This window comes from Amblyomma mixtum, chromosome 2 (genome assembly GCF_055824585.1).
Source record: "Amblyomma mixtum isolate Tamu chromosome 2, ASM5582458v1, whole genome shotgun sequence".
NCBI classification, from domain to species: Eukaryota; Metazoa; Arthropoda; class Arachnida; order Ixodida; family Ixodidae; genus Amblyomma; species Amblyomma mixtum.
Window position 1 is genome coordinate 190,996,354 of NC_143013.1, and position 53,022 is coordinate 191,049,375.

The 53,022-nt window shown below is 46.1% G+C and overlaps 1 long non-coding RNA gene across 2 annotated transcripts; it reads right to left on the reverse strand.

The window, feature by feature from the left end:
* Nucleotides 1-760: 760 nt before the first annotated feature.
* Nucleotides 761-45,050, reverse strand: LOC149361895 (uncharacterized). Of its 2 annotated transcripts, none has more exons than XR_016288975.1 (3): nt 44,845-45,050; nt 1,498-1,546; nt 761-984 (listed from the first exon to the last, which is right to left on the reverse strand). It is a non-coding gene; the product is annotated as an uncharacterized LOC149361895 (long non-coding RNA). The 2 variants fall into 2 exon arrangements; XR_016288974.1 differs by lacking the exons at nt 761-984; nt 1,498-1,546 and adding exons at nt 41,386-41,592; nt 44,090-44,138.
* Between the last annotated feature and the right edge of the window lie 7,972 nt (nt 45,051-53,022).

Here is a 53,022-nt window from a genome sequence, read left to right on the forward strand (position 1 = left end):
TGCAGAGCTGTGGTCTAGGCACCAGGCAACGGTTGCATGAGATGGCGCAGCAGTTACTTGTGCACTCCTGATATACAAAATTGTGTTGGAAGAGAAGCTGCTGTGTTATGTCGTGCACCATTTATCTAGTACCTACACCTCCTCTCTGAGTGAATGCACCATTAATCTGGAGACAACAGGCCAAATTTCTCACAAGAGGAGCAAGAGACAGCCCAGCAACAAGTTTGCTCAGACGCCATATCTAAACACATTTTTCTCCCAAGCATACAAGACATTTGTATCTTCATCACACTTCTTACTGTTTGTGAGACATTAAGCATGACCTTTTACAGCTAATACAGCTAATCTAGATATCACCTAGAACTCTACAAGACATCCGGGTAAGCCTCTTATACTCGACAGATAGCATTGCATTAGTCCAGGCTACAGGAGGTATTGAACACATCGGACGTCTATATAAAGACTTAGCTATACTTTTTCAAGACAATCAAAACATCTTGGGGTTGATGATATTTAGATATCTACTAGCACTTTTTGTGCTTCATGGTGTTGAGGCCTGTTTATACAAAGATCACATCACTGGTTCGTGCATCAGCGCTGTATTAAAGGAGCGCAAGACGAATTTAAACTACAAAATCAAATTTAAGAATATGAAACTCAAGCATTCTTATCGTTCTACCCGCGGCTGCGTCAGCTGACGAGAAAATACAAAACATTCGTGCCCTCCAACATGAAATCATGCGAGCACCGAAGCAGTGATGTTGCGGGACTTTCTATTGGCCGAGAAGCACTTTTATTCGTCAGGAATTGCTCAAATTATCCCGGCAACACTGAAGTCGATTAGTTGCTTGCTCCCAAGCGTCGAAAGTGCTCAGGTATTGGTTTGGATGGATCCATGCAATACCCGTTGTTGTTAGGGTGGTCGAATCTCCGATAGCAGAGGCAGCTGCTTGCGCAGCCACTTGGGCATTCATCGGGCCGGCACTGGAAATAAATTTACGCCATATTACAAGGTACGCAGATACGTCAGGACGCTTGCCTTGGCCGTTATAACCCGTGGAGATTTCGACATTCGCAATGCCAGGCAGAAAAGAGCTATGAAGGGTTTTCGACTTCAACTAACAATTGTTATCGGTCGTAAGAAAATCGCAATTACTACCAATACAGCAATACCACTGCTGAGTGCCACATTTGTCCATTTTCTGCAGATGGTGCATCGAAAAACTACCCTAAATCACGGGGTGTTGATTATTCAGTTTATACTTTCAGATTAACACTGTTGAACGTTGCCGTGTTGAAAGCTTGCAACAGCATCTAAAACTAATTCCGACTAACGTGCCTTGTCGCAGACACAATATGGCTTCACAAGCGCGGCAACGAACCAGTAGAAAACCTTTCTCACATCCACAACGTCTTATTATAATTACGTTTTTTAAAGCCATTTTGTCATCGAAATGCCTATTGTAAAGTCACCTCCTCCTGTGGCAATATACTCACTGTTGCAATGCACTGGGAATGTTCGCGGTATTCTTGGCTCCAGATTTCGCTGCAAATAAACATAGTTGCTTGTTAGACGCCACAAACTCTTTTCTACTGTGGACTGTCTTCCACACAGTATCCGGCTATGTTTCAAAGGCATTTGTCTCTACCGTCCTGCTAGTTAATTATAAAGCTGTGTTTCCTGTGCTGCGAGAAAACTACACATCATTCATTCATTAATATCAAGAAGAAGGTGTCTGCGAAGTGTGTCTTGCTTCTTTGCACAAATCAGAACTATGTTCCCTGCCTTCCGCCGAAGACGTGTATTTTATTTTGGAGTTCGATTTTTCTCTACTCCTATGTTTGGAGTAAAATATTTATCTTTAACTTCAATCTTTGTTTCAGTAACACGGGTTCTGGAATTTTTTTTATCTGTAACTTGTGCCAGTTCCATATAATAAATCAGTGTTTCGGCAAAAGATCTCACGAGAAATAATTTCGCATTTTCTCAGCCAATATTAATAGTGAGCGCTGCAGTACAAAACAAAGTAAAGAACTATTTTGGTAGCTTTAATGTTCTCTTTTAATGTTTGACAACGGGGGTCAGGGAAGAGATTTTAACTCAAGTATTTCCCTACCCTCAGTTCCGGACACTACTTTTGACCCTACTGATCAATGAGAAACTTCAATGGCGACTACAATGAAAGGTCCACAGACACACAGACACACACGCATCCACGCAAATTGCGGTAAGATGCAGCAGAAAACACTCTCTCAGCAAAAGTCACCGACACGCCGACAAGCAAAAAGAGCAGCAGGGTCCTCATGTTTGCCTTAAAAATGAAGGAATAATCTAAGTCAGGCTACTAGAGAACAGGCTATGTGTCTAGGTGGGCAAGCTGGCGCCTTTATATACTAACCGCATCGGAGGAAACGCGAACGTTGGGAAGTGAAAACCAAGTGTCGTGCAGTCTTCGAACTTTTTAAAAACATCCGGCGAGCATCGACCGCTGGGAGTGAAGTATGAGAAGAACAAAGAGGAGAGGCGGTGTGGTGATATTGCATAAACGGATGTCCTGCTTCCGGAATTAGTCTCGCCCGATAGGCTTTCCTCCTTGGCGCTTACAAGCCACGCTGCTAATCAGCTGCAGCACAGAAAAGCGTGAAGCAGTGCATGGCACTTGTTTTTGCACGCTGAATATAGCCTGGGTCTTCCTGTTATTCATATTTTCAAATTAGACCGTAAGGATATAGAAGCGCGCCTATTAGAGCAGCAACAACATGCTTCAAGAAGTAATTTTACATTTGTGTGGTGCTTGCCAGTCCTCTTGGAAGGCACAGGAGTAGAATCACAATGGAAACTCGGTATAAGAATGAAAAACCGGGCTCCATGTGAGAAAATAAAATTGTAAAGGATAGGCACCAAAAGAACGTGGGCAGCAGCTCTAGTCTGGCACCTATGCAATAACACTAGCCAAAGAGCGTTGATAAATCGAAATAAGTTCGTTATCACCGATACTTGTCGTTACAGAAAACCTCTCTTGAACGTTTCATCGAACACAGTGCACTCAGCGTATAGAAATTAAAATGTTCGCACTGTGTACCAACCCGTAAATGTACAGAGGGCGTCTAGAGAATATATTTAGGGACAGCTGAATCTATGGACGGCATGAGCAAAGCCGACGAAAATATCCTGCATCGACAGAGTGCCTTGAGGGCACTTTCTCACCTGTTTCAATGATGTCATCTGATGACAGTTTTTTCGTCTACAAGGTTGTTAAGAGAGCAAAATTATATCCAAAGGGCTGCGAAAACTGGACAGCCGCTTGCATAAATGTGCAAAAACTGGAACCAACACTTCCTTTACATTTACATATCCTTTTAAATTTACGGACCAATGTACTAGCCCAACTACGATCCAAATTAAGCCAGCGTAAAAAAGCAGCGATAGCCTATCTACAAATATGGCAACACAACCGATCTGCGAACGAGAGAACAAATCTTGGGCATGCTTCCGTGGATATACAACTCTGTTTTCCTTAATGTATTGTCATCTCTTCCGCCACTGGCGATCGCGTTTACTAGGAGGGTAATCGCCTCACTTTAAAAAAAGAAAATGTCTTCTCCACATTTTAAGAAAATGTACATAAAATATTAACACATCTAACAGCGAACAGTCACTGGTACTATTACTAGTGGCACAATACACCACATAACAACAATCCTCACATGTGTCCTGAAATTAGTACGCCCCTCAGTCTCTGACATGATATGAATTTTTGCCGCTCACCGGGACTTAATAATATTGCTACGGGTCGACTCAGAGAAGATGAGGCCGACGAAGTGAGAGGGCGCTTGGCGCGTGCTCGGGCTCCGAATCCTGACGGTGGCCTGTGTTTTGGCATCCGGTGCGCCCTGTGCTTGTGTTCTGTTCAGCGTGAGTGCACCAGTGTTCTTCGTGGCGTGAACGCCTCCTGCCACGTAACATCTTGGTGGAGGTGAGGACTTTCCCCTTCCTCTCGTTCTGGACTATCCCAACACGGAGCTTCGCAGCGGTCGCTACACCGGGACCGCTACAATGACGAAGCCCGGCGACTCGCCAAGTGCCACTGCCACTACATTCATGGTCATGGCTCATCCCCGTGACCCCGACATCTTTTCCGGTGCCTCAACTGAAAACGTCGAGAGATGGATCTCCATGTACGAACGTGTCAGCACCCATAACAGGTGGGACCCCACCGTCATGCTGGCAAACGTAATTTTCTATTTATCTGGCACAGCAAGGCAATGGTACGACACCAACGAGGACGAACTAACGAGTTGGGACATCTTCAAGGAAAAGCTTCGCGCTCTGTTCGGACCTCCGGATGCTTCGAAGCTCGCAACCCAACAACACCTTGAGTCGCGTGCTCAGTCCTCCAGTGAAGGTTACGTCACGTACATACAAGATGTCCTTGCCTTATGCCACCAGGTTGACACCTCCATGTCGGAAAACAAAAAGGTGGGCCACATCCTGAAGGGGATCGCGGACGACGCTTTCCATTTGCTTCTGTGCAAAGGATGTGATACCGTGGATGCCGTTATTAAGGAGTGCCGTCTCTTCGAGCAAGTCAAGAGCCGGCGCATATTTCCACAGTTTGAACGACTTCCCCATACGGCCGCCACAACTACGTGTGTTTTGCAGCAGCCACCACCTAGCCCACCTCCCACTTCGCCTCTCAATATCACCGACGCAGTCACCCGGATCGTTCGCCGCGAAATGGAGACCTGTGCACCTGCGGCCCCTCAACCTACCACCCCCAGTCACCCCTTGCCCGATGTCTCCCTCTTTCAAGCCGTCGTGCGAGAGGAACTCGCAAATTTGGACCTCTCACATGCTATCTGTTCCATCGGGTACTCTAGCATCGGACCACCAACCAGGAATGTTTTCCGTCCAAGGGCTCCGTACTTTCGTCGCTACCGTAATCCAGCAGAGTGGCGGACGCCTGATGATCGTCCAATATGTTTCAATTGTTCCTGTGTCGGCCACATTTCCCGGCACTGCCGCAATAGATGGTTTCCGACTCCTCGCACCGAGCTTTCCTATGCCAACCGTTCAGATATGCCCCCCCGTTTTCCGCCCCGACCACCTCATGACCAATCAGTTTCGGCCAATGATCTCGCCGGCTCCCTACCACGTCGTTCTTCCCGCTCTCCATCTCCCTGAGGCCGGCGTTTCCGATCCCCGCAGCACCTTCGATCCTCGGCAGCCTCATACGACCGCTCTGACTTGGAAAACTAGCTGATGCAGCTCCCGGAGGTGACGCTGCATCCACGACCAGGCCCACAAATCCTCTACAGACCTCCCACTTGAACCAACTAGACGTTTGTGTTGATGGTGTTCCCGTGCGTGCGCTTATCGACACTGGTGCGCATATCTCTGTCATGAGTGCACAACTTCGTCGTCGTTTACGTAAAGTTCTCACGCCGGCTCGGTCTCGAGTGCGTGTCGCGGACGGTGGAACAGTTAGTGTTGACGGACTCTGCACTGCACGCGTTAGTGTTGCTGGCCATGACCTTCCGGTGCAGTTCACTGTTTTGAACCCTTGTGCTCATGACCTCATCCTCGGCCTCGATTTCCTGTCAGAACACTCCGCCCTGATCGACTGCTCGCAAGGCGTCCTACACCTCGATCTCCCAACCATCGATCCTGAACCCTTGCATTCTCCCCGACTGTATTCGCCCGACCAAGTTTCTCTGCCCTCACTAGCCGCCTTATTCGTTACCCTACGTCCTACCTCATCAGTGGCCGATGGTGACTACTTAGTCGCCCCTATTTCAGATGTCTTGCTGCACCGCAACGTTGCACTGCCCCATACTGTCGCTACAATCAGGGGAAACAGCTTGTCACTATTGTTAATTAATTTCAGCTATTCAGCCCAAGTCCTTCCACCTGGCATAAGCGTGGCAACGTTCTCCCCTATTGCCTCCTGCCCAGTTGCCCCATTGGACCCTGCCCATGCATCAGCTCCTGCAGATCCTGTTCACGCTCCTACTTCGACTGACGCGATCACGGCAATGATGCCCTCCGATTTGCTCCCTGCTCAATCTTGTCAGTTGCGTGCGCTTCTCGAGTCCTATTCCGACATCTTCGACCTCCATAACAGCGCCCTTGGCCAAGCTCTTACCGTTACGCACCGCATCGACACCGGCGACGCTCCTCCGATCCGCCGCCGACCATACCGGGTCTCCCATGCAGAATGACAGGTAATCCAGGCGGAAGTGGCAAAAATGCTGGAGAACAACATCATTGAGCCCTCTCACAGTCCTTGGGCTTCGCCCGTCGTCTTGGTCAAGAAGAAAGATGGCTCGTGGCGCTTCTGTGTGGATTACCGTCACCTGAATAAGATCACTAAAAAAGATGTCTATCCGCTTCCTCGAATCGACGATGCCTTAGACTGCCTCTACGGAGCCAAATTCTTCTCCTCCATAGACCTACGCTCTGGCTATTGGCAAATTGCTGTGGATGACCAGGATCGGGAGAAGACTGCTTTTGTTACTCCTGATGGATTATATCAGTTTAAGGTTATGCCTTTCGGCTTATGTAACGCCCCAGCCACTTTCGAGCGCATGATGGACTCCTTGCTGCAAGGATTTAAGTGGTCCACTTGCCTCTGCTATTTAGACGATGTAATTGTGTTTTCTCCCTCGTTTTCGTCCCACATGGACCACCTCTCACAAGTTCTTTTCCTCTTCCGTCATGCCGGGCTGCAGCTCAACTCTTCAAAATGCCGTTTCGCGCGTCGTCAGCTCACTATACTAGGCCATGTCGTCGATGCTACAGGGGTTCGTCCCGATCCAGACAAGATCCGAGCAGTAAAGGACTTCCCAGTACCCCGTACGAGCAACGAGTTTATTGGGTCTTTGTTCTTACTTTCGTAGATTTATTCAAGATTTTGCCGACATTGCTCAGCCGCTCACCGATCTTCTTAAAAAGGATGTCAGTTTTTCCTGGGGGTCCTCTCAAGACCACGCCTTTGCCCACCTTATAAGGAAGCTTACCACTGCACCGGTCTTGGCACACTTTGATGTGTCAGCTCCTACGGAAGTCCGTACTGATGCTAGTGGCCATGAAATCGGGGCAATCCTTTCCCAGCGTCAATCCGGCACACATCGCGTAATTGCCTATGCTAGCCGCCTCCTATCCCCTTCCGAGAAGAACTACTCCATTACCGAAAGAGAGTGCTTGGCCCTCGTCTGGGCTGTTGGCAAATTTCGACCCTACCTATATGGCAGGCCATTCACAGTTGTTACAGATCATCACGCACTGTGCTGGCTCTCTTCTCTGAAGGATCCTATCGGTCGCCTCGGTCGTTGGGCGCTACGACTCCAAGAATATGACTACGTTGTGATCTACAAGTCCGGACGGTTGCACAAAGATGCCGACTGCCTCTCTCGTTACCCTGTTGCCCACACTAATACTGTGACGAGCGCAAGCGCTATTGACCTGTTCTCTCTATCGCCGTTTACAACTATCGGCGAAGAACAGCGTCGGGATGCGGAGCTTCTCTCCATCATCGATCGCCTAACGTCCGCCCACACCGACCCTTCACTGAACCGCTTTGCTCTCGTTGATGGTATTTTATACCGCCGGAATCTTCAACCAACTGGTCCTGACCTTCTCCTCGTCGTCCCGAAGCACTTACGAACAGTCGTTCTCCACGAACTCCATGACCTAACGACTGCCGGCCATCTAGGCGTTACTCGCACGTACGACCGCATCCGCCGTCGGTTCTTCTGGCCTGGCCTCTACCGCTCAGTGCGCCGTTACGTTGGTTCTTGCGATGAGTGTCAGCGTCGCAAGCGCCCTGCATCTGCTCCCGCTGGCTATCTTCAGCCCATTGACATCCCTCCGGAGCCGTTCTACCGTGTCGGCTTGGATCTTCTCGGCCCCTTTCCTGAGTCCACTTCTGGGAACAGATGGGTTGCAGTAGCCACAGACTATGCCACCCGGTACGCGATAACACGTGCGCTCCCCACGAGTACTGCCGCTGATGTCGCCGACTTTCTTCTTCAGGATGTCATTCTTCATCATGGAGCACCCCACCAACTGCTCACCGACCGAGGCCGCACCTTCCTTTCAGCAGTGGTAAACGACATTCTTCGCGCGTGCTCAACTAAGCACAAGTTGACGACCGCTTACCACCCCCAAACTAATGGCCTCACTGAGCGACTCAATCGCACGCTTACCGACATGCTCGCCATGTACGTCTCCTCTGATCACCGAGACTGGGACGTCGCACTCCCATACGTTACATTTGCATATAATTCATCCCGCCACGACACTGCCGGCTACTCTCCGTTTTACCTCCTGTACGGCCGCGAGCCTCAACTGCCGCTTGACACATTGTATCGAACATCTCGTCCCCCACATTCTGAATACGCCCGTGAAGCCATTGCCCATGCCGACCATGCTCGCCAAGTCGCCCGTTCCCGCTTGCAAGCTTCCCAAGCTTCTCAGCAACAGCACTATAACCGCCGCCACCTGGACAGTGCCTTCTTGCCTGGGTCCCTTGTATTGCTCTGGGTGCCTTCTCGCCGTGTAGGGCTCTCGGAAAAGCTTCTTTCTCGATATGTGGGCCCGTATCGTGTGCTGCGCCAAGTCACAGCCGTCACATACGAGATTGAGCCTGCCTTCCCCGAGTGCACTTCCCGTACTCCACCCTCCGATATTGTGCACGTGTCGCGCCTCAAGCTCTACCACCTACCTTCTTCTGACACTCGCTAAGCAGCACCGCGACGGTGCTTTTGCGCCCGGGGGTCATGCAACGGGTCGACTCAGAGAAGATGAGGCCGACGAAGTGAGAGGGCGCTTGGCGCGTACTCGGGCTCCGAATCCTGAGGTGGCCTGTGTTTTGGCATCCGGTGCGCCCTGTGCTTGTGTTCTGTTCAGCGTGAGTGCACCAGTGTTCTTCGTGGCGTGAAGGCCTCCTGCCACGTAACAATATCATCGCAATCATCATTTATTAGGGCCCTCAGCACCCTATGTAGGGTACAACATACAGGCGGAGCTAAATTCATAAAAGTACACTGTGATCGTTTGGGATAATAACAATGAAGATATAATCAGCATCATCATCTTAGCCTGAATACTCCCACTCTGTCAGCTGCGGCCGCCCTATCCCAGGTAAACTTCTTAATCTCATCTGCCCTCCTAACTTCCAGCCGCCTCAAATGCAAGAGGACGACTCCTGATAAGCAATCTAGGTAGAAGGAGAGCGAAGATGCATCACCGGAATTCTGTGACTCGGGCCTTATTCTTTTCATTCAGCCCTGCCTTAATGATATTCCCTGTGTTTTTAAAGCCACGGCATTAAGATCAAGAAGAGCGCAGTAATGCAGTGTTGAAATTTCTGGCTACAAAATTGACCAAAAAGGGTGAATAAAATCGAAAGCTAGGGGTGAATTAAGGCCAGAATGATATAAGCACAGATGAAATACAATACAACAGAACATTATTCTTAGTGAGGTGCAGGCACCGTGTCAAATGCATAAGCGCCGAGTGCTTGTTAATGAGGCACATTACTATGTGGTCCAATGGGCGGCACCATATCTCGCACGTCATAACTGCCACTTACAGCGAGACGTTTCTCATGAACTTGAAAACAACAGTCTAAAGAAACACAAAGTACTCCAATAAAACAAGCTATTTGCGATTACTCAATAAAAAGAAAACATTAATCAGTGTTGAGTTCGGTATTAGCAGTGAAAGAAAAGCTGGATACAACGCAAACAAAAAAAAGACTCGAATACACACACAAAAGCGGCGAACATAATGGCTCTAAAAAAAGAAGTACAAAGGCGAAGCGCAATAAAGCAAAAAAAAGCATTCACGAGAATACCTGCCGACAGAGCAAGGATGAAATTAGAACGTGACCCCATGGTAAGCCCAACTGGGAACTCCTGATTGCCGAGCCGAGTGTCTCTGCTTTCTCTGTCTCTGCAAAAGACGTAAGACGGAAAAGATTTGGCGCTCAGCGCGAGTGTCCAACAACGCAGTATGCAGCACAGTAAAGAATACAAAGGTAGAGAGAAGACTGGAATTGAGAATACACTAGGTGACAACCGTAGAATGGAGGGACATAGGTTTTAATGCTCTAGAAACGAAGTCCAGTCTAATTTACTCACGCAATAGACTTCCTGATACAACGGGTGCCATTGGTGGTGCAGCAGATGGAAGTATTAGCGCCCAAAATATATGGAATGCAGGAGCCCTGTATGTAGAGAAGGATTACAGAAAGCGCAGAGTAAAAACGTCGAAGCAGCGATAAGGCGCCATTGTACCAGAAAATAATAGCACGTATATCGAAGCATACTTCATGAAACACCAAAAAAAAATAAAGGAAACAAAAATGGCGTAACTTTGTAGCACTCTTGATACTTTATAAATGAGGCATTACTGGTATATAATAAGAATGTGCAAAAGCTCCAGACGTAAGAAGACGTTACTAATTTAAGTTGAAGAAACTCAAACGAAGAGTTCTCTCCAGTTGGTAAATAGCCATGAGTTTGCCTTACTTTTACGTTTCACAAAAAAATTCAGCGCCCCAAATATCGCAAGATAGCAGGTTTAAATAAAATACTACAAATATTTCTCCATTACTCTTGCCGTAGTTGGTGTAGAGTATAGTTGGATGCGCTTAGAATGGTACTTCCCTGAGGACACTATGTTTGATATTGGCTATTTCGAATAAGGGCAAAAAGCTTCTCGTTCAAATCACGAGGACAAATATAACTTGAAGAGATTGCAACCCGGCTGTTCTCAGCTTTAAAGTGTTGTCTTATTTCTCAATGCCGGTGCTTCACTATATGTTGTCGAACAACCGGTGTAGAAATTTATGCGTACAAAGAACTTCGAATTGTGCACAGGAACTGTAACCGGATACACCATATCTAAGCGCAAATTACCAAATAACTGCAACTGCAATATGACGTATGACGAAGGACTAATATCGGACAACATGTTCTGACAACATATCTGACAACTGTATTCTGATAACATGGTCTATGTCAGCTTACAAGGTCATGTGCTCACCAAAGATCAAGGCCAGCTATTCTACAATTGGAGAGAGGGGTGCAGGAGAGCACGTGCGCCTGCAGCAGCGAGCGCCAGCAAGAAACTTAGATCCCTGTATATTGGCTCTCTTTGAGGACTATTGAAGCAGGCAAAATCTGTATGGCAACAGGAGGCAAAATGAGGTAACCTTGAGAGTCCTTGATTCCAACCACATGGCAGTTCCTGCGTCTTCGAAAAAACCCTCTGAAGCACAACGTTTATTCAGTATATCCTAATCGACAGTAGAAACGTCTTTCTAATTCTGCAAAAAGGTTAATACTACCTCATCTGGTTCTGTATATTTGTGTATTAGATGGGAACCATATTAGAGGAGGTTAATACATACATACATACATACATACATACATACATACATACATACATACATACATACATACATACATACATACATACATACATACATACATACATACATACATACATACATACATACATACATACATGCATACATACATACATATATACATACATACATACATACATACATGCATACATACATGCATACATACATACATACATACATACATACATACATACATACATACATACATACATACATACATACATACATACATACATACATACATACATACATACATACATACATCTTTATTAACTCTCACAAGGTTACATTACTAACAGAGGAGAGAGGACGCAAGGCAAAAAGCTGCGTTGGTGCAGCTTGAGGGCCACCCGGCCTGCGCCCTCTGCCGGCGGTGTAGACTAGCAGCTAATCACAACAGCAGGGGAAGAGCGCACTCACAAGCACAAAAGAAATACAGCCACAAAATATATACATTAACATTTGCATGATGTTATGCCTCTGTTATCACTCGACATTATTTGACAAAAGAAACTGCTCAAAATTTTTATGTACAGGAAACGCATTTATAATCAACCGAGATACAAATCAACTAGAAAGAAGATACAGATGAGGCCAACCCCAGGGCAGAAAGCGTACTGCGTTGGTTCACAACACTGGAAAATCTTCCAAAACTACGCCATGCTCTCTTGAACTATGTCCAGTGTGTGGCTTAGAATAGCGAATATATAAAGCAATCGGTATCGAATTGCTTGTGTCCTCGTATGGCTACGTTTCACAAACTGGCCGAATAAGAGATATCTACAGGTCTCGCGGAGTTTGAGCAGATTCGTGGAAGCCATTCACAATGTCTAAGTGAGCGTTTACTAGCCAAGAGAGGAATAAGCCGGGCTAGTTGGCATATCATTTCAATAGAAACAGCGCAGTATACGAGACCAAGAAGAGAGAACACACAGAAACAGGCGCTTAGCCACAGACACAGAGTTTACTAGCCGGCTGTAGTTATTTAGCAAATCCAGGGCGCTCATTTTGCGAATTGGCGGCTTTAATATAGGAAACCATGTAGAACACCTCTTAGGACAATTGCATCGACGGAGGAGAAGAAAACAGCAGGAAGCTGCGGTGGTGCATCGGATGGCACAGCGCATAAGGCCGATTCTGCACACTCAGAACGACGTGAGTTGCATAAAAACAGTGGTCATTTTGCAGTCTAATTTCGGTTTTCTTGCCCATTCAAAGGGATCCTGCAAAAAGCACCCTGACTTACTCTTGTTTCTCTTATTTTTCCAAAACACCGCGGCGAAAATTTGATTCTATCCAGCTTAAGGTAAAATGTCACAAATTTCGAGTTATCCAATACCTTCCATTCAAAGTGGGATCTGAAGCACTGTCCTTACAACGCTGTCAAAGGTTCTGCCTCCTTTAGGATAGCCGCACGACTTCAGTTGCCATCAATGTCTTATGAGAGACGCAAGTCTTGGAACAGTGGATCTTTTCTGGATGAGTCGGAGATGGCGAAGGCATCTCGAACGTGAGTCAATTTATCAAGAAATGCAATCGCTATTTTTTTTAGATGTCGGTATTTCTCGCCAAAACATGTCAACAGCATTTCAGGCCGGTTTGCGGAAATAGGTGATCCCTCTTGCGATGCCCATTCCTCGGTCAAGCAGCAACTCTGTATTCGCCCTGGATGATGGCTTCTATGTTCTCGGTATTCGCGGCGCCTACGATGACTATTAAGCTTAATCGGGATGGGCCGCTCACTTCTTCATCCATGATGCTCAGAGCAATATCGCAATATAGATAGAGCAATCGAAAGTGTGATGAGCTTGGATGGAAGAACGATGACAGCATGATGCTCAATAAGAAAATCATGTCAAATACTGCTTCGCGGGACATTGCTGTAGCACTAAGGTAGTCGCAGGAAAGGTATGTCCCGCTGTGCATCGTACCGATAACGTAATCAGCAGGCCTCATGCGGTGTAGATTTGTGGGCCGATCCAAGCGGTTGTGACTTTCCTCGGCAAATAATAGGTTCAGCAGCAGCGGATAATTCGCTGCTGTGTCGATTAGAGCGGTAACTTTCCGGCCGTCAATAGCCACTGTAAGGCCGTGGTTCTTGTGTTGCACGCCGTCTTCGGAATTGGTTGACGGCTTCGTCGGGTATGTTAACCCTGGGTAGGCGCGCGTTGGGGCTTCTCTGGGTGCCAACGTCACGTCGAAGCCGGATCGTGTCGTCATGGAGTTCATGCTTGTACGTATATGCCGATGGCATAGTGGTAGCGGCATCCTCATACGCCTTGGTGTGTCGACGATCTTCAACGATTTGTCGGTAATCACCCTGGCCTCTTAGGGCTGCTTTTTTTCAGAGGCCCTGTGAGGGCTTGGAGACCGTCGCACAGCCGCTGCGTAGCTGCTGCCCGATGATGCAAAGCGTCTGGTTGACGGCTGTGGGAAGTGGGACAGTGAGGCGTACTCCATCGTTCGCAGATAGTCGTCGATTTCCCGTTCTCGTCTGCTCTGGCGCAGAGGTGGGGAGTCGATGGCGAAGCCGCACAGGCCGATGTGTCTGTACGGAAACTGAGGAAGGATCTGGCTTACGTAACCACAACAGAAGCACGGTAGGCGGTCGTCATGAATCCTCCACTTGTCGCATTTACTAGAGCCGGTGCTTCGCTCGTAAACTGGGAGTGCAGGAGCTACGGGGCATCGTTTTTGGGGTGCTGATTCCCGTCGAAGAGGGCTTGGGGGGCCCCGTCGGAGTGGAGGACTGCGTAGAGCGGCGGCGTAGTCATTGCTTCAGGCTCCGTTGGAATCGGCGGTGACGACAGCCACGTGCATGTTTTACTTCCTTGCGGAAGATACCCGTGAAGGTTGCTACCAGGGGATGGCGGGAAGATAGCAGCATCCGCGGCCGCTGCAGCTCTTTGTGAACAATTTCGCGTATCTCCGCTTGTAGGTGCATCATCTGAAAGGCTTGCTGACAGCGTCTGAAGTGGTCAGCTGTACTGGAGGGTCCGGGAGTCACTGGTCTTCTTGACAGTAGAGCCTTCTTCCACGAATTCGGCAACGGGGTCTGAAGGATTATGGATCAGGATTCTGAACACTTCCTTCTTAACGCCACGCACCACTAAGGTGACCTGCTTCTTCTCAGTCACGTTTGGCATCGCGCCGCAAGTTAGTTCTCTCTGCGAACTCTATTAATAACTCCCCTGATATTTCTAGAGCCTATGGCATAATCCCGCACTCCTTTGTTTCCAGTCTTGAAACTTAGGTCACCCATCAGTAATGTGAGCGGTGTTTTTGCTTTGCTTATTGCTGATTCCGCGTATTCACAGAAGCTTTCGACAATCTGGTCAATAAGGCTGTATGCAGGTGCGTAGGCCTGTACGACGGTCAGTTTGTACTTGTTCACCTTAATTACGATACGTGCCACATTTTCGATAATGCTACAGAATTTCACTATGCTGCCAGCTATGTCCTAATGGGTGAGCAATGGCAGACCCAGTTTTCGTCTGTCCAATAATCTACGGTAGAATATAGTACGTGCCCAAGGTCTAGTCCTCTGTACGTCTTCTCTGTCCTCCTAACCTCAGTAAACCCCATGACGTTCCATATATTGGCCGCTAGGTCCTCGAACGGCACTGCTAAGCTAGCTTCACTGGATAAGGTTGTAGCGCTAAATGTTGCCACGTACAGTTTTCAATGGCGGCCTCTCTGGAGCAAGAGATTCTTAAAACCTCCGCTCTGTCACAGGTCTCACCGCTGGCTTGGTCAGTTGCAAACGAGCACTGTATATGCCCACGTTGAGATAGGGCGCTCTTTTTATATCGCCAAATATAGCTAACCATCGAAAGCCGTTTTGTGCGTTTAAGAGACGCACTTTTTAGGGCAAATATTCTTTTAAAAAATTGCTAACACTTAAAATATCACCCTATAGAAGCTTTTCTTCCCGCAATTCGAAAAAAAAAAACAGAAACGCTTCTGAGGCTAAAAACAGCGCTAACCGGGACGAAGCAGAGAGAGGGACACGACGCTGCCCAAAGAGCCCAAATTTCCACCCTTTTTATTTATTTATTTATTTCCTCAAAGGTCTCGGTTAAGACATTACATGAGGGAGTGGACGGTATCTGGCAAACAATGGTAAAAAATGTTAAGATGAAAGGTTGGCGATGCTCCGCTTGAATTCTAGTGGGTTGATGATAATGGCAACTTCGGTGGGCAGGTCATTCCAGTCTCGTGCAGTATGCTGAAAAAATGACTGCTGAAATGTCACAGTATGGGCTTGTAGGGGATACACTGCGTTACTGTGGCTGAACCGGGCGATGCGGTGGGCTCTTTTTATGTAGGGGTTATCAAGAGGGAAAGAATGAAAAAATTTATGAAAAAGGTTAAGACGTGCTATCTTACGGCGCGAGGCTAGGCGGGGCAAGTTGATTCGAGCTTTTAGTGCCGAGATGCTTGAGTGGTAGGAATAATTAGATAGAATGAATCGTGTTGCGCGGTTCTGAACCAATTCGAGGGCGTTAGTAAGATTATTGTGGTGCGGATCAAAAATAGCGTTACCATACTCAAGCTTGGGTCGCACAAAGGTTTGAAAAGCAAGCTGTTTAATAGGGGGAGGAGCAAGTGAAAGGTTACGGCGCAAATAACCTAGAGCACAATTAGCAGAATTTATTATGTGGTTAATATGACAGGTCCAAGTTAGGTCACGCGAGATATGCACACCAACGTTTCACTGGTGCTGCCTGTTCTTAGTGTGTTGGCGGCCTAGGTTCGTGCGATGAGAAACTTGTGCCAACCCTCAACATTGTATGAGAATTCTGACTCTCGTAAGAAAATCATCCGATCTCATCATGTCGAGACGACGCTATTTCAGATTTCGCAAAGAAATACATATATGAGTGTTTCAGAGGAACAATCCTTGAAGGGGAATGCGATTATACACGCAGTCTGAGGTCACCGCCGGATTTAAAATTAAAGAAGTGGAATTCTCAGGCATTGCAGTGAACATAAGAGGCGCTTGTCGATGTACTTTCCAATTCTAAAAGATGGGTGTCTCCTGCACTACCTAAGAGAAATAGGCAGAGCAGTTACAGCAGCTGGCTGATGAGCTTTAAATGCAGAAATAACTGCCCCTGCTTTCACTTTTCAGCACACAGGTTCTCCTGGACAAATTCAGCTTGCTGAATAAATGGCTCAAAGTGACAGGGCAAATGGACTTCAGGCTCACAAGTCACCAGAAGTAGCCACCAGGTCAGCTCACGTCACGTCAATCGCATTCCGGTGCATCAGGTCCTTAAATGAATGGCCTGCTATCTCGATAGATTCACCACAGCAAGGTGCAAAACCCATAAATGAGAAACGTAACTAAACAACCAAAAATCCAATTCGTAGAAGAATCAACAATCCACCAGACGTGCGTTGAGCCAAGTATAAAAATGTCGCATTGCCTCCGCTTCAATGAAAATTATCCCCACGATTTTTGTAGTATTTCAGTAAAGAGTTCGTCTTCAGAAGACAGCATGAAACATTCTCTTTATCGTTTTATTTTGTCTAGTGCATCGTCGACTGACATCATAAAAGTGGAGCAAGATACAAACAACTTCTTCTGATTAGCCCTAAACATAGTTCACAAAGCACCGGCAACGCACTTTCCAGCTTATTAGCGAATTGGTATTAGTACAATAAAAAGGCCAAAAAGACGCGGAGCCACTCGCGCCAATTGATTGTAGGGAGTCCTTTACCTACAATTTATGACCAGTTAAAGAAAAGAAAACAACACGTGTTTCGCTACACTGACGCATCAGACAATGAAGAGCATATACATACGAGGGTATACTTTTTGAGTCCATTCGCTGAGTATATTTCCTCTGCCTTTTTAAGCATTGCATTGTCCTAGAATGTCCACTAGTGTTATATTAGGAACATTGTAATTGACATCCAGATGTTTAGAAGCCAAGTGTACTGTTTGCGACTTGTGCCACTATAGCCTCCACAAGCACCTGTCTTACGGGCCGTAATACCGATAGCAATAGCTCCAAGCCTTCGGATGATCAGCGTGCCTTGATACTTGCTATATCCCTAGTTTGCAGTTTAATAGGGAATGTATCTATGTTCCTGCTTCATGCCCTTTAGTCGAGTCATATTCTGGTAAGCTGGATTCCGCTCCTTGCCCTGGATGCTGTAAGCTTGGATATGGAGAATTCGTGTTTGTGATCCTAGCCGCTGCTTTTTCTCATGCTGTGGCTCCCTAGCATTTCCCCCACGTCACATGTTTCCCAAAGCAGTGCTCGCTAGTAACGTGCTTTTTCTGGGCATTACACACCTTAATTTTTCGCGTATTACAGGCCAGAAAGAGATTGTAGTGTTTTTCATATACCAGTAATATAAGAGGGGCGCGGCAAATGAACCGGCCGATTTCGACAAAGCTTCCGATTTCTCAATTTATTGTTTATCCCAACTCTCGCGTTCTCGTCTTCCTCGTGGCCCAATATTTTAGCGAAATATGCAGTACAACTTTAGGAACACACGCTTTTTTGTGTGTCGTCGTCAAAAAATATGAGCAAATCGCACTTCTGATGATCGCAGCGCACAGCGAATCCCGCGCCTTTGCGACAAAGGGCAGTCTTGTGCAGCTGTCACCATGAAGACGTGAGATCAGAAGATCAACAGTTTTCGTAAGTTTTGAATGCCTCGTTTTTCTGACCAAAAGCAAATGCATACGAGGCGAAAACGAGGCCAGGAGGGCAGTCAAGTTTGTGGTTTATAACCGCAGCAATTTTTTCCGGCGATTGCTTAACGTCACCTCTTTGCGGTTTCCTAAAAAAATACCAGTTGAATTATTCATTATTCTGTTAGTTGCATATGAATCCTGAGACGTGGGCAGTCAATAAACCTATAACCTTTTATGTGCACTTGCAATGGGTTTTCTAAAAGTTTTTGTAGGAAACGTATTTCTATTTCTTCTACTCAGCGTCAAAACACCACTAATAGTTTTTATTGTATATTAACGAAAGGACGTCAGCGGCTATGAATTGTTTATGAGAGTTGCCATATTTTACTTTCACCTCGTTTTGTAAACTGAGACGATAGTCTACCAAAATCTTCATAAGCAGAATATTAACACCTCCTTAGTTCGCCGTCCGTATTGAGTCTCATTCAAACTGCCGAATTCTCGATCAGCGCACTTGTTACCTAAGATAGAAATTATTGCTTAGACCTAAAGAGGCCGCGAAGGCAGTAAAGTACTGGGCGACCAGCTATGTGCATATCACTGCGCCATGTGGACAAAATTTGGGGCACATGACCATAATGTGGTCAATGCAGGACTGGCTTCCATTGTCCCAAAAAATCCTAAAAAGAGCGGGCATGCTTTTTAAGAAGTGGAGACACCAGATTTTTTGGAGTGTCTTTTTGCTCTGCAATGATGGCAGGACATGAGGAAGGAGGATCACTAAGTGGAATTCTTTACCGCTCAATATATGCTACAAGTGCTTTTCGTTCCTCGGTAGTTTCAGTTTAGTTTTTAGTTACCTAAGATGGTTGCGGCGTCACAGCGGAATATGAGATGACATGAGGCGACGGTAAGCTGAAATATGTAACAACTGCTGTGTCGTTTTAATTCTTTCAGTCTTACACTGAACTGCTTCAGAAGCCGGAATGGCAGCAAGCCAACAAATAGCTATAGTACAGCAGTTCTTGTATGCGTCACGTGATCAAAGCCTGAAATGTGACGTCACAATAGACTTCCGGCTGCCAAAATCGAAACTTTGTGTCTTTACCCCTTTAAAAAGACCTCATCACGCGAGATCACCAGGATCGACAGATGGACCTCACTTTTCGTCTTCGCTGATAGCGATATTCAGATATCACTTTGAAACGATTTGTGGCAGCCGTGTTTAACCAGTAATGAAATACGCTCAAACAAAAATCGCCTTTTGCCGGACGTTGGTCGTCGTTACATCAAAGCCACAGCGAAACTTTCTTTATTTTTGCGCTTGAAAAAAAAAAGAAGGCTTTGGTTGCAGTTAGCTGGCAAGGTATTTGTACAGTCCCACTTACATTTTTCACAAATGTGAAACCACCGCCACAACGTGCAGACGTGCTACAGCTATAGTAGATGTCTGGAGTGTGATTAAAGGTTGTCTGCGCAATGCCAAACAAATATTTCTGATTCCGGTGTATAATGAGATAACAAGTTGTACTTAATATTTTTGTTAAAAGAGGACGAGGTGTTGGGGTTGCACGGAAATCCTACTTCCACAATTAGCTTTGTTTGCGAGGCTTTTCTGCTAGGCGCTAACAACTCATGCCTCTAATCTGCTACCGCGCAGCCGGCAGTTCCGGTCATTACGCTTCGCACTCTGTATATGGTGCGGGTTTTCCTGTTATTTCAATTTGCAAATTAGAACGGATAGATAATTTGGGCATGTGTTTTAGAGCGCTAACGACATCCTTTAGGAACTAATTATCTATGCGCCTGACTGTTGCCAGACGTGATAAAAGGCGCGTGAGTGGAAACGGTATACACAGTGCGTATAGAAATCTGTTTGTGAGCGCCATGTGAGCAACTTGTCACCCTAAAAGAACAGTTGCGTAACGAACGCAACAGAGACCTGTTGATACGCGCAAAACAGCGCGAAGACAAACAGCGTTGAGAAATCAAAACGTGTGCGTTATCACAAGAAATTGTTAATACACAAAACAGGAAACAAAAGAGAGCGCAAGTTGAGGCGAGTTTTTAATGATCCATTATGTAGCGCCACCATAAGACGGACACGCAGAGGTAGAAAGGAGAGGGCGAAGTGAACACGTCTGTCCAGTGCATTTTGCTTCTTGATGCCCACTTTGTGGTGCCTTAGCTTAATGCAACAGAGATCACGGTGGGCAAGAACTGTCGCTGCAGGTTTCTGCGAACGCTATATACGTACATAAAGCGCAGAGAAATTCAAATGCGTCCATCATGTAGTGCACGTTCTACACCTTTACACCCAAAATGGTGAAAATGAGCTTGACTCACGGTTAACACGTTGGCGCCCGCTCAGAGGCACTCTTTACTTTCGGTGCCGCCCACAACGTTTCTACAAGTGTGGGCATGACCAGACGGCCAACGCAGCACAAGTGATCATGTGCCGAACACTTCCTAATGATTTGCGAACGACGTCTTCAGACACTAGCCGACAACTACTACTCACGTCAACGGGGCTCCTGGCCATGGTGAGGCAAGTCTCTAGCTAGGCCAACAAAACTGAGGCGTAACGCTGCATACCTGAAGGTCTCGACGTATTAACTAGGTACAGGCGTTCCAGGAAGAAACTACCTTTGCAGAAGACGGTTAGGTGGCTTGAAGATACCTCGTATTAATTGTTACCAGCTGATATAGATGGTGGCTTTGTTGTTCTCGAGAAGGATGCCTATGTTTCGAAAGCATTAGATGCTGTTAAGACCGTGTTTGACAAATGGAACATTGTGTTAATGTCTAAGGTGAAGACTAAGGCGAAAAGACTTCTGAATACGTTATATTTGACCAAGCTAACAAGTGCAATAGATAGCAGCCATAACGTCGTTTGCCTGCATATGTTTTTCACAGTGAAAACCCACAAGCCAGAGTAGCCGTTTCATGTGATAACTTCTGAAAATGAAACATGGCAGAAGCATGTCGCGAAACTTTTGCAAGAAAAACTGAAGGTTTTAAAATTTGACGACCCTTTAAGAGTGAAAAGTTCCGACGAAGCAATAGCGTTTCTAAAATGCAATTGCAATGAGAAACTTCGGGCGTTTTCAATTGATCTTAAAGACCTTTACTACACCGTTCCTCAGGATGAAATTGTCTTCTGCTAGTAACTTCACTGACCAGTATGGAGCCACTGCATTCCAGAATGAGCGCGTGGTATCCACCGGCAGCTTTCTTGAATTGTTATCTTGCTACCAAGAGTCTACCTTTCTGAGCGGAATGGTGGTGTATACATTTAAAAAGATGGAATCTGTATTGGTTCATGCCTTGCATTCATCCTTAGTGATATGTTCCTTGCTTTCCGCCACCAAATATTGAACGAGCGGTTCAAAGGGTCCCGTGTTCGTGGCATTTTTAGATATGTAGAGGACTCTGTCGTGTTTTTACAGCGTGACGACCTCGAATTCGAGCAGCAGTTCCTTCACGTTTCTTCAGTGTTCTCTAAGTGCCTGAAACCCATGATTTTAACGCACGAAGTACCACTTAATGGTTCCATCCGGTTTTTAGATCTCTCAATTCAGTCCACTTCATCTCAAGTATGCTAGGCTTTTGAGCCCCGTGATCAGACACCCGTACTGCCCATTCATCAGCCCATTTGAAGCTTGTGATAAAAGCAATTGTGCATTCAGTTTTTGACAGTGTTGTAAAGAAAACATGTGAGCACAGGTTGGAGCAAGATTTCCACAACCAAGTCGATCGTTTGACACACGTCGGTTACCCTTGAGAATTCTTGGTCTCCGTCGCAGAAAAACTGCAGAAAAATTTGAGGTCTGATGTCAACAGCAAAATTGAAAAGGAGAAAAAGAAAAAAGTCGCCATTGTGCCATATCTGCATCAGGTCTCGCATAACCTGAAGAGAATTGGGAAGCATGTTGGGGTCGACGTTGTGTTTTCGGAACCATCCGATTGTCCAACCTGGTGAAGAACGTAAATTCGACCAACAGGGAACCACGCGGCTGCTTGAAAAGGCATGCAAAACAGTTTATCCCCTGCCAGGAGGGAGTCATCTACTCTTTTAAGTTATCATGTGGCAAGCAATATAACGGCCAAACCGGCCGATGCATCTATGAAAGATTAAAAAAACACGATTTTAATGTCGCACGTGGCCCCATCGTAGGCTACATAGCGAAACACTGCCGAAACCGCAAAAGTGATGATGTTGATGACGAAGATGACAACGATGCCTGCGAGACATTGTACAAGTTCTTTGTGACAGCAAGTAGCAGCGATTCGCTGACAAGAGAAATTATAGAAGCACGCATTATAGCAAGGCTCCCGGAAGAATTTATAAGCGCACCATCTGTATCGCTGCCAGAAAAAGCAAAACGCTACCTCGAATGCGAATGTTGACACGTGTGTTCTTTAATTTGAGTTTTTTTTTTATTTTTGAACTTTGTGTTTCCGCTGCATGACTTGTAATCGTTACTTTTCATTTTTGCCCGCCAGTTAGGTACTTATTCCAGCTGGCAGCTAATGAAGTTTTCAGTTGCGAGTCAGCGCTGTGTTGTGTCTCTGCCTGTTCCTTTTTGTCCCGTTCATTGCGCTGTAGTCATGGAATATCGGAACCAACTTGCCCAACAATTTACCTTGTCAAATTTCGCTAGAATCTTTTATCACGAGAGAGACGAGAACCCTACAGTTGTGAAAAAGCATAAACTGAGGAATCGGAAGTTTGGTAAAAATTAGCGCTTTTATTTGCCGCGCCGCTCCTTACTGCATATCATTCTTTCGGCTCTTTAGGACATTTGTAGCAACTTTGTGGTCTTTTAAGGTATATCCCCAATATTTATAGCGCGTGAAACCACGTGGCTAGAACTTCCTACACGTCTGGGAAGTCGTCATCACGAATGGAGTGGGCACACTACACCAGATACTGGGCCCATTTCGTGTGGATTACTACTTCAGCATCATTCATCACGAGCTTCTGCCACACCTGCTCGATCATCATTTTCAACACGGCTGTTAATACCTCCAGCAAGACCTCTCAACGGCCACACTGTGAGGGAAAACATTGAAGCAGTGTGGGCAATGACATTGATGTGGCCGCCTAAGGGGCATATTTAAATATCAAGGAGAACATGTGGGGCAAAAATGAAGGCCAATTTGGCGGAATTTGTGTGCAAAGCAGTAAAAACTTAATGCCAGAAGGTGAAAGCACAGAGGAGCCTTACAATTTTCAACCCCGGACAAGGAAACATTTTTCTCTAACCGCCAAGTTCGTGTCGAAGCTGTACAGCTTTCCCTTGTAGACAATGGCTAACCTTGGGCGGATGACAGTAATTACACACACATAACAAATCTACTCCACCTGGGGGGATTCCCCTTAGTGTTTATCTACGTCACGTGCAGTTGCCGTCCGTGTTTTATCCCGCATTGGCAGATTGTGCGAGCACAAAAGTAAAATATGCGGTAAAATCTTTTGGCAGACCTTCTTGTATTTATACAGACTGAAAGGTGACATGACCATGCGGTTCACTACGTACATATATTGTTTCTGGGTGGACTAATTCTTGGAAGGTTTCCAAGAGGCCTAAACACTCTTCTTATAATTAAATTAATATATTGGCGCTCATGTCCCAAACAAAACATTAATTGAAAAACTGTTATTGTACTTTATGCCTGCTAACTTGCACTTCATTAGAAAAGGAGCGAAAGCAATCTGATAGCAATATTTCAATAGCTTTTTATTTTCAAATCCACATGTAGCTTTGCATGAACGAAAATGGCTTGCCAAATGTCAGATTCATGCCGATATGCTATGTGGCTTTTCGTTCAATTCCCCTTGGTCTGGATGCTTCAAGCGACACTCATGACACTTTCATAATCCGAGCATCGTTTTCTTTCTGGTGCTAAATAGTAAATAAACATCGTTTAAAGTACATTAGGTGTATTGAGAAGTCGATTTGTCCTCTAGCTCTCGTTTCAAAATAAGTAGCAAGATCGGTGAGTCAGCAAGGGTTTCCTTAACGGTGACAACTGATCATTTCCACGAGAATCTCTTCACAGTTTAGAGCCGTAATATTCTGAACAAAAGCAAGGCCACCCGACTGAATTTTGTGTCGCTTGAAAATCTCTCTTCAAAACAGTAAGTATCGCTCACTAGGGCTCTCACGGAAGATAACTAGGGATTTGGATATTGCATGTGCGCTTGAGTGGAATGTGCACTTTTAATTAGAGCTTATAACATAATGCAAAACCATTGCCTTCTGAATCATTTGGTAAGTTAAATGCGTTTTAGATGCATTTTCACGTGCTCCATTTCGCTTTTTCAAATTTGTGTAGCCACTTTCGCTATCCCTTCGCCTTGGTTCTGTCTAAATGCCTATGCAAGCGAAATTGTGCATCCTCTACACTACATTTACATATAGCTAGCTGCCCTCATACTACCGGCGCAGTGGTGCAGCGGTCAAGTGATGCCCCACTGCTCCAGCACATGATTGTTTGAAATACAGCCATCGATGGGGCTTGTGAGACTCACGTTGGTCTTCCCGACCAAACTCTCGTAATCAATTATTACTTTAACTGCCACCTGCCATAGAGGCAGTGTGCTCAGCATCCGGGGGGCACGTTATCATAACCGCACAAGTTCACGTGACTTTGGTGGTAGGTGGGCCAGCTGCTTGCTCGTCAGGCTTCAATTCCCCGAAAAGACGGCTTTTTTGCTAGCACAAGAAGTGAAGGGGCACTAGAAGTCTGGAAAAAAAACTGCCACTGTTAGCTTAAGACATAGCAGATTTTCAGCTGCACCGAGTTATTTTTCTGCTCAGTGACGTCACAAATTGTTCTGACTGCCATGCGACCGCATCCTCTCACTGGTTGCGCTGATCACCGCTCCAGGAGAAAATTGCACATACGTGTTTCGATTATCTAGTTGCATACTTCTAAAACAATGAAAACAATATTCCTTCTTTTATCATCGATGTGATAGATTCTGGATGAGCGTTCGCACACCAAAAAAAACCGCAGTTATGAGTCTCAAGACACACCAAACAAGTTACCTAGTCAGTTTAAAAAGTACTGAGGTCGGCCCGCGTCTCGAGGTTCTGAAAGCATTCTACCGACCATTACACTAGTCGAATTTAACGCAAGCTGTTTAATACTAGGCGTTTCTTCTGTGCTACATTGGGAATGCTCAATTAACCAGTACATGTGTGTTAAGCAGTGTTTTGTTTTGCTGTCTTGCGCACAAAAAGACACTTCTGAGTACAAACTTCCCTATATCCTTGTTTGGTCTCTCTTCAGTTGAGTACCGGCGACAAGGATGGCGCTAAAGTGTTCAGCGCCAACTTCAAACGAAACAGCACACTGCGGTGAGTTTTCTTCACCGCAGAATGCCCAAAACCTTTTCTGGGCTTTGCTGAACGAACTATTCACTCCCCAGATTGTGAAATGTCCGTCCACGCTGGGCGCTTCCCGCTTCTTGTGAATAAAATTCTGCTGTCATTCGGTGCTGTCATTCCGTCTTGCCCGCAATTGCATTAGCCTCCTTCTTGATGCCAGGCGAAATTGCGCCTGAACGTCTTTTAGTTTATACTCATCCCTTCTTCATTTTGTATTCTCCCACCATCTCGTCGTTATCGCTCTTCATGTGTCGATTATCGAAGCTTTTGTCTCTTGGCTGAGATTCTAGTTTACGCACGCTCCTCAACAGCCATGAAGCCGTACCAACTCAACGCTCAACGTCGGGCACTAATTTATGCGCGGCGAGTTCCCTCCTAGCAGTACACTGAGCTGTGAAGCGGTGATAGATGTAATTCCGGTTGCGCCCCCCAAGGACATACGTGCCGAACCACGAGTGACGTTGAATATTTTCCAGTTCATGTTTTATATTTTCGGAAGTTTTCCCATCATAAGCTCTGTACTGCATGTATTGGAGCTAAACGAAGGCTTTATGATGTTATTATTCGTACAACGATATATTCGGCATTAGCTAACACCTCAGGGGGACTCTTAAACCTTAGGAATCAATATTGGAAGGCCTTTCTTATTTATTCTTTGTTTGAACTTCATAAATTTCGAATTTGGTTTTAGTATGCCTAAAGTACGCACCTTTTCTAACAAGGAACCCTAGCGTCCTCTACAACCTAGCTGGTGGTGGAACCCCATCGTAATCAACACTTACGAGGTAAAATTCAGGTTAATGGTATTGTTGCCAGCCCAATATGGTTTGAAAATCGGTACAGGAAGTGGAAAGTGCTGAATTGAAACTATAGAGAATGTCCAAACGCCGCAGCTAGAATATGAAAATTCCGTAATTTGCGGTATTTATGGCAAATCCTGGCTAACGAAAATTACGGGACTTCCACAAGCGCCCTTAGCTGCTGATGCCCTAATGAAACGAGTGTACACGTGACTTGACGACAGCAATAGTTCTCTACTGCCGGTTGTCAATATTTCTAAAAGTCAGAGCAGCAGTTGCAACGTTTCAGTACTTGCGAACTGCGAAGAACAGTCCAAAACAGATGTGCAAGGAGCGCCACGCAATGTTGAATGCTACGACCGCCACGATTCCACGAAACACGAAACGTCTTAAAAACGCCTTAAAACTCCTCGAACTGGCTTCGTGCATCTCGCGCTAGATCGATACATCTCAAAGCCATCGACTACAAGTTTTTCAGACACTTCTCTAAGACGTCTACAGTCAGACGCTTCTTAGGAAAGGCTGCCTTGCCATCAATAAAGGGCATGATATTATCTACCAATGGCTGCCGGGGCACAGCGGCATAGCAGGCAGTCACCGCGCAAATAAGGTCGCGCGAGCTGCTCACCACCACGGCAATTTTGTGTCAGTCCCCATTGCGAGATTAGACGCAGTGACAGTGCTGCCAACCATAGGGATTTCCCCCTATATCTAGGGAATTTGGACGTTGTTTAAGGGAAAAGGAATTTTTTGTATAATCTAGTTAAATATCATTTGCTCGGAGGATTATTTTTTTTCTCCCTATAATTGTGAACACAATACAAGCTTTTCGTTCTTTTTTTCTCAACACCTGACGGAGGCCCGCAAAACACCGCCGCGCGCCCGAGCAAAGCCTGTTTCACATGTAGGTGAAAATGCTTTGTTGCTGCAGCGCAAAAGCTGTTTAGAGCCATCGCGGCAGGTCCAGCAGTCAGAGCGGCGATGTTCCAACAAGTTACAAACTTTTCTGCTGTAAGTTGTTAGTTTGACACAGATGTAGGAGATGCAGTTCGTTGATTGCTTTTATGTTGGCATTTCATTTATTTCGTGTTTTAGGAATTTAGTACTTAATTTGGCCAGTTATGTGGCAGTCCCCAGCGGCTGTGTCCTACGCGTGCGATATGAACTCTTCTTCCTCCGAACGTTTCTCCGTGCTCTTTGTTTCGCGCTGGTCGGCGCTTCACACTACTGTTTGCAGATTAGCAGAGGTATATTTTACTACCAGCGCTGGGCTGAAATATGAACCTCGTTTTCGGCAAAAGTAAGTCACCTTCCATTTCTTTTGTGTGGTAGAACATTCAGCGTTACAGCGGCTATGCCGCTAATGCGCTTGAGTGAACTGTTGGCTAGTCTCTCGCTCTTTTGATGTGCAAATCACGAACCAGTATCAACCGGTGTTTACATGTTTAACGTTTAATGTATTAATACCGTTCGTTTTCTTGTGTACGAGCTCTCGTTAAATGAATACAGTTCACTCTCACATAACGTCCTCTGTGACCTCGTTTTTTAGGAGAGTTCTCAATAAATTTGAACCCCAGTAAATTGATGTCATCGTTTGCGCTGACAACGTGACATATCTTCAAGTCAATTAGCTTGCCTAAACATACTCAGAGTTCTTTTAGCGCACAAAAAGACAGCACGTGAAGACGAGAAAGTACAAAGGTTTAGGTTTATTGGGGTTTAACGTCCCAAAGCGACTAAAGGCTATGAGGGACGCCGTAGTGGAGGGCTCCGGAAATTTCGACCACCTGGGGTTCTTTAACGTGCACTGACATCGCACAGTACACGGGCCTCTAGAATTTCTCCTCCAAAGAAATTCTAGCCGCCGCGGCCGGGATCGAACCCACGTCTTTCGGGTCAGCAGCCTAGCCCCATAACCGCTGACCCACCGCGGCGGCAGAAAGTACAAAGCGCTAAAATGCTGAGCCTGTCGTCTTTTTGTGCGCTAAGAGAACTCTAAGAATGCTGTGGACCAACTAGCCCCACAACGCACTTTACTGTTTAAAGGTACTTAGTAAAGGCGCGAATTTTTCTATAATTTGAAATCTGCTCTATTCCATTCTGGCATTATTTTATTTTTTACAACTCTCCTGTGGATTCATGAGTGTTACAATTCAGCTTGTTGTGATAGCTATCAGTTACACTCGGGTTAAGAAGGATTTGATTACCCTTGTAATTGCGGAATGGAATGTGCGCTATATATTATCATGGAGTGATCATGAAACTCGTCGCGATGGCTGTGTGGCTGACGCGAAACCTCGCAATTTACAATTTAAAACTATTCATGAAGAGAAAGTTGTTTCATGAAATTCAAGGACTGCGTGCATAATCCAGGAGAGCCAGTATATTGTTCATGATTTTGTTTTATGGCACGTCATAGTGAAAATATGGAAGTATACTTGGTTGATTGTCTATGATTGCCTTATTTGAGTTTATTCATGCAGGGCTGCCCTGAGCTATATCAACTCCTGCTTGCCCTTTTCGTGCCACTCGAGTCATCCACTCTTGATACTAATATGACGTCAGCATTTCTTCATTGAAAGCATTATTATGACTACCGCCCCTTTATAGTTCCGTCGTCACATTGCAAGTCTCACCCTTTATCACAAATTATTTCATTCTTCCCTCACTCGGTCACCGTATATCACAGCAGCAGCGCGCATATTTCACCGCGCCAGTCATCCCCTAAAGGTTGCCCGGCCGCCATCGCATACTGCCACATTTTCTGCTTCATTTTTCTTTCGAGCAGCAACGGACTGGAACGGCCTACCCCCTGACATCGTCTACATCGCTTCATCCTCTACTTTTCAAGAATATGTAAGCGATCATCTTCAGTGCTAATAATATTCGCTGCTTTGTTTGCTCATTTGATTAAAATCCCACCCCTTATGTAATACTCCCGATACAAAGGGGCCTTTAAGGAAAATAAATTGAACTGAACTGAAATGCAAGAGCAAACAAAGAAACAAAGCGAGGTAATGTTGACTGTTTGTTTTATAGAAGGTGAGAGGAAAACATGGTAGCAACAATACTTTATATCGTGGTTAAGAAGCTAATTTGTATATGACTGCTCTGAGCTAAATCATCCTTTGTTTTTTATTTTACATTCCTACTTCCTGTAGCTTTGTGAACTATTTGTATACTGCCTGAAGTCTGCTGCTATCGCCCACAGGAAAAACAAAGTATTTGAAGGAAGTACATGATAATAATGCTGCATTACTGCGTGGGCCATTTGTTTTTCCTTCGTGGCATTGAAAGTTCCAGCAGCAAATTGATTTTATTCAATATGAGCTTTTGATGCTTTCGTATGTTGATTATTCTCCGGGATTCAGTGGTGCTGCTGTGTAAGTGTGCCGGTCGTTCAAGGCTTTCCGAAAACATCCTGACATTCGACTCCTGACATCTGTAACCGAGCTGTGTAGCTTGCACAGTCCTTCCTCCCTTCCATGCACAAGAATCATGAATGAAACATGAAAAACAGTTGTAAGTTGCGCGCTGTCCCCTGTGTTTTGTGTCTGTTTACATGCATGCAATCACACGCAAATATTGAGCACAGAAATTTGACAATAATTGTTTTGCTCGGCCAGTAATGAACGTCATTTGTGTTCAAGTCTTAAAGAAAGACATGAACATGGTGGCTATCCTGTAAAGCTGACGGACATCAACTGTTCTTTCCAAGTTACACTTCTTGTTATCTTGAGGTCATATGTCAGGTGTTTTGATTCAGCGTTTCACATTTTTTGCAATCTTAAGTACCAGGTAGAATTTATTGAGGAGATAAAATGTTTAATGCTTTAACTGAAGGCATTTCTTGCTTTTCTTTTGCACTGACGACAGTTCTTGCATTCAGAACCAACCAAAGTACTTATTTTCATTTCTTTATTCTGACTTTTACTTGATGTTTTACTATAACTGCATTTAATTAACATATTTTTCCCTCTGCCACCGTGGTGGCTCAGTGGTTATGGTGCTCGGCTGCTGACCCAAAAGACGCGGGGTTCGATCCCGGCCGCGGCGGCTGGAATTTCTTTGGAGGAGAAATTCTAGAGGCCCGTGTACTGTGCGATGTCAGTGCACGTTAAAGAACCCCAGGTGGTCGAAATTTCCGGAGCCCTTCACTACGGCGTCTCTCATAGCCTCAGTCGCTTTGGGACGTTAAACCCCATAAACCAAACCAAACCATTTATGCAGCAGGAAAAGGAGAATTCAGTTTACGATGAGCCCATCTTGATGTCTGAGGAGCAGTAAGAACTCGGTTTGGAGGCAAATACAGATATTATGCAAGCTTCACAAAAAGAGAGGAAATACCGAAATTTTGCAAGCTTCACAGAAAGAATGTGTGTATTAAAGTTGTATGAGAAAACTGATAGATGTCATATCTTGACCCTCTTTCCTGACATTGGGCCGCTTGTCTACAGTTTAAAGGCGTGTTTGCGCATAGCAGCCGTCTATGTACCAGGCAGATGTTGCATACAATGACGCAGCAATTTCGTTTGCGCTCTTGATACGCATTTTTTTTTTTTTTTTGCAAAGAAACTCCTGCGCTATCTCATGCACCAATGACCTGCTACTTAAAGCACTTGTGTAAGCGAATACGCCTTTTTTCTCGAGACAACAGGTCAAATATAACACAAGAGGTGCAAGAGACAGCAGACCAAAAAGTTTTCTCAGACGCCATCAATACAAACACTTTCTCTCCCAAGCAAAAATTCCAGCCAGTTTGGGCAGATGAGAGGGAGCTCGATATCTTCAACATCGTTCCCGGCAAGTTCGCAGCTTTCACCCAACACTAATATTTACGGAATCAGACCTTTTTTCACCACGGAGCGCTTTTTTGAAAGTATGAAGCGGCAGACGCCACGGTAAGCCTACCACCGACGCCGCGTCCGCCAAGCCACAACCTATGCAGGTGATGCAAGTCGCCGAAGACGGCGTTGCGCCGGTCACGTTTCCAGCCTCACCACAAGCCTTGCCTACTCCTGCATTGCTGCCCAAGATGACTCCACTTCAAGACGTTGATGACCCTACCCCATTCACCACGGTTATGCACGGCCGTAGAACCCGCAAGCTTCCCGAGCCACCCCGCCATCGACACACGCTCATCTCGATTGGTTTTCATATCCCTGCCTCACTCATAGCTGCACCGGTGAGTCATATCTTCCACCTTATCACGACTGCCGCACACCTCGTTGACCACGCACGCGCCGAAATTACTGTCCACACCCGTTTGGAGCAAAGGCTTATAAATCTTCGGACTAACTCCAACGACACTGCGAAACGCCTTCTCGGCGTTTCATCAGTCTCCAGCGTCTCAGCGGTCTTCGGCGGCTCATCGGGCCCCGGCGTCTCATCGGAAACCGTCGTCTCATCGCTTCCCATAGGTCGGCGCACTCACTCATGAGTGCACTCATATCGCCTCACTCACACTCACACTCACGTCTGTGAGTGTGAGTGTGAGTGAGTGGTCGTGAGTGCGAGTGGACGTGAGTGTGAGTGCGAGTGAGTGGATATGATTGTCGGTAATCATGAGTGTGAGTGCGAGTGAGGGGATGTGAGTCTGGGTGGCCATGAGTGTGAGTGCGACTGAGTGGTCGTGAGTGCGAGTGGACGTGAGTGTGAGTGCGAGTGAGTGGATATGAGTGTGGGTTGTCCTGAGTGCGAGTGGACGTGAGTGTGAGTGCGAGTGCGTGAATGTGAGTGGGGGTAGTCGTAAGTGTGAGATTGAGTGGACGTGAGTGTGAGTGGACATGAGTGCGAATGCGATTGAGTGGATGTGAGCGTGAGTGGAGGTGAGTGCGTATGATTGATGAGTGGATGTGAGTGGGCGTGAGTGGCAATGAGTGGTTGTGAGTGGATATGAGTGGTTGTGAGTGGCAATGAGTGGATGTGAGTGGTGGGTGGAAGCGACAGCGAAGTCGGTCACCCATGTTTCGTGACGCTGATGCCCGCTTAGCTATTTTCATGTTGTTGACAGCTGCGGGAAGCAAATATTCACTACTGAAGGCGCTCGAGGCATCATAAGGCATCATGCCGGTGTCTTTGGACAACCGAAGGAAAGGATCCCGCTGGCACGGGAACGGCAATCATTCGTTGCTTTTATAGTTCACCATTGGCACGGGCGCAGGCCCTTCGCGGATGCAATGAGCCGCTACAAGTTTTTTAAGACCCTTTATCGAATTTCGAATTGCCAGTCCTGAAAAGATAGATATATGTCTCTTGCCACGCTCCCCGCATGGCTCGATTTCGTATACATATGAGTTACAATGCTTATTGCTGAAACAACGACTGTACGCTGCTCGGCAATAACTACCGTAAGTTCGGACCTCGGGTGCTGCAGTGGACTTAGGTTTTTTTCTTTGCCCAGGTGTGCGCATTGCAGAGCTCTCCTCTGGCCGTAATTTGTTCATAGGCTCTGACCAATGCCGTAACCCGACCTCCTTTATCCCAGGTCTTGAACTGCACAAACCAGGTTCAAGCCCGGAAACGACGCGAAAACCAAGTGCGCTTTTCGGTAACGCCAGAGGATTCTTGTTTCTATCATGTACTTTAAAGAGCCCAGCGTCGGAAATCAAGCAAGTGGTTTTTATAATTCATTTTTTGTATGCATAGCATCATGCATGGTAATGCCTTTGACGCCCAAAGAGATATCCAAAACGGCAGTATTTTATGTTTTAATTTGCGCCAGAAATTATTGTTTCGTGCTGGTGGTGGTAGTGAAGTTCGCGGTCCTGTGCATTCTTTGTCGCGTCCGGGTTCGCGATAAAGGAATGTCCATTGAGTTTTTTTTTTCTGCCCTCCGCGCAACTGCAGGGAGGGGGATGAGTCATACTGGCTGCCCAGCGGTATAAGGGGAGGGGGATAGCGACGGATTCCGAGAATAAGGGAAAGGTCAAACACCCTCCGGGAACATATACGTCAGGTCGCATCCCACTGTGCACGTTCTTGCGGAAAGGAGGATCCTCGTCGTGTAGCTTTTGTCCCATGTCTATGGCAGCACGCATTGACAGCCTGAGGCGCGGTCAACAGGACATTGCCACGCTAGCTACAGGCTTGAAGACACTATGTAAGTGACGGTACTGAACAGGTGGGCCTTGCTCTTCAGGTGACTTTCCCCGAACCTGAGTTTACCAGAGGTTGAACCAACCTGCACCGTGGGAAATCGAGAATGTTTGCGAAGCTCGCGGGACGAAGGGAGAAACCTCCGAAATCTTGATGGTGGGTTTCGCTTAAAAGTATCGTGCAAGCGAGTGCTGCTAAGGCACTGAAGAAAAAAAACATACGACGCCACAGCCAAAAATGTGACCAGAAGAAAACTGAGGGCGGCGGGCGGAAGGTGGGCCAGGAGCTTTTCACAAACAGGTCGAAGGGTGCCGACATATTCGACTCTGGACTGTGCTCGCAGAACAGGAAAGAGTTGAAAATTAAGCTCCCCCACGCTCTCCCCGGAGTCCAAAAAAAAATGTTTTTTCTTTGGTCATGAATAGGCTCCCGTCAGCATCATGTAAGCAGAACTACGCCATTGGCAATATGAGTGGGTGGGGGCTGCCCTGCCAAGTCAACAACTGAATACAAGCTTCCGCTGCATGTATGCGAGGCTTGGTTCTCATTTGTGCCGCCTAATCTTCGGCATTTGGCGAGTGAAACAGAAATGAGCTCGGTTAATGCGATTTTGTTCATTTTTCGTGTACAGCAAGGGGATTAACTTCTGTTGGCACGCACCGATTTCAGCAATCTTACCCTAACTGATATCTGGAGAGCATGAGGCATCATTTGAAGCAGATACTACGATTTCCACCAAGAACTTCTGGATAGCGCTTTTTCCCAGTAAAGTCATATCATTTCAGATTGGCTCAAATTGGCTAACAAGTTAGCTGCATATGCATTCTCCCGAGAACGACGTCGGAGAATAATGGGGTGCAAAGTAAGCACCGCCTATTACCACGCGGATGCGCACGTGGTCTCCGCATGTACTGGCCTCAAAAACACCGCGTTGGATTGTAAAACTTCCTTCAGACAGGGATCATGGGCAATACAGAAAACGTACTGCCTGCAGACATGTACAGTACACAGATCGGTCACATATAGTAAGCTTAGTAGCTTTTGTAAATGGATTGATAATGGCAACCTCCACTAGCATCGTTATTACGCGGGGAAATCCTCTACTTGCGACCCATTCCAGCCATTTTCCTTTGCGTGAGGAAATCACTCGATCTTTTGAAAAACACGCTCCATTTTCCATGCCGCGAAAAGTATTCATAATCGTCACTTGACTTCATTGAGTTGATGCAGAGTCACGGACACGTTATTGTCAAGGAAGATCAAATCTTGGTAATTAGACACCAGAATATTGTCAAGGCAAACTCATTATTATTACTTGCACACCGTCATAGGCACACGCACAAGGGAAGGAGGTGTGCCCCCCCCCCCCCCTCCCCTTCCCCCCTAATCGCCAAGTCTGCCCCATACATTTAATCTGTCGGACCCTTTCGGTCATTGTTTACAGTGCAGTGCTACCGCCAAGCAGGTTTTTTAACGGCCAAAGACCTCTGATGTTGCGTTCCAAGAACTGTTTACTTGCCAGGTCATTTTGGAGGCAATCTTTTCAGTTTCTTTTTTGCTCTGACAGTAACCAAAAAACAAATCTGTCATAGTTTCTGTGGTCTAGAGAGAACGGAAATTACTCCGGAAGCGCGATGCTACATCAATGCTTCAGCGACGCAATGACTGCCTTCCTCTGCCGGTACTCACGTGGTGAACAAGGGAGGGAAAGCCTCAGGGTGTTTGCGAACGTTTCAGCAAGAGGACTGTCTTCGTCTTGGTGGAGACAACACCTCTTGTGTAGACGCTGGCAATACTGTGAATCTTTCCCCTCACTTATTGACATTTTGAGCGTCAAAAAAACCAGCCGCTTATCCTCTCTATACCCTATATTCCTCTGCTGATGTTACAGATGAAAATATAAACTACACCTCTATAATATCCTGTATATTTAGCAATTCCATCACATGGAAATAAATGTTTTATAATTATTCCTCATATTTGCTCTCCGTTTTGGCGGCAGGGGCCTAGGTGAGAGGTGGTTGGGGGTGGGGGGGGGGCGGGGAGGGGGGGGGCACTGCGCTAAAACTTGGCTCATTCTCATGGAGAACCCTGCTCACGCCTATGGAGACTGTTCAAAAACTTGTCTAAGCATCTCAGCTGCTGACGCTATACAGGCAATCATCGTCTCAGCAGCAAGCGCAGGAGCACAGGTGCGTAGCATTCGGTGCATGGAATATGCGTGATGAGCCCGACAAAGCCTGGGCAGCTCACCACCACATCTTTGCGACTCAGGATAATGTTAGGGGAGCTACGAGGGCAGTCGCCGCGACAGTAAATCACTCATCCCCTCCGTTGTCAGCAAACTAGGAAACATTACACTGAACGTAAATGCGAGGGAGCGGACATGAGTATGAGTGTGAGTGGAAATGAGTGTGAGTGAGTGGTTATGAGTGCGAGTGGCCATGAGTGTGAGTAAGTGGTTGTGATTGTGAGTGGACATGAGTGCGAGTGAGTGGTTGTGAGTGTGAGTGGCCATGAGTGTGAGTAAGTGGTTGTGATTGTGAGTGGACATGAGTGCGAGTGAGTGGTTGTGATTGTGAGTTGTCATGAGTGCGAGTGAGTGGTTGTGAGTGTGAGTTGTCATGAGTGCGAGTGTGAGTGAGTGGCTGTGAGTGTGAGTGGACATGAGTGTGAGTGCGTGTGAGTGGTTGTGAGTGCGGGTGGTCATGAATGTGAGTGTGAGTGAGGGGTTGTGAGTGTGAGTGATGATGAGTGTGAGTGCGAGTGAGTGGTTGTGAGTGCGAGTGGTCATGAGTGCGAGTTTGAGTGAGTGGTTGTGAGTGTGAGTGGTCATGAGTGCGAGTGTGAGTGAGTGGTTGTGAGTGTGACTGGACATGAGTGTGAGTGTGTGTGAGTAGTAGTGAGTGCGAGTGGTCATGAGTGTGAGTGTGAGTGAGCCACCTCTCATGGTGCCGAGGTATGTCGCTTCCTAGCTCCACTACTCACCATCTAACCCCGTACGAACTCACCCCCGCGAACTCAGCCCGCGGAATATTCCGGATCGACCGCAGCGGGCTCACTCACTCCCAACTCCTGGCTGGCATCTCTTCCCGGACCCACACCATCATCGGTGTACGAATGATGGGATCCACAAGCAGTGTCCTGGTTACGTTTGAGGGCCGCACCGTCCCACGAACTATCTACTTCGAACAAATAGCGCACCGCTGCTACCCACACCGTCCCCGGGCATTGTGCTGCCTTCGCTGCCTTCAGTATGGGCACAGACAGTTCCAATGCCCTTCCGCCCAAGCCCTCTGTCCTACCTGTACGACCACCCTTGTCCACCCGAACGCTGTCCATCCCTGTACGCCCTGGTGCTTGCACTGCCAAAAGGACCACGTTACCTTCGCCGACACCTGCCCGGTCCGCAAGAAGCAGGATCAAGCCAGAGCACAGCCCTCTACAAAGGCGAAACTCCGTGACCCACCACCAAGCCATCTGTCGGGCAACAGCCCTGAAACCCCCGCAACCACTCCAAACCACTCCCCTGGCAGGCATCTTCCCTTCAGCATTCACACTGCCACCGCCAAGACCTATGCCGATGTCCTGCAAGGATCTCCACGGCCACCAGCACAATGCTCCCTGACGCCTAACACTGCCGCACCAAGACGACTCCAAGAACCTACTTCCACCCGAAGCCCATCCTCCAGTACGGATGCCGCCAGCGTCCTGAGCCAAGAACTACCAGCCTCGCGACAGCATTCAGGTGGGCCACTCCCCACTCCCTCAACTCCCCAACCCGCACCAGCACACTCCGTTACCCCCCCCCCCCCACAACAACCCGATAAATCCGATACCCTAGCCCAGCTTCAACTTGACATGCAGGCCCTTGAGACACGCATGAACCACCTCGTCTCCCTCTTTGACACCATACCACAACGCCAAGAGCCCCTGGAACAACAAATACAGGCACAAACACTGCAGATAACTCAACTCACAGCTCTAGTCACTACACTCCTACCCTTACACACCCACCCTCTGGTCTCCTACTCCAGGAAACCAGAGGCGAACGCACCCTCCCGGGATACAAAGCGATTCATGCGAGTTCTACGGATCGAACACCGCTGGTCTCAACATATATCCGAAGAGACCTCAAATTCTCAGTCCTCCAAATTCCTGATATACTCGCACAGCATCTAATTGCCGTCGAGCTCTTCCTTGCACCTACATCCCCTCCCACCATTCTCGTTAACTTCTACAACCCCCCCCAAACAGCATTCCCTTCTACCCCACCTTTTCGACTTCTTCCAAACCATCACTTCCCCGCTCCTTGTGGCAGGCGACTTCAACGCACCACACACACAGTGGGGCTACACAACCACACAAAAAGCAGGGCGTTTGCTCCGCAATCATATATACTCTCGACGCTACTCTTTGCTGAATGACTTTTTACGCCCCACTAGACAGGGTTCCTCCTGTCACAGAGACACCACACCCGACCTGACCTTCGCTCTATGCATTCCACATGTTACTTGGCACAATACTGACACATACCTACTTAGCGACCATTCCATCCTTGTCATCAACATCCCCACTCAACACCCCCGACGCTGCGCAAAGGTGCGACACACTTCATGGTCAGACTTTCGCCGGTTCTTACCCCCACCCCCATCTAACCCCTCTGACTACGCTTCATGGGTCGATGATCTCAGAAACACCCAGTCACGGCCAACACGTGAAATTTCTAATCCTACTCCCCGTGAAAACCCTGATCCTCACCTTCTACGATTTTGGAAGCGCAGAAAACGTCTCCAACGCACATTAGCTACACAACCACACAACACACAGCTCCGCGACAGAATACAAGCACTCCGCAACGACATTATCTCCCACTGCAAGACACTCGACACCGAACACTGGACACGAACATGTGACCGCTTAGACGGAACTTTACATCAAAAATCATCCTGGTACCTTCTCCGCTCCCTTCTCGGACCTCAACCTCATCCCACAACACTCTTGAACGCCTCTTCACCTCCCATACTCCAACAGAGGTTTTCACTGACCTCCAACAACTTTATTTCCCACCCTCACAATCCTCTTTAAACTCACCATATCATGGTCCAGCCCTCCCCGCACTAGACAGCCCCTTCACGCACACAGAACTTGACAAGGCACTCGCGCGTTGTAACACACGCTCTGTCCCTGGTGCAGGCAAAATCACATACAAAACTCTCAAGAACCTTCCCCCCGAAGCCAACACAGTTTTTCTTAATGTCATCAACGACGCCTGGACCTCTGGCACCCTGCCAGTCGACTAGACATCGTCCCTGGTCTCATTCATACAGAAACCCAATAAACCCTCCATGAGTAACCTCCGTCCTATTTCCCTTACCTCCTGCGCGGGCAAGCTCATGGAGCACATGGTGCTTGCCCGCCTCACTTCCCATCTTCAAGCCACCGACTATCTCCCCCACACCCTCATTGGATTTCGCCGAGCACTATCACCCAAGACCTTTTCCTTCTCCTTCAACACACTTTCTTTAACTCAAATGCCTCAGACGCTGCGCAGGTCAAAGCCTTAGTAACCGTTGACATACGCAAGGCTTTCGACTACATATCACACGACCACATCCTCACCATACTAGCTGATACGCAGTGCGGACACAGCATGCACAATTACATAAGAGCTTTCCTCTCCCACCGCTCTGCCCGTATCCGCTACCTCGACAAACCGTCTAACCCAATCCCACTCACTCGTGGCACTCCACAAGGTACCGTCCTCTCTCCCATCCTCTTTAACCTAGGCATGGTCCCACTCGCCCGAGCCTTCGCCGATATTCCCAACCTTCATTTCGTCTTCTATGCAGACGATCTCACCTTGTGGGTCACCACTGGCTCACCGGGAGAGGTCCAAACCACACTACAACATGCACTTAACACCATTTCCTCACACCTCTCCCAAGCGGGCCTGCAACCCGCTCCGGAGAAATCAGAACTTTTACTCATAACACGCAGTAAATATCAACGGACGATGAACCCCTCCATTTCCCTCACCCTTGACGGACAGCGCATCCCCCTCGTCGAATCTAGTCGCATCCTGGATATGCCACTCAACTCCAACACTTTCACCTCTGCCATCAATCAGTCCATACGCACATGCCACTCAGTAACACACTTACTGCGCCGCGTAGTTTTAAAACATCCCGGCCTCTCCGAGACACACGCCAGCCGCCTTGCTCAAGCGCTGGCTCTGAACAAATTCCTTTACTACATACCTTACTGCCCACCTACAAGTACACAACAAGACAAACTAACCCGGGCCCTCAATACACTATATAAAGCAACACTAGGACTCCCCTCTCAGGCTTCTACAGACACCCTGTACAGAACAGGCCTCTTCCACCCTCTTCAAGCCCTCCTTAACCTGCACCGGGAGAGACAAATCATCCGCTTGTCCAGTACACCAGCTGGACGGTGGATACTTTCCCAGACTCCCTACGCACCCATCTCTTTCCCAGACCCACCGCAGTCTCCGATCTATCCCCCTAACCTCCGCCTCGCACCCATTCCACGCATCATGTCCGCACACACACACGCAGGCCGCCGCCAAGCATACGCATAAAACCACAAGCCACCTTTGGACGCTGCGGCGGTGGCCTACACAGACGCCTGTCTCACGGAAACCGCGGGCTCCACAGCAGCCTTCTTCCTTCACCCTTCCCTCTCTACAACCAGCACTCACACAACCGGTCCATACACCTCCCCACCCTCCACGCTCGCCCTAGAAATACACGGGATCGCCGATGCCATCACACACTTTGCCACCCTACCCCCCGCCCCCCAATACGTTGTCTATACAGACTCGCAGGCAGGTCTGCGTGCCTTCCATGAAAGAGCCCTCCCTTTTCCTACTCGATCGGCCTTAGATGCCGCCCTCTTAGCATTAAGCCCACGACCGGTGACCCTTCGGTGGATCCCTGGTCACATGGGCACCCCCGGCAATGAGCTGGCTCACCAGCTTGCCTGCGAAACTATACACTGGGCGCAGGGGATCCCATGGACGAGCCCACCGACGGAGCAGGCGGTCAGGGCTTACAAACGTACTGTCGATGAATACTACGCGCAGCAAAAATTGGATTTAGCTGATTTACCTCCACCGCACCCATCCTTATCGATCCGTGAAGCTCGCATTCTTCGCCGAATACAGTTTAATCTCCTACATACACCAGCCAAACTTTACCTATACCGGTACAATTCCACACCTCAGTGTCCAAACTGTCCACACACATATGCAGACATAGAACACTGCCTTACACAGTGCCACGCAGCCTTCCAGTCCCTCGCCTATCCTTTCCCCCCACCCCCACCGTGGCCCATCTGGCTCGCCTCCCTCGATCTGAGACTGCAACGTGCCCTCGTCGCCTTGGCCCAGGATGTACTGAACGCCTAATAGAAAGGATGTTCGAATAAAATGTCACACCACCACCACCACCTCCCAAGCATGCAAGTTGTAACTGTTTCAGAGACAGTAAGCATGACATTGTTATATTTTAGCATTCCATTCTCACGGATACAAAACGACAAAAACATCTATACTGGTAATCTAAGTAACACTAGCAATCGACAAGGCGTCCGAGTAAACTCTTTCCAGTCGACAGACAGCATTGCATTAGTCTACGCTACAGGAGGTCTTTAACACATGTTTCAACACACAGCTTAAAGACATCAGAACATATTGGTAAAGAAGACATTTAAATTTCTGCCAGCACTTTTTGTGTTTCGAAAGGTCGAGGCCTGCTTATACAACGATGCCATCATTGGTTCAATCGTAAGTGCTGTTTTAAGTTAGCGCAGGACGAATTTAATGGGAGAAAAAGGCCATTTTCAAATCCAGAACCGAAACAGTCCGATCGGGCTACCAGCGGCTGCATTAGTTGACGAGAAAAGAGACAACATTCATGCGCTCCAACATGAAATCATGCGAGCAGTGTCGGTTCAGGGACTTTACATTGCTTCAGAAGCACTTTATTCGTCAGGAATTACACAAAGTATCCAGGCAACACTGAAGGAGATTAGTTGCTTCCTCCCAAGCGGCGGAAGTGTTCAGGTATTGGTTTGGATGGATTCATGCAATACCCGTTGTTGTGAAGGAGGTCGAGTCTGCGATAGCAGAGGCAGCCGCTTTTGCAGCCACTTGGGCATTCATCGGGCCGGCACTGGAAATAAATATGCGCTATATTACAAGGTACACAAATACGTCAGAAGGCTTGCCTTGGCAGTTATAACTGTGGCCATTCCGAAATTTGCAATGCCAGGCAGAAAAGCGATATGAAGGCTTTTCGACTGCAACTAATCAATGTTATCGGTCGTAAGAAAACCACAATTACCACCAATAGAGCTACGACAGCGCTGCTAACTTAGCGTCACATTTGTCTATCTTCTACACATGGTGCACGAAAAAGTACTCTGAATCACGCGGTAATGATTATTTAGTATGTATCAATTTACTATCAATCCTTCACTCTAACCCCAACAAATTCTGGCGCATGCTATCTAATAAACCACAAGATCGCCATTTACAACTCCTAGATGCTGATGGAGAACCAATCAAAAGCGATGACTGTGCGACCGCGCTCAACAATTACTTTACGTCAGTTTTTTCCGCTGCTAACGTTACTGCTAATGAACACATTCCAGAAATCTCACTCTCAGAAAGGCCTAAAATCGAAATTAACCCTGATGGTGTATCAAAGCTTATTGCCTCACAGAAAATGTCTACATCTGCCGGCTGCGATCAAATTAACAGTAAGCTACTAAAAATACCATTTCATTGTCTAGCCAGGTACTGCATCTAATTTTTGCGCAATCCTTAGATACCGGGGTTGTCCCTGACGATTGGAAAAAAGCTCAAATTACACCCATATTTAAAGCGGATGACCGCACGTGCCCTAACAACTATCGTCCCATTTCCCTCACTAGTATACCGCCTAAACTACTTGAGCACATTATTTTTTCCAATCTTATGACCCACCTAGAATCAGTGAACTTTTTCTATCCGAATCAACACGGCTTCCGGAAGCAGCTGTCATGTGAGACCCAGCTCGCCGAATTCACCCACGACATTCTACAATACTTAGATTACCTTGTCCAGATCGCCGCTATCTTTCTCGACTTTTCAAAAGCATTTGATCGTGTTTCCCATAATCTTCTTCTTTTTAAGTTGTTATCGCTCGGCATTCCACAAATTTGCTCTCCTGGCTAGAGCACTTCCTTAAAGGACGTAAGCAGTTCACCTGTGTTAATAACTGTCGCTCAGCTTTTATCGACGTAACATCCGGCGTACCTCAAGATGCAGGCTTATCACCTCTTTTATTCCTCATCTACATCAATGACATACCGATCAACATAAAATCTACGCTACGTTTATTCGCAGATGACTGCGTAATTTACAGCCCCATCCACGGCGCTAGCGCCATTGCCGCTCTTCAACAGGATCTAACCACTATCTCAGCGTGGTGTGACAAATGGCACATGCCTCTTAATATAAATAAATGCCAATCCATATCATTCTCCAGCAAAAACACAGTTATTGATAGCACTTACAACATAAAATCGGTCGCCGTCACCAGAACATCATCTTATAAATACCTAGGAGTACACATCACATCATCGCTGTCATGGACAACACACATTCAGACCGTTCCAAAGCATCACGCACACTTGGTTTTCTCCGGCGCAATCTAAAATCTGCATCACCTGAAGTAAAAAAGTTGGCATACATAACATTCGTACGTCCTAAATTGTAGTACGCGTCATCTGTCTGGCATCCATCACAATCGTATCTCATCTCAGACTTTGAAGCCATTCAAAATCGCGCCGCCCGTTTCATTACATCGCAGTACTCAAGAAATACTGCGTAACATTACTAAAACGATCCCTCGGCCTTCAAACAGTAGCAACTCGCCGTGTTATTTCCCGTCTATGCCTCTTTCACTCTTTCTTTTATCGCTCACCAAGACATTTCTTGCTGCAGCCACCCCCACGTACGTCATCCCGCCTAAACCACAGTAACCCAATCGCACGCATTAAAACCCGCACCGCCGCAATCATCAGTTCATTTTTTCCCGACGCCATAGTGCTCTGGAATGGCCTTCCCGACAACATAATAGCATGCTCCGATCGCCACCTTTTCCGCGTGAAACTGGCTAATCACTTCTCATAAACATATTCATAGTGCGACACCGAAGTGCCAACTGTTCTTTGTTTTCTTTTTGTATGTTTATTTCTTGCTTTTAGTTTGTATTTTATTGTACTCTTTTTGTACCCCGTGTATTTTCCCCCTTTCTTTTTTTGTGTTCTCTGCCACTACCCTCCAACCTGTATGTACGCCCCCCCTTATGTAATGCCTTCGGGCCTTTGAGGGAAAAATAAATGAATGAAATGAAATAAATGAATGAAATGAAATTTAAGTCTTGCTGGCGCCTACATTGTTGAACTTTACCGTGTTGAAAACATACCTACGCATCTAAACCAAAGTAATTGAGACAAATGTGACTTTTCTTAGACTCAACGGTTCATCACAAACATGGCAACAAATCACCAGCGAACCTTTGTCAAATGCACAACATCTAAAATGTAACAACGTTTTTAATAACCATTTTATCATCGGAAGGCCTACTGCGAAGTCATCTCCTCCTGTGATAATATACTCACTGTGTCAAGGCACCGGTAGTGTTCGCTGTAGTCCATGTCCCAGGTTTGGCTACAAAAACAGAGTTGCTTGTTAAACGCCATTGAATCTCTTGTACTGCGGATAGTCTTGCACACAGTATCTTGTTCGCTTTAAATACCTTTATCTCTACCCTCCAGCTAGTTAGTTGAAAAGCTGAGTTTCCCCTGCTGTAAGAAAATTGCACATCCATCGCTCATTAGCGTTGAGAGGAAGCAGTCTGCTAAGTGTATCTTGCTCCTTTACACAAATCAGGACTATGTTCCCTGCCGTCTGCTGAAGACGGGCATTTATTTTAGTGGTTACTTTTTTTCTGTGTTCCTTGTGTTTCCCCTATAGTAATTTATCTCTAACTTTAATGTATATCTCAGTGATACGTTGTCTGCAACTTTTTAGTGTGAAATTTACGGAAGTTCCATATAATAAATCCGTGTTTCGGCAAAAGCTGTCATGAGGTATTTACCATTTCCGAGCTTCTTACCCAACATTGATTACGAACGCTTTAGTACACAGTAAAGAACTCGTTCGATAGCTTCAAAGTTCTCCATTACTGTTTCACAACCTAGGTGAGAGAAGACACATATTTAATTGAAGTATTGCCCTATGCTGAGTGCCGGACACTTCATTTCACCCTCCTGACGAACGAGATAAACTTCAGTGGCGACTACAATGAAAGCTCCACAGACACACACGCGCCAGTCCACGCAAATAACGGTAAAATGCAGCACAAAATACTCACTCAGCAAAAGTCACCGCCACGCCGACAAGCAAAAAGAGCAGCAGAGTCCTCATGTTTGCCTCTAAAATGAAGGAATAATCTAAGTAAGGCTCCTAGAGAACAGGCTAAGTTTCTCGGTGGGCCAGCTGGTGCCTTTATACACTAAACCGTATCGGAGGGAACACGAACGTTGCCAAGTGACGACCCAGTGGCGTTTTAACAATATCCGGTCAGCATCGACCAATTGGAGTGAAGGCTCCGGAGAGAAACGAAGGGGAGAGGCGGTGTGGGGATATTGCATGCGCGGATATCCTGCTTCCGGAATTAGTCTCGCCCGATAGGCTTTTCTCCTTGGCAATTACAAGCCACGCTGCTAATCGGCTGCAGCACACAAAAGCGTCAATCAGTTCGCGGCACTTGTTTTTGCACGCTGAATATAGAGCGGGTCTTCCTGTTATTCATATTTGCTAATGAGAGCGTAATGATATCGAAGTGCGCCTTTTAGGGCGGCAACAACATCCTCGAGGAACTAATTTTACATTTGTGTGAGGCCTTCCAGTCCTCTTGAAAGGCAGAGGAGCAAAGCCCAATAGAAACTAGGTATAAGAGTGAAAATGCGCGCTCCATGCGAGAAAATAAAATTGTAAAGGGCAGGCACACAAAGAACGTGGGAATGAGCTCCAGCCCGCAACTATGCGAAAACACTAGCCGAAGAGCGCTGATAAATCAAGCTGTGTTCGTTATCGCCGATACTTGTCGTTACAGAAAACGCCTCTTGCACGTTTGATCGAACACTTTGCACTCAGTGTAGAAAAATTAAAATGTTTGCACTGTATACCAACCTGTAAATGTACAAAAAAAGTCTACAGAACATACTGAGCGACAGCTGCTGCTATGGACGACATGAGAAAAGCAGATGAAAATATCCATGAACTATTCACCCCGTGAACACTGAAGAACCAACTTTAGCTTAGCTAGGATCGACATCGTGCCTTGCTTGGCCTTTCTCGCCTGTTCAATTTATTTTATCTGATGTCAATTGTTTTGTCTAGAATTCTGTTAAAAGAAAAAAATTGTGTTAAATCGCTCAAAAATATGACAGCCGCTGGCATAAATGTGAAAAATTAGAACCTATATATCCTGACATTCACATTTGTGCTCGGAATAAACAGACCAATGTGCTAGCCCAACTACGTCCATAATAAGCCAACCTAATATAGTATCATTACCCATGTACAGCTATTGTAACAGAACCGCTCTATTAGAGACAGAACAAACCACTGGCCATACTTCGTGACTGTACGACAAGGTTTTCCTTAATTTAATCTCATTTCTTGAGCCACTAACTGTTGTTGTTCGAGAATGGACTAATCGCCTCACCGCAAAAAAAAAAGAAAACGCCTTCTGCACATTTTCGGAAAATGTAAATCAAATTGTTATATAGTCAGCAGTGAACGGTCATTTAGAGCTAACTGATATTATTAATGCGGCAAAGTACCTGAAAAAATAACCCTTATATCGGTCCTCGCATTGGCGTGACCCACAATTTTCGACTTTATATGAATGTTTTGAGGCTAATCTGGACTGAATAATATTATCACAAACGTCAATTATCAGGGCCCGCATCACCTTAGGTAGACAACTACCTACTGGAGGAGCGAAATTGATAAAAGTAGACTGTGGTCGTTTGGGACAATAACAGTTAAGACCATCATCATCATCATATTCAGCCGTACTACGTCCACTGTGCCAGTCGGCCACCCTGTCCCTCTAAACGGCTTAATCTCATTCGCCCTCCTAACTTCCCGCCGCCCCCTGCTACGGTATTTTATAATGGGTACTCAGTTGTAATGGCTACACCATGACTAAGAGGACGACTCCTTCTAAAGAGGATCGAGGAAGGAAGAGAGCGAAGCCGCATCACCGGAATTTCGGACCTGGGGCGTTATTCTTTTTTTGATTAAGCCCTGTCGTTAATGATATTCTGCGAGCTTTATAGAGTCACGAAAATAAGAGCAAGAAGGGCGTAGTAACGCAGTGTGTTAATTTCTGGCTATAAAGTTGAACAAAGAGGAATAAAATCGCAAGCAAAGGGCGATGTAAGGCCAGAATGATATAAGCGCAGACGAAATACAATGCAATAGAACATTGTTCCTCATGCAGTGCAGGCCCCATCTCAAGTGCAGAAGCAGTGAAAGCTTGAGGAGGAGCATCACTATGAGGTCCAATGTGTTTGGCAACATAATTCGCACTTCAGAACTGTCGGTCACACCGAGACGTTTCGCATGAACCCAAAAGGCACACTAAAAGAACAGTCTAAAAACAATAAAACAATGAGCTCCGGCGCTTACTCATTACAAACAGTAATCAGTAGGGCCCGGAAATTTAGGCACTAAAGAACCCCGAAATAAGCAGGCATCTAGGCTCTAAAAAATATTGAAATAGGCACTATAAAGCAAAAAAGGCGCTTTGAAGAATACTCTTTATTTATTAGTACACGATTTTTCAGTCAAGCGCAGAGCTAATGCATTCCTCAATTGAAGCACGCCACAATAAAGCACATTCTCAGGTTTTCGAACATGAAATCCTTCGGTTTCCTCTAAGCGGAGCTTTGTACATTGAAAAGCTTTTTATACTGTATACTAATGCTATTGCATATATAAATCCAAATGGTAACTTTGTAACATATGCTGGCGACACTATTGTATTTATTTCTTCCCACTCTTGCTCTAACTTAATCACTGCTTCAAATAAAATACTTCACAAACTTGGCATCTGGTCAAACAAAAATGCCCTACATGTAAATTGGACAAAAACTAAACCAGTCATCTTTCATACAAAAGGTACATATATTCCCGCTAACTACAGCTTAATATTAAACTCAATGAAAATAGATTGTTAACAAAATAAAAGTGCTCGGAGTTGTTTTTCAAAGCACACTACAGTGGGTTGAACATGACAATTTTCTGCTGCAGAAGCTTAGCAATGTCACTGGCTTGTTAAATCGTAATAGATATAACTTACCCACACCAGTCAAGTTATTAGTATATAATTCTTTGTTTCTATCACATGTTCGTTAATGTCATCTTGTCTGGGCAACCACCACTGATGCTAACCTAACTGAACTCTTTGTAGTGCAGAAAAAAATTCAGCGAATCATAGCTAACGTTTCCTATAAGGAGCACTCAAATCGCTTGTTTAAACAGTATAACATGACGCAAGTATACCTCTTATAGAAATGCATGTGGTTGAGAAAATTCTATTTTGCCTCTAGGCTGAAATAGCACAACACTAAGAGAAATTGCAAATCTGCATGAAAACGTTCTAGCGTACATCACTCGCTCTCCAGAAATCTATAGTGTTCCTCTTTCTCGAACGAAATCTGGACATCACATGCTGTGTAATACACTTCCGAGGCTACTGAATTCATATCTGTCTGGAGGCATAAACATCTGTAATCCCTCGCTAACCGACTTTAAAAAAATTATAAACTCTTGCGCTCAACATACACAATTTCAATGTTATTTTTTTTCCCTCCTGAGCAATTTCTGCAAAACGTTTGTTTATGTATGTGTTATTTGTTACGCATGTTTGTGGATCACCCACAAAATCATATCTTCCAATGTGTGTGCGATCGATTATTGTTTTAATTTATCAAGTTTTTGTTAAATTTGTCAGGTTGTTTAACTTATTAAGCTGACTAATTTTGTATGTTAAGTGTTATACGAAACTGTGCATGTGTTTCTTCTGCTGCTGCCATTGTACTGGGACTGAGGGCCTTTCAAGCTGCTTTATGCAGCTTTAGCCTCAGTTTCCATCTTTTTCTTTAAATGGAAAATAAATCAAAGCAATCTTTTTATGTCTGCTGTTGAGTGTTGCTCGCTATTACTTTGTTCACTGATCATTTATAACCGAGTTTCATGTTATCATCTCCTGTTGCTGTTTTAAAAAATGTGTACATTGGGCCTATACTAGCTTCGGCTATTGTCCCAGCAGATTTTTCAGACCTAGCTTTGTATATCCGTGAAAGACATGAGAGCGCAAAAACGGCAACACGGACGAGTAAGGGAACAGGACGAGCGCTTACTCGTCCGTGTTGCCGTTTTGCGCTCTCATGTCTTTCACGAATATGTACCAACAAGCCCAGCTTCAAGTACTTCTTTTGTATATCTGATGTGAAAATAAAGAAATAAAAGAAAGAAAGAAAAAAATAAGCAAAATTCTGTGCTCAACGCTGTCGTACACATTTGGAATATTCAATACAATTGAGGCCTGTTTAATGCTACTTTAATTCGGCTCTCCGACGAGACTGAGTTCCCGTAGTGAGCAATTGCAGAAGCATTCGAAATAAGGTTGATGCGTTGCCAGTCTTCTGGGCTGCGCAAAGACAGACATAACGTTTTGTACAGAATCATGGTTGGATGCATCAGTTCCTGATAGCGAGGCGTTGCCGAAAGAATTGACTGTTTATCGAAAGGGAAATCCCGCTTCAGCGTGGGCGTTGTTCTGCTGGTGCATTCTTCTTTAAGATGATCGCTACTAGGATTCTATTGCAAACCATGCTGAATGAATATAGCGTACACTCAAGCTAGATGAAAAACCCTCTAATGCTATCGGATCATTTTATCACCAACCAATGTTCGAATCTGAGCACATTGCAATCGCTTTAAGAAGTTTCTAAGAAACATGAGTGGTTCGCGGGTGGTTTAAATATCCAGGATTTTCATTGGTGTGATGGAATGTGTGTAACCAGCACAGGTAGTGGCATCAACACAAAAATGAAGAGTATTATAGATACTTCTCGCTTACTACAGTACGTTCGGGAACCAACTAGGGCTACATTGTTTCAGATTTTTTCTTTTACAACTCTCCGGATGGAGTTAATGCTGCAGTCTTGTAATGCAATCTTCACTTTTAAACTTCTATGATCGCTGCATTCAATCAAACTGGGATCTCTTTGCAGCTGAGGTTGACCCTCTAACAAACAAATATACTCCAGTCCGCAACATCGTCCAGAACTGGCACGCGCCATGGTACAACGCCCATATCAAAAATTACAAAACAAGAAAAAACGGCTGCATTGCACCGCAAAACTTTCACCAGCTACTTAGCGCTGGGCTGCTTGCAAAGCTGCCCCCAAAACTTACATAACTGCCCTAAAAATGCCAAAGACCATTTGGCAATTTCCTCGCTGGCGTCCCAGAACCCTCCTCGCAGCGCCGCCCCTCCTCCTCCTGTTTTTCTCCCTTCTCCTCTTTCTTTCTTTCACGGCTGTTGCGCTCTTCTGTCTATTCCTCCGGCGAGTCTGCCTCCGCGCACCGCCGCCGCGAATCTGCGCGTCTTCTGGACCGCGGCCTGGTCAGCGCGCCTCTCAATGTGCTGACGCATGAGCACGTAGGTGGTGGTGGAAACGTTTATTGCCAATGATGTAAATCGTAGGGGCGACTGGTTTGCCGCAAAAGTTTGCATGATGACGAGAATTGGTCTGGGTATCGGGCATGCAGCAGTATTGGGTATTGAGCAGTCCGGGTTTGTAGTTGTCGCCAATGTGCAGCCTGCGCTATGGTGAGGGACGGAGCAGGGGGTGCGTATTCCCTTCCTTTGTCTCGGTAATACGAGAGAATATCACGGAAGGAGACCGGGTAGTGCGCGGGCCGCGGGCGAACGGACCGTCGTGTGAATCGCCCTTTAACGCCATTTTAAGTACGTGCGCAGTCGCCTTCTTTCAGCGAGGAACGTGCCGGCCACACAAATGGCTCGAAGGGCAACGCGAAAATCGCGAGCCGGCCGTCCTAGAAGCTCGCCAGGAGCAGAACAGCTGTGAAAGAAAATACGAGCAGAATCGCTTTATTAAGGCGAAATCCTTTAATGCCTCATACTGTCGTGAGCATGCAGGGAATGCTAGCAAATGTGTTCGAGTTCCGGCGAAGAAAAAAAAAACTTTATTGAGACTGGGAATCGAACCAGGGCGTTTGGCACTTCAAGGGTAGTCGCTGCCATTCCGTCACGAACACGGTTTGAGCAAGAATAAAGGCAGATCTAGTGAACGCAGGGGTTTCGTGAGTGAAATAAAACAAATAAAAAAATGCAAATATGAAAAGAAACAAAATAATAAAGAAATTAAACTATAAAGCATGAAAAATATTAAAAAAAACACAGACAGCGCGGTCCAGAAGACGCGCAGATTCGCGGTGCGCGGAGGCAGACTCGCCGGAGGAATAGACCGAAGAGCGCAACAGCTGCGAAAGAAAAAAAGAGGAGGAGGACGGGCGGCGCTGCCAGAAGGGTTCTGGGACGCCAGTGAGGAAATTGCCGACCATTTCCTATCTAACACCTTACCAGAAATGCTATAAACAAATCCTATGGCTATTGCTACAAGCGAACAATCCTATTGCTTTGAATGACCCGCGTGGTGATCAAATTGATAATACCTGTGCTACTGCATTAAACGATTCCTTTGTTAATATTTTTTTATCCCACAGCCGCACCCGTCTTCCTGCTGTACTACATCATCATGATTACTCGATGAAGCCCGCCCCCCCCTGACTGTTGACCCAGCCAGTGTTGCTCGGCTAATTAATACTCTTGAAGATCATTCCAGTCCGGGATACTTCCTCGTTAATGCTAAATTCTTAAAAAATACTCGTGTCTATAGCTCAGTTAGTTTAACTCATATATTTTAACAGTCAGTGGACACAGGCACACTACCTCAACAATGAAAAATCGGGAAGGTCGTTACACTTCACAAGTCTGGGAGCAAGAATTCTGCTGCTAATTATAGCTCCATATCTATCACTAGCACACGCTGTAAACTGGTCGAGCATATCATATTCACTACACTTGTGAACTATCTCGTAGGCAATTCATTTTCCTCCTCTGTGCCATATGGTTTCCGAAAATCATATTCATGTGACACTCAACTAATTTCTTTCACAAACAGCTTGCAACATATACTTGACAGGTCATCAGTCGCTGATTGCATTTTTTAGACTTTTCAAAAGATTGGAAAAGGTTTGCCATTACTTGCTTGTTTATAAATTACGTCACCTCAATATAGAAAACTTGTTCAAATGGATTGAATGCTTTCTGGTTAATCGTTCCTAATTTGTCGCTGCTAACGGTTACAACTTCCCTTTTGTTAATGTACTTTCTGGTGTTCCACAGGGTTCCGTTTTCGGATCATTACTGTTCTTAATTTATATCAGTGATCTTCCTTCTCATGTGTCCTCTAACATACATTTATTCGACGGCGACTTTGTGATTTTTCGCGAGATTAAGAGCGATAATGATATTAATATCCTATAGGGCGACATTACGGCTATAGTTACGAGGGGGTACCCAAAAGAAACCGGACTAAATTTTTTGGTCGGCAAAGGTTCTGTGGTACCGCGTTTTGCCACTAGGAGCGCATAGAACGAACATTCCAGAGTCAGTAAGCCGAGTGCCGTCGTTGAAGGAGGTCAGACTAGTTTAGGCAGAGTTTTAGAGTGACGACTGTTTTGTTTGAATGTCGTTTTTGCAATGGCTGATTTTCGTGAACAGCGTGCGCAGGTGAAATTCTGATTTTTGCTCGGAAAAAGTTGAATGGAAACTCTTGAAATATTAAGAAAGACGTACAAGGACGATGCTATGGGGACAACTCAAGTGTTCCTGAATCGAATCCTGAATCAAAGTAACACTCATGCCAATGGAAAACTTCAAATTCACCTCGCCTCAAGAAAGCTCGTCAGGTGAAACCAAACCTCAAAACAATGCTGATTTGTTTTTTCGACGTGAGAGGAGTCGTCCATTGAGAATTTTTTCCGCATGGTCAGACAGTTAGCCGGGCTTTCTACTTGGATGTTTTGAAAAGATTGGGCAACAGTGTGCGGTGGAAGCGGCCAGATTTGTGGCGGTCGAGTGACTGGTTTTTCCATCATGTCAATGCCCCTGCACACACAGCCCTGTCTCTACGACAATTTTGGACCAAAAATGGCATGACCCTTATTCCTCAACCCTCATACTCTCCCGACCTTGCCCCGTGCTACTTTCTTTGTTTCCTACAAATGAAAAAATAGGTGAATGGAAAGCGTTTCGCTGATGTTGCTGAGGTGAAGAAAAAAACGACGGAGGCACTACCAAGCATCACAAAAGATGAATTTAAACAATGTTTTGAAAAATGGAATGAAAGATTCGACAAGCGTATCATTGCAAGTGGGG